The sequence below is a fragment of the Stegodyphus dumicola genome, chromosome X2 (assembly GCF_044657685.1).
Source record: "Stegodyphus dumicola isolate Sdum_Otavi_A_Nest chromosome X2, ASM4465768v1".
NCBI classification, from domain to species: domain Eukaryota; kingdom Metazoa; phylum Arthropoda; class Arachnida; order Araneae; family Eresidae; genus Stegodyphus; species Stegodyphus dumicola.
Window position 1 is genome coordinate 140,305,293 of NC_140781.1, and position 72,089 is coordinate 140,377,381.

At 33.6% G+C, this 72,089-nt stretch overlaps 1 protein-coding gene across 1 annotated transcript; it reads right to left on the reverse strand.

Moving 5' to 3' along the window:
- Positions 1-3,999: 3,999 nt before the first annotated feature.
- Positions 4,000-45,607, reverse strand: LOC118205228 (uncharacterized). Its single transcript, XM_035377531.2, has 2 exons — positions 45,460-45,607; positions 4,000-11,084 (listed from the first exon to the last, which is right to left on the reverse strand). The coding sequence occupies exon 2, from the start codon at positions 11,042-11,044 to the stop codon at positions 9,059-9,061; it is 1,986 nt and encodes a 661-aa protein (XP_035233422.1). The 5' UTR covers positions 11,045-11,084; positions 45,460-45,607; the 3' UTR covers positions 4,000-9,058.
- Between the last annotated feature and the right edge of the window lie 26,482 nt (positions 45,608-72,089).

Genomic DNA, 72,089 nt, shown 5'->3' on the forward strand with positions numbered 1-72,089 from the left:
TGGAAAAGCCTCGAGGGCTAAACCATGAAAACGCCCATGCAGCCAGCCCGTTCGCGGGATTCGAACCGAACTCCCGATAGACGAGAAGTAAATTATCACTATGTCTGAAAGTAACTACAAAGTTTTAAATAAGCCTCTTATTTAAAAAGAACTTAAAGGCATGTTCTTATGTTAATCAAATCAATTGCAACTTGTGGTGATGTTATTAAACAAGAACAATCAAATTCAAACAAAAAAATGTGGACCAGTGGTCAAAGACTATAAAATTTAATTTTAATTTAAGCTGGCTTGTCATAACAAATTCAAATGTCAGCAGCCATAATGCAGACAAAAAATTACAAATTATCAGAGCTGGCAGGAGCTAATACAGCGAGCAAGCGGAAATTAAAAACACATTCTGCCTTACACACCAAAACTCTCAGTTTAAAAAACTGTCTATGTGATTTGCATTCTGGGGAGGAAATAGTAATGGTAAATTATAGTAAAGGCTGAAATTATAAACAAGTGGATAATTTACATAATAATAACTGTACATATCTTTCAAAAATAATTTTCCTTCTCTTTACACAATCAGTTTCCTTTTCATTTTAGAATTTTTGGATTTAAAGATTTTTGTTATTCTAAAAAAAAAACTAAATGCATTTAGAATGTATAAAAAAAGCTGCTAACTTTATTTCTTTAGTAATACGAACATTCAGAAGAAATATATATGGTAAGGGCGGGTTACAGAGCTGGTGCGGCAGAATTTTTAGAATTTAGCGACACATCGAGCAACAAAATCTAGAAATGGCAAGACTTTTATAATTTAGAGCAGGCACTGGAAGCAGAATTTTGAAAGGCACTAGTCAGGAAACTTTCGGATCTACAGAGATAAGTTTAATGTTCCCCGTGATTTCACCAGGTGGGACAATGCCTAGCGTCAGACCTGTGTATGATGCATTAAGACATATTAGATTAATCTCTTAAATTGCCAGTTTCCAATTTCTTTATTAATAAAAAAATTCCTTTCTATAATGCCTGTCCATGTGATACGATTAGAATCATTTTGAATATTTTCCATGCTTGTGTCTAGTGAAAAGTAGAGAAAATAAAGGGAAGATGAATACAGGAAAAGGATTCTAGTATCAGAAGTAAAACATTCGAATATTATGTTTCCATTGTTCTTCAAAAAGTAAGAACTTCATTGCAAACTTTCTGTAAAATACATCCATTGCCATAGACATTTTAATACCATAGAGACATATTTCATTTTGTCACATATTTCTAGAATCGTGGGTCTATAATCTCGCTTTCAAATCCTTCTAAACTTTCCAACTTGCATCCTTCTTCAAGTTGTAATGTCTAATGTCACGAAGCAAAATTACCCCTACCAATTTTGTAACAGCAAACAGCCAGAAATATAATAAATAAAAAAATAAAAAAAAATAAAATAAAAAAATAAAAAACAGGAAACATGTGTAAAATTAATTTTATAGAGAAAACTGATGCATATTCTGAGACAATAACATGAGAAAACTCTTATGGAAAAATTAAAAAGAAGATACTTTTAATTAATTACATTACTATTTTGCTTTTGCTAAGAACTATTTCGTAAATTGTGCTTTGTAGCATTATACCTTGTTTACTTTTCAGATGCAAAACATTGTATAATAAGTGCCAAAATAGAACTTTATAATATGACAGCAAAAAATGTTAAATTTTAATGTTATTTTTTAAATATAATTTCAATATATTACCATTATTTTAATGAAATTTATCAATGTTACAATGTTTAAAAAAATTGTAGAAAAATTTCCAGATCTTGGAATTAAAAATTTACTATAGAAACTGATATTAAAAATCGCCAAAATGTTGATTAGTCGCAAAATTTAGAGCCGTTCAATAAAAGAATTCACATCTCCAAAAGCAAAAAGTTAAGATCTCTTCATTAGAAAAAGTGAAATAATTTCGAAATGTTATGTTTCACTTCTTGCTCAGAAACTAGAGCATCCCACATTCACAATAAAAATAGGAACAAATTATAAACCATTCAAAAGATAACCATATTTATAAGTAAATCGCCAAAAATATACCTCCAAAATGCCAATTCACACTCAAAAAAATGGTAGTCGTAAAAACAGACAGAAATTTCGCATGATTAAAATTAAGGACTTTCTGCCGATTTTGGCTGAAATTAAGGACTTTTAAGGACCAAAAATCCATTCCGAAAAACTTAAGGATTCTTAAGGACCGTACGAACCCTGTACTAGTAGTTAATTCTATAACAAAAGCTAGTATGTAAATATGATTTTGAAAACTTAAATCAAGCACAGTTGTTGTTAAGATTATTACACAATTATCATAATTTTATGCAATTTAAAAAATTATTAAACTAATAAATGTCATTACTCATATATAAAGTGTCCACAGCCTTTGACAATAGTGACAGTTTACTATTAAAGTTAAAATTTAAATGAGGAAGGCCAAACTAAAATGAGAAAATACGTATAAAGCTGCAGTTACTATATCCATTTCCTGCTGAAAATTTTTTTTCTCTATGAATATTAGAAAAATGTACAATAAGAGTGCCAAATTCAAATATTAAACATTATAGGAAAATACCAAAAGAACTACCAAACTAATTACATCCATTACAAATTTTGACTGAAAATTCCCTCAAGTTCACTGATTTAAACTTAATAATTGCTGCCGTTAAACTTTCTCGAATGTGTAATTCATTACTTATACATAAAAATAAAGAAAAACAGCATTTTCTTAAATTCATATAAACTTTGGAGTAATTAAATTATTCATATTGCATTTTTTCTAATTACATAAAAACAAAACACTACACCAAATTTTAAAAAGAGGCATCTTTCTTTTGAAAAACTTTGGACTTGTTATTTGCTACTATATAAATCATGAAGGGAAAAGGAAGACCTTAAAACATTTACCTTTTACAGAACATATAGCTCATTTTTAATTTAATGACCGTTTAGTACAATAAAAACTGTCTCCATGCACAATATGTTTGTTTGCAGATTTGTAGAAACAATTTGTTTTATAGTTCATAATGCTTTGATGTGAAGTACTTTTTCAATTTTAAAATAATTTTTAGGGCACATGCTTCCAGTTAAGCACTGGCATTATAATTTTATTTTAACATTACATACGAAGTATAAAATTTTACCTTTTTATCTTGGCCCAAAGAATTTTTTAAATTTTATTTATGTATTTTTTTAATACACTTAACTCCAGAGTACTATTAATCTTACGTTTATTTAAAAAAATATTCAATTTTTGAATAAAATCTGGCATATGTATCTATATAAAATATAAAAAGCAATGTTTAAGTATGGCATATTTTATCTTGTTCGCTGTCAGAGTATACTACTGAGATGACTACTCATGATGCCACATTCCCCAATGTATAAGCTGTCTTCTGTTAAGAGATGACGTTGCTATAATCCTTTATGACCAAAATCTTGAGTTTTTGATAAGGAAATGTAAAAGAGGAAAAAATAATAGATCAATTTACTGAATTTTTCAAATACATCATTTAATTTTTAAATGAAGTAATTCTAAAATCATCAAATCCCATTGATATAGCAAATGTATGCCAAGAAAACACAGTTATTGCAAATATAATCCTCTAGTGGAAATTACACAACTTACTTTTTCCTTTACAAACATGAAAAGCCCACTAGCGGCCGAGCGGTAAAGTCGCCGAACACTGGTAGTTCGGTCCGAGGTTCGAATCCTGCGAACGGGCTGGCTGCATGGGCGTTTTCGTGGTTTTTCCCATGTGTAACGTGTATACGAGCCAGTTTCCCTTAGAAAGTCCTCCACGAAGGCATCCCTCCCCTTAGGCAGATAGCCCTAGTGTGCTTTGCCATAATTAAGTAAACCAAACCAAACCAACCAAAAATGAAAATATGATTATTTTACAGGTTTAAGCATTTTGTAAGTTAGTTAAATTGATTTCACTCACATTTGACACAAATAATACCACACACTACATTCTTTAGCATCAAAGAAAAATTTTACTGTAGCTAATTACATTACATTCAGTACTACTCCATTAAATAACTTATTTTTTCACACAACATTTAAAGCTGAAAAAACATGTTCAAAATTTTAGATGAAATATTGATATACACTTAAATGATCTGAAGCAGGGGCAGTCAACCTTTGTACACTTACCACCCACTTAGGCAATAACTCTTTTATACCGCCCACCTGTTCACAATAATTTAATATAGCTCAACTACAAAAAAAGTTTTTAAGTGAAGGTTTGGTAAAAATGAGTTCAATTTAAGCATTTTTTTATATTATAATTTACAATATTAAACTTTCAACAGAAAGAAAATTCATTAAAAACCGCAAAGGTGTATAAATATACAGAAACAGGAGAGGACTGAGCGAATGGGAATGGTAGAGAATTAAACTTTAAGGGGTGTGCACATATCAACACAACCATGCATATTTCGATCTCCCTTGATCATTATTAGACAAAAACCTCCACCACACAACATGAAAGCTTAAATCCACTAGTGGGTGGCAGGGTTTAGGTTGACTATCCCTGATCTGAAGTAATGACACAGTATATGCTGAAAGGATTTTAAACAAAATCATTCAAGTACATCCAGAGTGTAAATAACATGAAAACATACTGCAAAAGACCAAATGTAAAATGCAAATATCCTTGTTGATTACGGCTAGGGATAAACCTGATATACAAAGAAACTTGAGAAAACTGTTCATAAAGATGTGCATTTACATCCTTTTGTCTTTCAAACACATGACCATATAAATTAGATCGGCAGTTACTCATTTTTTAATGTGTGATTCCCATCTGAAATAGGCATGGCTATAGTGCCACATCAAGTTATTTTAATAATTTATGGATTTGTACTACTGCTGTTTACACCTTTACTACAGGAAACAGTTCAATGAGAATTTGGCTTTGAAAATAAACATAAAATTCATTAAACATGATAAAGTTATTTTACATTTTGTATTTATACATTCACTTAAGTTAGTTAAATTGATTTCACTCACATTTGTCACATATAATACCACACACCAAAGTCTTAACATCACAGAAAAATTTTACTGTAGCTAATTACATTACATTCACTACTACTCCATTAAATAACTTATTTTTTCACACAACATTTAAAGCTGAAAAAACGCGTTCGATTTTTTTTGGGGAGAAATGTTGATATACACTTAAATGATCTGAAGCAGGGGCAGTCAACCTTTTTACACTTACCACCGACTTGGGCAATAAAACTTTTATACCGCCCACCCGTTCACATTAATTTAATATAGCTCAACTACAAAAAAGTTTTTAAGTGAATGCAGAATTTAGTGAATAGTCAGGATTGTTTAATTACTGAACACAAAAAGGTCAAAATTCGGTAAAAGATACTCTACAGACAATATCTCTTTTCAAAATAAGTCATTATAAACAATATTCTGCAAAAACTGTTTTAACCTTCCGGTATGCACGTATATGCAAAATTTACGATAAATTCAGTTTTTTAAGGACATTTTTCACATATCGAAGATAAGACGCCTGAAGGCCATTTCTATTCCTCCTTTCTACCCTTCCCCAGATCATGGAATGTGCAAACAGGAAGTCATTTGACCTTTTTTATTTTTAACTGAGCTTTTGTGCTACATGGCTGCTTTTTCATAAACACGATGCACGCGTGGTCGTGTTTTAAAATTCGGAAAATATTCTTTTTCCTCAAATATTTTATCATTTTATGTTATTAATTGCTGTGTATTATTTTAATTTGAATACATTTGGCTCTGTAAATTTTATATCGGTTTTCATGGCAAACAAAATATGTGCAACCAGCTGAAATTGCTCGGATTCTTCAAGAATTATCTGAAGAAAAGGAAGACATGGAAACCTTTGCATGGAAGAACAATAGCAATTTCCATTCCCTATTTTCTTTCCATACCTTTTTTCTTTTGTTTAGAAATAAATAAAAACATTAAAGTTAGTTTAAAGTGCATTTCTGTTACCAGTAAAAAGTAAATTTCTTTGCAGAAGTAAGTAATGATAAACTGACTTTTTTCCCTACCAAGGTGTTTTCTTTTTTATCATCTATACTTGTCTTTGATGAATATTAAAATTAGCTTCGAATTTAAAACACAATTATTGAATAATAAATTAAAAATTTTCTATAATGAAATACATCATTACATTTCCTTGAATGTGATATCATTTGTATTTTGCAATAATAAGATTAATAGTTTATTTCTTAACAAATTTATTATCAATATTCACTCATTTCTGTCGTTTTTCATGCCAAAAACGGTAAAATAACTGATGTCGTAAAAAATACGATGTGCGCGTGCTCACGTAAAATTGCCAAGCACGTGTGCTGGAAGGTTAACACGTTGAGTGAGCGTGGTGCCGAGTTTGCTGTCCTTTCCGTTCAGCCGGCAGCGAGCTAGGCCGTATTTTTGTTTAGAATGTTTCAATACATTTGATTAAAATTAAATTTGATCACATTTCGTTGAGACTGCATTTATTTTTTTAACTTTAATACTGTCGGTTCTTCGGACCAACGCCAGCCAAACGAAATTTCCAGTGCCAGTCCCCAGGGACCAATGCTGGCCACACGGAAAGTTCACTGCCGGTCCCCAGGTACCGCCGCTGCAATCAACATGTTAATGAAGAAAAGGATTTTTGAAAGTAAGATTCACAAAAACTTGGACATAATCACAAATGTCCAGCAACAATCAATTAACAATTAGGTGCAGGACAAAGAGTAATCATAATATAATAAGTAAGAGTTTTTTTTTTTTTTTTTTTTTTTTTACACGAGCAAATATTTTAAGGCAGATAAGTAAACTGAATTATTTCTGCAACAAAAAATACAGCAATTAAAATTCATGACTTTTTTTTTAGTTTAAACTTAAATGTAAACTGCATTCATTTTTCAACTTTAACCACTTGGGCTACGACTAAAACTTCATGGTTGTTGTGCCATGCGCTACAATATAACAAGCGGTAAAGTGCCTCATTTACGCCACTCCACATCTGCGAGTGCAATCCAGAACTGTAACTCGAGAAATAAACAATCTTGTTGTTAGGCGACGTGTGCACCACGTTACTTTCCTTTTTGCGATAAATGCCTATCGACGTGGTGTTTGCTTTGCTCGCGGTTTGAGACAAAAGCATCTCGATGTGTGTGGCACATCTTTTTAGCACAAGTGGTTAACTGAAGTATAATATATTTACTAATTTAAGAAATGGAACTTAAATAAAATTTTATATAATTCTTAAGGATCTTGCCTTTACAAAACCATTTCATTATGTTACACTTATTTACAGAACTAAAACTGTAGAAATTTACAGTATAATAGGTACAGACAAGCCCTTTTTAAAGATAGCATACATATCATCATCAAAAATCCTTCATCTTTTCCTTCAATAACAAATCTTAATTTAAATTTAGAAAAAATAATTTTAAGATGAAATTTTTTAGCAGCAGCATCAGTTTTTTTTTTTTTTTTTAATCTTAAAACATTTACTGGGAGGAGGGAACTCGGCAGTAGAATTGTAAAATGCCCAGTCTTGAGATTGGGAGCAATATCTAAAATATTTACACAAGTATTGAAATCATGAATATTAAAATGTTTTAGGTTCACAGTACTATGCAAAGAAGAGTTTTGCTGTGAATTAAAAGAAAGCTTTTTTAATGCAAGATCTCTGGTTAATTATTATCTTAAAATGGGAAAAGACATGGCACCAACTAAATCCAAAATTTATGGGTGTGGATTATTTTAAATTCAATTATCCATAATTTTTTTTTCCAGTATCATGACTTTCAACCTAACATTTCACAGTAGCTTTCTCCTTTGAATACTATAATCAACAATTTATCATTTGATTATCTTAATTATCAATTTTTTGTCATCTAAGTTTTCTCACTTTGTTGAGAGACAATTAAAAAAGATGCGTACTCAGTCACAAATAATGAAACCAAAGAAATTTGTTCATCCATAACCATTCATAAAATGAAAAACAAACAAAATAAAAATCTACAAACTATTAAAACAGCTGTTAATACTACGTTAAAATAGGTACGAGATTAAATAATACATTTAACAAATTTCTGCTTGAAGAAATACAAACAAATAAAAATGGTTCTTCACAACTTATTTCAAATAAACACTTCCTACACATATATATACAATACACATACATAAGATATAAAATATGAATGAAAAAAAAATCGCTTAACAAATCAAATTTAATTTGTTAACAATTTGCCGTCATTTTTTGTACCTTATATACATATAGCTGACAACCTTGAGGTATGAAAAACTAGGAGTTTGTGTTGCACGGTGATGGCCATCAAAAGAACTCCAAACTGACTTTAAACATTGGCCAAGTTTTCATATAAAGTTCTACAAAATGTCGACAGTACATTAAAAAATTCAGATCAAATAAATTAAAATACAAAAAAATTTGAGGAAAATCACTAGGGGGTTTGGAAATCAAACATGTACAAGTTAAGTTTCATTAGTTCAATGAATTAATTTATTGGAGGGAAATATTTTAAAATTTAAAATTGGGAAATCTGATAATTATCAAGAGAACCAGGACTCTCCTGGAAAAAAACAAGAGTTGGCAACTATCTCTCTATATGCATATAGAGAGAGAGAGCTATACATATAACAATCCAAGTGGAATTAACTTTTGATAACTAAATTATTCAACACGGATATTTTTTGTACAAAATTAAAATACGGCTAACAGAATACTTTTCATTTTGTTACCAAAAATGAAGACTAATTTTTATTTTTAGTAAGAGAAATAACTGATGAAAATGATTAAAATACTTAGAGATGATTTAGAAACAGATGAGGTACCAAAGGACTGGATTGTGGACCAAATTACATTGGTCCACATTCCAGTCAGATGACAATCCATGTTCAATAATAAGAATTGTATAAATGATTTGTAAATGATACTTCAATGGGCGATGTAAAAAACAAGGTTCATCTGCTTCAGAGATATATGTATATAAAGACACAGTCTGCAATGTGATTAATATTTTGCACCCAGATACACAGCACAAACATCATGATCAGAAAATCTGAGGAGCTTTGCATGTTTATAAGCTTCATTTGCTGCAGCAGCAAGGGGCATGGGTTGACCAAGAAAATGACCCATTGACATGGCTAAATTCAAATCTTTCTGCATATGCTTCAAAGGAGTATTAGGTGAAAAATCTCTGGCAACTATTGCATGACCTTTGTCTAGCACTGTTTGACAATTTAAGGTTCCCACTGAAAGAATTTCCATAAAATCTTCCTGTGAAAGTCTTGCTTTTTCTACTAAAGCCAGAGCTTCTGACAGTGCTACATATGTTGTTCCAAGAAACATGGTAAGAATAAGGTTCATCTTTGAGCTACTTGGGAAATCCTGGGATATATAATACACATGATTTGAGATTGCACGAAAGCATGTTTCACAATCTTTAAATAAAGATCTGCTACCAGAAGCTAGTATAAATAAAGTGCCTTCTTCAGCTTCTCTCTTTGAACCAATGACTGGGGCTTCAAGATACTTGCCCCTATTAGAGATTATTGCTTCAGCTATATCACAAGATGTGTCTGGATCAACAGAAGTCATTTCTACGTATCCTTTTCCACCTACATCGCAACACTCGAGTCCATGAAGGACTCCATCATTTCCAAATACCACTGATTTTGCAGCTTCTGGATCAGAAACACAGCAAAATATTATATCAGAAACTGCAACAACTTCAGCTGGAGTCATACATGTTTCTGCACCAACTTCTAGAAAACTTTCCACTATTCCTAGACTTCGATTCCAAACTGTTACTCTATGTCCCGATTTCAGCAAGTTCATTACTATTCCTTGGCCCATTAAACCCAGGCCAAGGAAACCAATTCTTTTACTTGTAGGTCGACCAATCTTTGGCTTCACGGATTCTTTGCACCTTTCAATATCATAAGGACTAGATGATCTGCTTGATCCAGAAGATGAAAAGCTTAACCATGTATCAACATCACTTGCAGAATATTCATCAGAAGTACAAGTAGTACTAGTACTAGTACTAGGCCTGCTTCTTTTAAAAAATACAGAAGAATCACTATCATCATCAGATTCAGGAATTGATGGACGCTTTTCGGGTGTTTTCTTCTGTACTTTGTTCTCTTTAACCTTTTTGGGAGGTTGAACTTTCTTCCCTATACTCTTTTTTGCATCATCATTAACAAGCTGAGGTGACTTGCTTTCAGGAAAATCTTTCTTGACCTGACTATTTGTCTGATCAACTTTATGTGCAGATTTGTTCTCTTTAACCTTTTTGGGAGGTTGAACTTTCTTCCCTATAATCTTTTCTGCATCATCATTAACACGCTGAGGTGACTTGCTTTCAGGAAAATCTTTCTTGACCTGACTATTTGTCTGATCAACTTTATGTGCAGATTTGTTCTCTTTAACCTTTTTGGGAGGTTGAACTTTCTTCCCTATACTCTTTTTTGCATCATCAACAAGCTGAGGTGACTTGCTTTCAGGAAAATCTTTCTCGGCCTGACTATTTGTCTGATCAACTTTATGTGCAGATTTGTTCTCTTTAACCTTTTTGGGAGGTTGAACTTTCTTCCCTATACTCTTTTTTGCATCATCATTAACAAGCTGAGGTGACTTGCTTTCAGGAAAATCTTTCTCGACCTGACTATTTGTCTGATCAACTTTATGTGCAGATGACTTCTCTTTCTTAGCATTGTTTCTATTGTAATTTAAAAGAGCTTCAATAGCTTTTTGCAGTGCAGCTGAACGTTTTTTACCACCATTCTCCAGCATACTGTTTGTATGAAGTACAATCTTATCATCCATTATCCAGGCATAATTATCGGAACCAAAAAAATACACATAATGTCCTTTCTTTGGCTTCCTTGATATTTCAGTTATTGGAGGTTCAATTATTCTGGCTGGCCATGATGGAAAGCCTTTCATTTTTGCCCAAACAAGATCGCCTACTTTGAGATTTTTTGCTGCCATTTTGAGATCTTGCTTCAGCTCTCCAAACAAATGCTACAAGCTAAACAAAGAAAAAGAAAAAGGACAAAGCATTAATAAATCTGTATAAAAGTTAACTTTCTATGCACTTAGTGAGAAAATACATTTATCATTATCACAAATGACTTTAGTCATAAAACATGGTTCGTACATATTTCTGCTCATAGAAATTAAGTACAGTACAAAGTCTGTAATCCAGAATGATCTATAATCCGGACCTCAAAGCCAGAAACTTTTTTTGTATGCTTTACGCACGCGCGTTTAATGTATAATGGACGTTATAAGCTAGGCTAAAATGATTTATACTTATTCTAAGGCATTTCAGTTAATGTCGCAGAGTGTGATGTTCCTTAATCTTCTAATTGGATCCGGCTTATTATTTTTTGTAGACTGTTAGAGCATTTTTATAAAAATTAAGCTTGAACTTTCGTTTATGTCAAAAAGAGTTTCCAATTCTGGAGCTGCCAAAGGATCTACAAAGCGAAAGCATGTTTCGATAGCCATTAAATAAAAAGTGGAGAAAGTGGAAAATAAAAGTGGAAAATGGAGAAAGGCATATCCGTCTCAAAATTATGCGAGGAGTATGACATTGGAAAGTCAACTGTATATGACATAAGCAAAAAGAAAAAGGAACTTTTTGAATTTTTTGTGGATCCCGACACCCCACTTGCAACGAATGACAGAAAAAGGTATTGTTATGCTAAAAGTGACGATCATGACAAAGTGATGATTGAATGTGTCAGACAGCGTCACAGCGAGGGTGTGCCATTGACGGGTCAAATGCTAATGGCAAGCCAAAATATTTCATGAAGAAATGAACTTAAACACTGAGTGCACATATTCAACACGTTGGTTAACCAAATTGTAAAATCGCCATGGTATAAGACAATTAAAAATTTCAGGTGAAAAAGCTTCAGCTAATACTGATGCTGCTGAACAATTTGCAGATGAATTCATTGAACTCATTACTAGTGAACAATTATCTCCACAACAAATTTACAACGCCGATGAAACTGGGCTTTTCTGGCAATATGTACCGTGAAATACCTTGGCAACCTCTACAAAAAAGGCTCCAACTGGTGTCAAAGATTCCAAAGCGAGACTAACAATTTTAGCACGCACAAATGCTGCAGGAACGCACAAGTGCAAACTTTTCGTAATCAGAAAACATGCATGACCTTAAGAATTAAAAGGATTAACGATATTTCCCGTTATACAGTCAAAAGTCGTTAATTCGGACACCCATAATTCGGAATTATCTATAATTCGGACTTCAAAGCTAAAAACTTTCTGCGCATGCGCCGCGTTGACACATGCGCATAGGCGTTTACGCGTGCGCGTAAGACCTCTTACCACTGCGCATTTGCGTGTGCGCAAGCGCAGAATACGTTTTCGTGTGCGCGTTTTATGTATAACGGACGGTGTAAGCTAAAATTATCTAATTATCTATTTCAGTTAATGTTGATGATTGCGTTGTTCCCTAATTTTCGAATTGGATCCGGCTTATTATTTTTTGCAGACTAAGAGCAATACTATAAAAGTAAACTTGAACTTTCGATTATGTCAAATAGAATTTTTGATTCTGGAGCTCCCAAAGGATCGTACAAAACTAAAGTATGTTTCGATGTCCATCAAACAAAAACTGGAATTGCTGCAAAAAATGGATAAAGACATGAAGAATGTGACAGAGAGGTTAGTGAAAACGAAAAAATTTCGATTGACAAGTTAGTCAGTATTCTCGGCACAGCAATTAACAGGACTTGAACAGCGGAACTTTGAAAGTGAACAAAAAATTATGTCTGTTTATAGAATTAAAGAGAAAGTATTATCACATAAAACGAAGCAACTTAAACAACTTACATTGAAAGAAATGTTTAATAAAGTAAACAAATAAATATTAAGCTCTTTTTGTAAATTTTGATACCCTTTAGATCATAATTGTTTTTTATTTCATAAATTACGGTTTCATATTTTTAATTTTAGAATTTGTGCATGCCATCTTACGTGATTTAAACTGATGACCTATAACCCGGAAAAATCGATAATCCGGAATCGCCGAAGTCCCGACGAGTCCGGATTAACGACTTTTGACTGTATATCGTGCAAATAAAAGAGCATGGATGACACAAGTGTTGATGAATGATTGGTTTGAAAATCATTTTATACCCCAAGGCTCGGTTACATTTGAATTAGGTTGGTTTACCTGATGACTCAAAAATAGTCCTGATTGTTGCCAACTGTTCGGCACATACTTAAAGTTTTAGTGAAAGATAATGTATCCATATTATTTCTTTCCTCCAAATTGTATGTCTATCATTCAGCCTATGGATATGAAATTAGTGCACACGTTGAAATGCAAATATAAAGTAGCATTTTTAAAATCTATGTTAAATTTCTTGAACAATGTCAAGACTATTCAAGACTTTTGAAATTTTTTAGCATAAAATCTGCTGTGTGGAGCATCGCAAGATTGTGGGAGGATGTGTCTCCAGATAAGTTAAGAAATGCTTGGCATAATTTATGGCCGTCTACCATATTTCATGGTGAGGACGATGAAGATGATAACCGCAAATTTAAAGGTTTTTAGACATTGCAGCCCCAATCAATTAACCGACGGCGGAATCTGTAGTATGGTTCTAGATCCAGAAAATACTGCTTTTGATAGTGAAGAAAGTGACAGAGAGGTTATTGAAAACGAAAAAATTTCGATTGACAAGTTAGTCGGTATTCTCGACACAGCAATTACAGGACTTGAGCAGTGGAACTTTGTAACTGAACAAGAAACTATGTTTATAGAATTAAAGAGAAAGTATTAACACAAAAAAATGAATCAACTTAAACAACTTTCATTGAAAGAAATGTTTAATAAAGTAAACAAATAAATATTAAGCTTTTTTTTGTAAATTTTGATACCCTTTAGATCATAACTGCTCTTTATTTCATAAATTACGGTTTCGTATTTTTAATTGTATAATTTCTGCATGCAATCTTACCAGATTTAAATTGATGATCTAAAACCCTAATCCGGAATCGATGAAGTCCCGACGAGCCCAGATAACGGACTTTGTACTGTACTTTCAAAGACCATCAATGCAGAATTAAGTACAACAAATGGTGATTGAATAAATTAAAGCAATTATGCTTGAAGTTCACTTTTAAAAAGCCATTCTAAGGATAAAACAGTTCTGTAATAAAAATACGTTATTATTAACTCTTTGCGGCACGGTGCGCCAGGCACACCTAAAAATTTCTTTCTGTATGCATAGAAAAATTGAATGAAAAAGGATTTGAAAGTTACTATAGGTTACTCTGAACCTTCTTTATTTATAGTACACTCGTGTCCATAAATTAAGGATGATGCAAAATCAGGCAAAGGAAGAGTTAGAAGCAAAACAAATTTGACTTATTTCTAAAGCTTATTTATTAAACAAAAGATAAAGAGCAATAAAAGATGTTATATGTTTGATATTATTAAAAAATTTAGTGATTTTTTCTCCCTTGAGCAAATTACCAAAAAAACCTATTTTCATAAAAACAATATTACATGGTTGTTATGATTGTTAATACACTGTATGTCTCCCAGACGATGCAATACAGTCCGTAGAACGCCTAGGCATGCTGAGTATCAAATTATTGATCTGATCTTGGGGGATATTACACCACTCAAAACGCAATGCTCTCCGAAGTTCCGGTAGACACGTAGGAGGAGGTTGACAGGCTGCAACTCGTCGGCCAAGCATGTCCCACACGTGCTCTACTGGATTTAAGTCCGATGAGAATGCTGGCCAGTCCATACGGGTGATATCCTCCGATTGAAGGCATCCGCTTACGACGTATGCGTGGTGAGTATGGGCGCCATCATCCATAAACACAAATTGTGCACCCATGGCACCCCGAAACAAACGTACACGTTGTTCCAGAATGACGTCCCGATAGATTTGGCTTTTCATGGTTCCAATTTGAACATGCAGGTCAGTTCTGGAACCCAGAATAATTCCACCCCAAACGAGCACTCCTGCACCACCGTAACGGTGTTGTTCAATGATGTTTTCTTGGTGGTCACGGGTACCTAAACTCTCCATATGAAAGTCCAGCGAGAATCGGACTGCAAGCTAAACCTGGACTCATCGGAAAACATCACACAAGCCCACTGTTGCGGTGTCCACAATGCATGCTCTCTACTGCAGGCTAACCGCAGGCGACAGTGAGTTGCAGTAAGTGAAACGCATCTGACAGGTCTACGAGGATATAGACCAATCTGCCCTAAGCGTCTGTACACGGTCTGCCTTGAAATTGTCGTACCAGTGGCTGAAGAGAGCTGACGAGGCAGGTCTGAGATTGTGCTCTGCCTGTTTCTTTTGGCAGAACTGCCAAATACCGGTCCTCATTTGGCGTTGTAACTCTGGGACGACCTGTGCTGCAACGTCTATTCACATTACCATCATCTTGGAATCATTGCCAAAGCCTGGAGATGACACTCTGGGCAATTCCAAGTTCGTCTGATACTTCCAGTTGGGTACACCACATTCCAGACTGCCGATAATTCTACCACGTAAAAAATCATCCAAATGCGTCCTTTGTGTCGTAACTATTCGGTTATTGCACTCAAAATGCTTATAAAGCGCCTGCGAACAATTTTACTTCTTTGCCTGTATTTCTTATATATCACTCTTACACTTTCGTCATTGTGACGTACCATCGGTGTCATCTGGTTACTTCCTGAAATTTGCGTATGATTCTTGAATATAAGTGTGTAGTGGTTTTACAGGTGATATATTTATTTTAGAATTCGATTTCCGCGTGACTCCGAATTATCCTTAATTTATGGACATGAGTGTAAATGGCAGCTCAACAAAAACCAGTCCATATATTTTAGCAATGCTTAGTTTTTTAAGACCCTCATTTTTCAAAGAAATCTTCCAGATTTTTTTGGGGTATAAAAGGAAATTTCTACGTTATTTTTTTGGCTGTATGTTAATCTCCTTATTCTATATAAGTTTTAAATTTTTACCTTGAAATCTTGCGTAAAATCGAACGGCAAACTGAAATGTTCCCAGACTGGGCTTACTGCGAGTCCAGATCATTGAGAGGCAGCTGTATCTAATCGTTCATTAACATAGAAAGGCAGGTCTACATCTGTGTTTCATTTCCTGTATTTTCTTTCTTCTTTGGGGGGGGGGGAGGTTGGTTATCAAGTAAGACATTGTTGGGGTTATTTTCTGAAGGTCAGGGATAATTTTATCAGTTAGCTGTTTGGTTTTTCACTTCAGCAGTTTTCTTTTTCTCTTTCGCTTTGGTTCAAAGTTTTTTTAGCACTATGTTTAATAGTTTCGAGTTGTAAGCATTTATATTTTTATTTTATACTTTATAATTTCAAATTGTAGATATAATATTAGTTTATTTTTTTTTTTATTTTTAATTTTTTTCTGAGCGGATCGGAGAGGGCTGACCATTTCTAAAGCACTGAAAGTGCTACACGAATTGCTTTCAGATAGTGAATCTGATACGGACCCCAGCACATGTGCATGAAAGTGTAAATATGAAATGTAAATAATGTAAATATCATATATCCAAGTTACTTTTTTCCCCCATTCATAGCCATGCAATCATCATATAACTGAAAATGAACTTTTTTGGGGGTATAGAGTAGCAGATCTCCCTGTGGCATACCCTGGGAAATGCTAAATCTGCCATGGTATTCAGAATCCAGTATTTTTTTAGTCGTAGGCAAAATCTCTTACTCTTTTACGTGCTTCCCAGCAATGCTCGTTTCAGCACACTTTTCGAAGCTCTATTCAATCAGTGTGCCCGTTTCGGGCACACCCACAGAATTAAAATGATAAGTGCTATCTTTACAAAATTTTACTTGTGTACTCCTCTAGGCCTAATTAAACTGCCTATCATTTTTTTTTATTAAAATTCTAACATTAAAAGGTAGCATGCTGGAAAAGGTTAAACATAATTTGAAAATAAAATAAACTTTGTAAAACTTATTAATGTCATTAAATTACAAAATTTCCCGAACCATTTAAGTTTTACTACCATTTAGCTTTATGTTGATTCTTAAGTTGTAGTGTACTTGCTCAGTCTAGAGCAGGGTTTCTTAAACTTTTTTCATTCGCGACCCCTTTTTATCATTGAGATTTTTTGTGACCCCCAGGACTCCATAATATTTACAAAAATTTTGTGGGACCCCATAAGTATTCGCAAATCCGACACATGCACGAGTGAAACTGTCAATTTTTTCACTTGTACTAATATACTATTGCAGTTTTAGGCCTTTAATTTCTAATTAACTTTAATCTCTAATTTTAAGACATAGAACAATGTGAAAATTTTAAATAAGTAACAGACGAAATGACAGCGTCACGTACAAAGCAAGGAAAATGAACGTTTATATTATAAAAAGGATGCATCAAAACGTTTTCGTTTTTTTTCTTTGTCTGTATTGTATTAAACAGCAGGCAAGAGAGACCAACTGATCAGAACAGTGCCTTAATGCCTGACAATGGCATGGTTGGTAAGTGTTGAAAGTTACGCATTGTCTATCTGTTATTTGTACAGTTAGTTTCATAGCTTTGTGTAGTTACTGGAGTTGTAACTCAGTTAATACACTGCAAGGTTCCAATAGTTGCTGAACTTGTATTATTTTAAGTAGCAACCACACCTAACAAAATACTACATGTATTTTTAATTTGAAAATCTCCCAGACAGTTTAGCTAATTTATATCAATTTCCTTATCTTTAGCATCTTTCTCACAGTAAGAAATTTATTTCATCAATAAACAAACCAATGTCCTCACTAGTCTCTGTTTCATCTTCAAACTTGTTAATGTTTCAGCTGTGGGTATCAGCTTGTTAATGTAACCTTTAAAGAACATTTTTCTTTCCCTTAATGTAATCAATTTCTTAATAAATTTTCTCTGCATTCTAGAATTTGAAGATTTAATTAGATTTCTGTTATTCTATTAAATAGCATGTACTTATTTACAACGTATAGAAAAAACTGTTGAGCTTTTAGTAATATAAGCATTGGGAATAAATATGAAATGATATATGGCCAGAATTTACTTAAGCACTGAGCAATTAAATCTTGGGATGGCAAGATTTTCAGAATTTAGGTGAGGCAATGGTCAATAGAATTTAGGGCAACAAAAATTTTTAAATTTAGAAAAGCATAAGGCAGCAAAATTTAAACCCAGAGATTGAAGCAGCAAAATGCTTAGTGTGATCCCTGTGTGTAGTGCATTGAGATATATAAGATGAATCATTTTTATTTTCAGTTTCTTTATTAATAGAAAAATTCTTTTCTAGAAATGTCTGTCCAAATGCCAAGAACCATTTTGCGGTTTCCGAAGCTTGTGCCTTATAAAAAGAGAAAATAAAAGGAAGATAAACCCGTCAAGAGAGACTTCAAGAAATAAATGTAAGAAAATAATTGTTTTCATTTTTCCAAATATTCTCTAAAAAATAAAAAATTTGTTACAAATTTCCAGTAAAATACATCCATTATGTATTAAAACCAAGAAGACATTTTCCCCTCTAAAATTTTTCTGAAAATGTAGTTCAATATATCTTGCACTTAAATCCTTCTAAACCTTCCATCTTTCATTATGCTAATGATAACTCTTATCGAAGTTTGAACATCATTGCAAACAATACCCCACAGGGCACCTTTTTTTTGGCCAGAGAATCCACTCTTTCAGTACCAGAAAATTTACACAAAGCTTTGTCCTGTGTAGATAAAGACTGAGTTTCTGCTGCAATGTACCTAAAAAGTTCAAAATTTTACTGCTATGGATTGGGTGGATAAGCACCTGCAGAGCAGAAGCATCTGAATAATTATTAACAATTTTAGCTAAAATAGCACTAAGATAAGTTTTCATCAAGGTTGAACTTTTATTTTCCAAAACAAAAGAATTGAAATGAGATTGATAAAATTTAAGACTAATATCAGCACTTTCTTGAATATTTTTTTCGAAATCTGTTTTGCGATTTGTACCTTCTTTCCACTCTGAAGGAAAAATAAACCACAAGTTTTATTTGCATTGAATTTGACATCTTCTTTAAAGCTCCGATTATTTCTAAAATAAAGCCTAATTTATCAAAAGTATGATCTCTTCCAATGATTCATTGTACACGATAAACAAAAGATTGTGAGCATAACAATACACTAAAATGTTAGGGACAGCAATGCACAAAAGCAATTTATTGATAATGAGGCCCCAGAACAGAGGAGCACTGTACCCTGAGGTGGTTATGAAAAAAGGCATAGAACTCAGCCGACCTAGCCAGCAATATGATTAAAGAGGTCAGACCATCCAACAAATGAGGGAACCTACCCACCCAGCTCTGTCCCAAAAAATAAGTTCACATAAAAAAAATAAAATTAAAAAGAGAACTCAAAACATAAAAAGGTTCAGAAGAACCAACTTTCGGTGCCAAGAAACAAGAGTTAAGCAATAAAACAAAACAAACTCAAAAAAATCTAGTGAAAGGTTACAAATCTAATCACCAAACACAAAAACAAAATTATAAGACAAAAAGAAACTGGGTTAAAAAAACAGAAAATAAGACCACACAGAATACAAAAAACATAAAATCATTTCCACCTGAACGCTATCGTAGATTTCTTCATATTCTCATTCTTTAATTCCAATAATATTCTTGTTTTCATTTACGATGTTCATTACATCTCTCCCAAATTTTCCTGCTTTCTCAATTTTCCCCCCATAGGTAACCAAAAAATTTCTTGCCATTTCTGATATGACATTAGAAGAGTGAACCCCCAACATAAAAATAGTCGCCCAACCTGGCAATGAAGTGGTTAGGATGGGAGTCCGGACATTGATCAAGAGTATAAAAGTGCATTGCATCAGCACTTCAAACATAACTCACACAGCAACTGATAGAAATGGACACGTCAAAAGGTGCTAGTTAAGTTGTTTGCCATGTGATTTTAAAGCGGGCCTGTCAGCAGCAGAATCACGTGCCCAAATTTGCTATGCCTTTGGGGATGATGCTGTTAACAAACAAAACGCTAGGCAATGGTTCCAGAGGCTCAGTCATAGGATGTCTCTTAGTGATGCACCATGCAGTGGTCAGCCACAAGCGCAGGATGATAAGGCCTTAAGAGCAGCCATAGAGAGTAGCAGTATCTAAACATGTGGTGAGCTTGCTGCACACTTCTAGGTATCTGATGAAATGATCAGACTCCATTTGCACCGCATAGGTAAGGCAAAAATGCTGAGCAAGTGGGTACCCCACTCACTGTCCGATGCAAACAAGCAACAGCATGTCGCTGCCTGTTTTCATTGCTTACTAGGCACCGCAATGCATCCACATTTGATCAAGTACTTACCAGCAATGACAAGTGGGTCCGATATGACACACCCAAACATTCCAGACATTGGTTGTCACCACAGGATCCATCCTGTACCTCACACTGCAAGACCTTCTCTCCACCCATGCAAGATCAAGCTCTGTATCTGGACTAGTCACCAAGTGGTGCACTATGAATTCCTGCCAGTGGGCCAAACCATCACAGCAGGCCTGTACTCTCAGCAGTTAGAATGTGTGCATCAGGCACTGATGCATAAAGAGCCAGCATTGGTCAGTCGTAAGGATTACTCCTCCATGACAAAGCGAGGCCACATATGGCTCGGGAGGCCACGGACACCATCCACCGAATCGGCTGGGAGACTCCTCAGACCTCATGCCAACAGACTACCACCTTTTCCATTCCCTGGACAACCATCTCCATTGGAAATTCTTCAACAAACGGCCAGACCTTGAAAAGGCTCTCATGGACTTCTTTGCATCCAAGATTCCCGAGTTTTACCATGTTGGCATTGCACAGTTAGCCACTTCTGGCAAAAGGCACTGGATGCCAATTGTGATTACCTTGAGGATTAGCGATGATTATTATTTGCTTTATGATTTTTTTTCTTTCTGACTTTCCAAAAATGGCAAAGAATGTTTTTAGTTACCTTCTGAATGAGAGTATCAAAATCGCCACATTTTGCTATAACAACTCCCTGTTAGTACACTACAGTCCTCATCAAAATGTCTAGCATCTCCATCACAATTACAAGCTTAACATAAATCCTTTTCCTGAAGGTGGATTGGATTATTTAATTATGGCAAACAACACGAGGGCTATCTGCCTAAAGGGAGGGATGCCTCCGTGGAGAACTTTCTAAGGAAACTGGCTCGTATACATGTTACACATGGGGAAAAACCACAAAAACGCCCATGCACCCAGTCCGTTTGTGGGATTCGAACCTCGGACCGAACTACCAGTGTTCAGCATCTTTACCGCTCGACCGCTAGTGGGCTTTCTGAAGGTGGACCCTCTTTAAGTATGCTGGAAATTTTTTTAATTGGTTAAAATGTGTATCATGTCATCATCATTAATAATTTTCACATTTTTCTTAACTTTTAAACATTTAATATAGTTGAACACTTTTTACTGAAGTTTCCCTAGCAAATTGTATTGAATCAATTTTAATGCCTCTTGTACAGATAGAACTGTATTACTTCATCTCATTTTTATTCTACAACAATCTATTTCCAGGCCATACTTCTATATTGGACAATGCAGAGGTCAATCTTACGATAACAGATCTAATATGGCTGGTACTTATGAAGGAGTACAAGCCAGGATTACAGAAATGAATAAGCTGGCTGAATTTGTGCCATGTTTGGCTCACTCTTTGAATAATAAGTGTGCATTCTGCCTCATCGTGCCCTGAAGCAGTTAACCTATTTGGAATTAATTACCCAGAAGATATTTAGCTTTTTGTCGGATCCACTATTCTATGGGATATTATGACAAAATGTACAAAAACAAACTTAAAAGGAAGCAGCCAGACGAGATGGTCGGCAAAATATGTGGCTGTGAAAGCCCTTCTAATCAATTTATCAGACATAGTAAAATCCTTCAAAAAAATTAAAGATCTGTTTCTTAGTGTAGAATCTAAGTATGAAGCAGGACATTTGCTAATTCTAAAGCGCAAAATGCTAATGAAAAGTTAGTCATGTAATAAATCAGCTCATCTATTGTTCCAACTTATGTAATCTACTCTTCATAATTAAAGATAATTTTTATTACGAGTGCATATTTGATTGAACATTAGGACTTAATTATTTAAGTATGTTATTGGAAAAAAAAAAAAAAAAAGAATTTACTTCGTCATTGCATTAGTGATTTGTAACTTGTATATACAGTCAAAAGTGTTTAATCCGGGGGTCCATAATCCAGAATGATCTATAATCTGGACCTTAAAGCTACAAACTTTCTGCACATGCGTCAATGCATAATGCATTAACGCATGCGCATAATACGCTTACGCATGTGCGTTTAATGTATAACGGACGGTATAAGCTAAGCTAAAATTACCTAATTATCTATTTCAGTTAATGTTGCAGATTGCATTGTTCCTTAATCTTCTAATTCGATCCGGCTTATTATTTTTTGCAGACTGTTAGAGCAATTTTATAAAAGTAAGCTTGAACTTTTGATTATGTCAAATACCAAAGGATTTACAAAGCAAAAGTATGTTCTGATGTCCATCAAACAAAAAGTGGTATTGCTGCAAAAAATGGATAAAGGCATATCCTGTGTTTCTCTAACCATTTGGAAATATGTTTATCAATTTCACGCTACTCTGCGGGGGGTGGGACATCGCGGTGCGCAATGAACTGGAAATTGATCTGTCAGCACTATCCTTATCCTCAGGGCATATGTTTTTATTTATTTTATTCAACTTATAATTCCTTACTGAATGTAATATTTCATCTCGATGTACTCCTTTGATATGATTTAAATCAAATTCCTCGTCATTATAAATATCACGAATACACAAATAGTTTTCTGCTTGCAATTTTCTAATTTCGACTATGCGTAATGTATGCTTTACGCATGCGTGCATTGAAAGAAATGTTTAATAAAGTAAACAAATAAATATTAAGCTTCTTTTTCGTAAATTTTGATACCCTTTAGATCATAATTGCTCTTTATTTCATAAATTGCGGTTTCATATTTTTAATTTTATAATTTCTGCATGCCATCTTACCAGATTTAAACTGATGATCTATAATCTAGAAAAACAGATAATCCAGAATCGTCAAAGTCCCAACGAGTTCGGATTAAAGACTTTTGACTGTATTTGTTTATGATATTAATTAGTAATGTCTCATTTCTATTTTTTGTACTATGCTGAACTACTTTAGTATTTAGTACTGAATCATTTCCCATTAGTTTGGCTAGTTATTGTTTCAAATATTGCAAAACTGTGAATTTCAGAGAAAATATAAATTTGATTATTACAGTGCAAAAATAATCTTTTGTGTGAATGCATAAATATTTATTACGTTATTGGGTTGTGTGAGGATGATAGTAGAGTTCTGGAGTAGCCTACATAAAGGCATTACAGTGAAATGAAATTTAATGTGCCAGGTTAAAGTTGCTATTAATTTAGAGAAATTGGTGTGTTAATTATTGAACCCATTTAATTTTTGACTTGTAACTCATATATATTTAAGATTAACTAGTAATGTAACTAGTAATTCCATTTTTTTGTACTATGCTAAACTGCTTTACTACAGTCTTTAATCTGGACTACTCGGGACTTCGGCGATTCCGGATTACCAGTTTTTCCGTATTACAGATCGCCGGTTTAAATCTGGTAAGATGGCATGCAGAAATTATAAAATTAAAAATATGAAACCGCAATTTATGAAATAAAGAGCAATTATGATCTAAAGGGTATCAAAATTTACGAAAAAGAAGCTTAATATTTATTTGTTTACTTTATTAAACATTTCTTTCAATGCACGCATGCGTAAAGCATACATTACGCATAGTCGAAATTAGAAAATTGCAAGCAGAAAACTATTTGTGTATTCGTGATATTTATAATGACGAGGAATTTGATTTAAATCATATCAAAGGAGTACATCGAGATGAAATATTACATTCAGTAAGGAATTATAAGTTGAATAAAATAAAAACATATGCCCTGAGGATAAGGATAGTGCTGACAGATCAATTTCCAGTTCATTGCGCACTGCGACGTCCCACCCCCCGCAGAGTAGCGTGAAATTGATAAACATATTTCCGAATGGTTAGAGAAACACAGGATATGCCTTTATCCATTTTTTGCAGCAATACCACTTTTTGTTTGATGGACATCGAAACATGCCTTTGCTTTGTAGATCCTTTGGCAGCTCCAGAATCGGATATTCTTTTGACATAATGGAAAGTTCAAGCTTACTTTTATATAATTGCTCTAACAGTCTGCAAAGAATAATAAGGCAGATCCAATTAGAAGATTAAGGAACAACGCAATCTGCAACATTAACTGAAATAGCTAATTAGATAATTTTAGCTTAGCTCGTACCGTCCGTTATACATTAAATGCGCATGCGTAAACGTATTATGTGCATGCGTAAAGGTATTATGCGCATGTGTAAATGCACTATGTGTTTATGCATGTGCAGGAAGTTTGTAGCTTTGAGGTCTGGATTATAGATCATTCTGGATTATGGATGTCCGGATTATAGATCATTCTGGATTATGGATGTCTGGATTATAGATCATTCTGGATTATGGACGTCCGGATTAAAGACTTTTGGCTGTATTTAGTATTGAATCATTTTTCATTAGGTTGGGTAGTTATTGTTGCAAATATTGCAAAATTGCTTATTAAAAAATGAAAATTTTATTTTTACAGTGTAAAAATAGTCTTTTGAGTGAATATGTAAATATTTATCACATTAATGGGCTGTATGAGGATGGTAGTAGAGTTCTTGAGTGGGCTACATAAAGGCGTTATTGTGAAATTAATTTTTAACGTGCTAGGTTAAAGTTACTGTTAGTATAGAGAAATTGGTACGAAATTAATCTATTGTATTAGTGATTTGCAATTTGTTTATATCTGTTTAAATGAAATTTTTAATTATTTAGTAATGTGTGATTCCTTTTTTCGTACTGTGCTGAATTATTTTAATGTTTAGTATTGAGTCGTTTTCTATTAGTATCATTTATTAGTATGAGTAGTTATTGTTGGAAATATTGAAAAAATTCCTATTTCAGGGAAAAAGTAAATTTGATTATTTCAGTGCACTGGAGATGCAACTGCATTAGGAGGGTTCACACGGGTTTTTAATTATTTAACTTTTGGTATGTCGGGCCACCAGCGGCTCAGCAGTAAACACTGGCAGTTCAGTCAGGTGTTAGAATCCCGGTGAATTAGCTGGCTGCATGGGCATTTCCGTTGTTTTATTCATGTGTAACTTGCATACAAATTGCTTGCTTTTCTAAGAGCTAATTTCAAGAGTAGACAAGCCAATGCATTGTCCTGTCTCAAACCTTTTGTAAAAAGAACAAGTTCTGAAAAATTATTCTGAAAATTTACTCAGTCTGACACACTTTTCAGACATGTTAAATTCCCTCATAAAATCAATTAGGCTTTTTCTGTTAACTAATCTTCGGCAGTTTAAGCGTGATGCTTATTGTCAGGATTTTGATTTATGCATGTCTTAAGATTTGATAAATCTGGCACTTTGGTATTATATTAATATTTTGCCAAATTTCTTAATTTCTATTATAGAATATTACTTAAAATAACACTTATTGCAACTGAGCACAGTTTTATCAGAATTTCAGTATGTTATTACTTATTAAATTCTTATGGTTACTTAGTGGCAACAGAAGCTGGTAGAGTAATGGCCAGAAAAAAAGACTAAAAGAGTGATGTCACATTTTATAATATATAAAATGTGATACATCACATAACATTATATCACATTTTATAATATAATGGAGAACTGTTTTTATGTTTACTGCGTTTCAATGAAATCCAATGAATCAAAATCAAATCATGAATCAAAATTAAGTAAATTTTAAATAAATTTTGTGTAATTTCATAAAACAGTGTAAATTTTATAGTTATATATGTTACATGATGTCAGTCAGCGGCGGTCGATGCGGCCTAAACGAAAAGGTCTAGTGTCAGCCACAAATGGCCGACGCGACCTAAACGGAAAGTTTAGTGCAGCCACAGATGGCTGACGCGGCCTAAACAGAAAATCTAGTGTCAGCCACAGATGTCTGACGCGGCCTAAACGGAAATTCTAGTGTCAGCCACAGATAGCTAACGCGGCCTAAACAGAAAATCTAGTGTCAGCCACAGATGTCTGACGCGGCCTAAATGGAAAATCTAGTGTCAGCCACAGATGGCTGACATGGCGCGCAACGTGTTAAAGGTACAGCACGAGGAAAAGTTTTGCATTCGAGTCTGACACAAACTTTGGATAAATGTGAGTTAAGACTTAAGTAATATATCTGCTATAACCAGAGATGGTGCTAAATCTATAACTGGAGAGAAAATAGGGTAACAACATTACTCAAATCTGATTTGAAGACAAGTGGAAATAACACTGATGATTTCCCACTGCATCATCCACCAAGAAAATTTGTGCAAGAAGTCCTTCTCAAACTTTGAACATATGACGAATATTGTTGTAAAAGTGGTTAATTTCATGCAGTCTGAAGGACTTACTCACAGGCAATTTCAACAGTTCTTGATCGATTTGGAACCTAATATGGTGTGATGTTGTGTATTACGCGAAAATATGTTGGTTGAGCTGAGGAAAGATGCTTCAGTAACTGTTTTCTTTGAAGAGTGAAGTTCAACAAATTAAAGTTTTTTAAAGGGAAATCTATTCACAATTTAGTGATGAGAAATGGTTGAGAGACTTTGCATTTCTTGTCGAAATTACAGGTCACCTCAATGATTTGAGCTACCGCTTACTGAGAAAAGAGGTACTTGCTCATAATCTTTATTACTTTATGAAAGCTTCAGAGACAAAATTAATCCTGTGGGGTTGCTAAATAAGAATTGCACTCTCCTTCCAAAATTGATGGAGTGTGTGTGATGAACTCTACAACATGGAATTCAAATAATTATGTACAATGCATTTCAAATTTGAAAGAGGAATTCAAAAGCAGATTTTACGATTTTTGTGAAAATGAGATTTTTATGAGAATGTTCTCTTCGCCATTTTCAATAGACGTTGAAAGTGTTCCACCTGAACTTCAATTTGAATTTATACATTTCAGGTGACTCTGCAGTAAAATGCAAGTTTCTTGAAAATTCTACATTAATTGATTTTTATTCGAAGTACATGACCGAAGACAAGTATCCAGGAATTCGTAAACATTCGCTCTTCACACCTTCTACTTTGGGCAGTACCTACATATGTGAACAGCTTTTTAGTAAAATGAGAATCCTAAAAATAAAAAAAATAAAAAACAGCGCAGCTTACAGACAGACATTTGGAGGAAACTTTACGAATTGCAACAACAGAGATTAAACCGGATATTGAAGCATTAATCAAGCAAAAACAATGTCAAATTTCACATTCAAACTAAAGTAACTACCATCTCCTGCCAGTATTTTTTTATTGTAAATGCATTTTGCAACATCGTTCTGTACAATCATCTTTTCTTCATATTTAAAAGTTGAAAAACATTTTAATGCGATTTCCATTTATTTGACTTTTGCGAACTGATGCATATATATACACAAATCTGTAAAACTACCTCTTCGCTTAGAATCAATTGTGGTCTTGCAAAACAAACGTCTTTTTTTTACATAAATTTTCTGACTACACTGTATGTTTGACAGAATATTGCCCGCGGATCTTTGTGAATTTATTGATGTGGTCCTCGGACGTGGAAGGTTAATGACCTCAAACTTAAGAGCAAGCTCCAATTCTTTGGAGTTATAAAAAGGTACATAGAACCTGTCCAAAAATTACAAGTAGCACTTCAAGTGAAAAGTTCTTTAGAATATTTATTTATATACAGATTTTAAAAAAGTATCTGTCTTGCATACCCTAAAGTAAAAGATACAACATATTACAAATATTATGTTTTTAACAACCCCTATGCATTATGATAAATGCACATCTTCACAGTCTGTGAGTTATTTGGTGCAAGAAAGATTTAAGAAGTGGAAACATGCCTTACAATATTTCAATGACGATAATGCTCTCGAGCATCACGAAAATTCCTTTTTGCATTTCCCCAACTTAAAAAAATACACAACAACAAACAAAAATCTATGGATGTTTTATTGCATCAAAATAAAATTAAAGAAGCTAAAGAGAATAGAGAGTGACAGTGATATTGTGTGAAAAACAAGATTCAGTATAACCTTCGCATAGGGATCAAAAGACAATTGATTTAGATAGCTCTGAAATTTTCTTCCATTTTAGAGGTTATCTTATGATTTGCCATTCAGTTTGGAGACAAATCACAAAAGATCCTCTATCAATTGCAAAGAAAAATGCATCAAATATTTACAATGGTTCTAAAATTGATGTAGTTGGAAAATGTAAGTTCTTATACAAGACATCTCAAGGTGAAAAAAACTGATCCAGCTATTTTAAGTTTACCTATATTACAAAAATTAAATCTTGTACAAAGGATATGTACAGTAAATCCTGAATCTAATTAAATGTTACCAGAATCTTCAATGGATATCAAAATTTATTTAAAGGTATGAGGAATTTAACTAGTTATATATTTCACATTAAATTAAAACCAGAAGCTGTTGGCTAGAGTCCTGTAGGAAACTTCCTCTTAATTTATTAAATATATTAAGAGAGGGACTGCCAAGAATGGAAAAAAGGTTGTATTATGAAAAAAGTTAATCAGCATACAGAATTTACGAGTTCATTAGTTGTAGTAAGAAAAAAGAATGGTTATTAAAATATACTGGGAGAACATTCTCACAGAGCAATCCTATTTGCCCACTTTGTGGTTCTGGAGAAGAAATGGACAGGAACCACTTGCTCTCATGTAAGGTATTTTGCAGTCTTAAAGAAGAGTTGAGATACTGGGAGGCAAGAACGCTTTTTAGGCAATAACTTCAGTCTCTTTGTTCTTAGTTCTGTTGTTGTAACCTCATGATCCAAAATGAAATATTTTAAACTTTCAATTCTCTGATACAAATAAAAAATTATACAACAATAATAAAAAAACAAAAATATTTCTGTCTTGATTGATAAACAACTGATGTTGCAACTATTGTGCAATGTCTTTCTATCTTTAGTATTTAATATTTTAAAGTATGCCTTAGGTATGCAGATTTGCGAATATTTTTTGTATTCCATTCCTCTTATTTCTACAACTGGAGAAAGAATTTCACAAGCAATTAAAAAAAAAATTGAAAGATATAGGTCTGGATGTCAAACATACAAGGTTATGATGGTGCTTATGTTATGAGTGGAGAGTTTAAAGAGAAGCAAGCATGTATTGCCAAATATTATCCTCCCGCTTATTCATAGACTCCAACCTGTAGCAAAACTTGTCAGTAGTCAATGTTCAAGAGGCATTTTTACAACTTTGAAAATGTGCATGTAAGGCATAGTTTTTTAATTAATGTATTTGACGGCATACAAGACGCACCCTTATTTAGAAGGCCACAGACAAGGAAAAAAAAATACCACAATAACTTAAAAGTTCTCTCGTTAAGTTAAAAAAATTCTTTAGTTCTCAAGTTTCGTAAAAGCCAAATAAACAATAATTGAATGCAATTACCAAACATATTTTTATTAAGGAAAATTAACAAATAGCAAGCTATTTTGAACATGATACGTAAATTTCAATAATGAATAAATGAATGAACAGCAAGCAATCAAACATAATACAATATAAAGCAGAAACAACAAAAAACACAGATTCAAGGAAAACGTTTACTATCATGAAATTAGACTTTAATCACTTTCAAAACCATAAAAATCCTTTTCTCTTGTTTAATCTCTTGTTTCCTGTAGTCATATTTTCCAGGGTATTTTTCTTTAAACAAATAGTTATAAGCACCGATACTGACACGCTTATACAGAGTAGCACCGATACCAACACGTGTGTCGGCTGAGTCAAAGAAAGTCCATGTAAGGAAGGAAAGGCTCCAGAGACATAATGTGACCATCGAACCTGTTCGAACTTCGACATCAGCTTCGAGCTTTGGCACTTTTTGGCAACAGATATTTCACGCATGCACAAAATAATTATGGCAGATGTAGAAAAAGTTATGTGTGTCTAGACCTTTATCCAGGCTAAAAATAGCATTCAGTATTGAAAGTTAACCTGTGTCCTTCACGTATAAGACGCAGGTAACTTTTTTGAGATCAAATTTAGGAAAAAAAGTTCATTTTATATGCCGTCAAATACGGTAACCATTTATTGTTATTGAATTACATTTAACTTAAAATCCTTGTATAATTAAAAAATAAACAATTAAAAATATTTCTTTTAAATTGCAAGCATATTTAATTAGAATTTTTTATTTTACTCCTCAAGAAGAAATATTACTAAATCTACTAATATATTATTGAACCAAATACTCTAAATCACTAATGGTCACACAGGAAAATCAGAATCCATAAATCATATATCTTTATGAGGTTTCTAGATTCTAATTTGTACAGGAAAATAAAATTTAAAAAAAAAAAAGAATAATAAATTTCAGATACTCAAGAATAATACAAATAATTATCACAAAAATACTTATGATTTATTTATAAATTATGAATACAAAGGATTATATGTAGCATGCTTAAGTTCTGAATTAGAGAATTTTTTTTAATAACAGTTCTGCATTTGCCTGCATATTTATTTTTTCAATCAGAACAGCTTCAAGAGTTTTCATACCTAAATTTGGTAAAAATTCAGTCAGTTTTTTTTTTTTTTTTTTTCTTTTTTTTTTTTTACGATATAAAAGATTCTTTTGCAAACTGCATTTGAATAAGGTATTATTAAAGCAGCAAGCATTAAAACAGGCAACACTTTGTTAATGCACCCATTTATATCTTTTAATTCAATATGTAAATCTGCGACTTCTTCCAAATTATCTACTTGATACACAGAAAACTAAATTTCCACTTGATTAAGATATTTTTCATCAGCAATGGATTGGAAAGTATTCACCAAGAAATAAACAGATGAAAATAGAATTTTAGTTCTCAATTTAATGACAGCAATTTCAGTATATTAAACGGATTATTTAGAGGAAATTTATCTATTATACATGAATATGCAATTACAAAAAAGCTCGTACTAAATTGAAAAATACCTTCACTTCACTTTCATTTAAATCGGCATTTTTAGTCCAAAGGGGCTTTGTCCCTGAAGGACTATTGTTTTCATTTTGCATTGATTCACTGTAAACAGCGAATCACTTTTCAAACTGTTGCCACCAAATGTTAAGAGTCCTGCATTATATTTGAAGAAATCAAATAGTGAAAAATCTGCATAAATGTATGTATATTTCTTGCACTGTGATAAAACAACGGTACATAGAGCCATCGAATTTTGAATGACATAATCCTCCTACGAATATGGGCATGTGGAAGAAAAATTTGAAATTTGTTTTATTAAAGATTTCATATTTTATAAAACTTTAATGAATTTTTGAGTAGCAAACTCAGTGATTTAAAAGCGAGCAATGGCAACAATCTACGGGGGGAACCTTTTTATCTCGAGCACGCGGAACTGTGTATTGGAAATTCTAAAGATATGCTCATTTTAAAATCATTTTGCGACATGGCTATTGAAGTGAATTTTATGGTTTAAGTGGAAAGAGCATGATATTTAATAAATAAAGGTAACACAGAAATGTTAAAAAAATACCCCTTTGGACGTAATTTAAAATCCGAAACTTTTCAAGATTTTTTTTTTTTTTTAAATATAGTCTTGTTTCTGCACCAAACACTAAATTTCTACTCTTGTTTTGTTTATTACACTTTTGAAATGGAACAGACGTCAGAGTAACTTCTGCATTTCCTTCGGAAATTAATGATGGTTTCACGAATCTTACAAAAAATCATTAAATTTTCGACAAGATCTCTTCTCAATTTATATATATGGAGCTTCTTGTTGCAAGTTATTCACTGTTATAAACAAAGTATTATTCAAAAATTTCAAGTACAATTTAGTGGTACGTTAATGTAAAAATGTTTTTAATGTTTTGCAATCTCTTTTCTTCATTCTCACTGTTATTTGGTTAATCACCACAAAAATTAATTACAGCATGCCACTGTTCCAAAATTTGTGTTATAGACCCTAAAAGAGACAGCCATAACAATATTTCTATTTTTGAGCCAATTAATTTTTCAGTACCTTATTTTGCAGCTATATGAAAGAGGTGGTATGGACAACCTCGAATGACTATATCTGATGGAGGCTTTTTGATAAAGGATGCTTAAATGAACCACAATTCACAAGATACACATGCTATGCTCTGTCCAGAATCTAAACAAATGGAGCCCAAGCAGAGAAAACAAGTCCTTTAAGGCAGGGAATTAAGATAAGAGAGAGATTAATGGTCAGAGTTGCCTGATCTATGACAGGCTACACTTCAAAACCAGCAATGCACTCAACATGTGATAGGGCACGAGCATTCATCAAATCATCAGATAAGTTAGTTTGTTCCGTTTGCATACTATTTCTCTGGATCTCTTTCTGTAAAATTCTGCAGTTTTCCCAACTGATTTTCTGTATCTGGTAGTTTTCTAGCACCTTCTGTAGAAATTTCAGAGCATCCATAGCAGCTGGATTTATATGTATTGCTTGTCACACTGCTTAAATCTTGCAATCTTGGATTCTTTCAAGTCCAAGACATCAGAAATTGTTCTGGGATAATTGAAAACATATTCATTCCTTCACACCACAAAAAGGCAAAAAAAAAAAAAAAAATTTAAAGATGATCAATGATTTTTGTCCCAAATAAAAAATTAATTTTAAAACTATGCCCCACAAGATATTCAGCAATGAGTTACATTAAATTTTTGGATGCTGCATCCAAAGATTTGAACGAAATTATTCATCAGACTGACAGTAACGCATCTACTGGTGCCACTTGTAACATTTCATCAAATAAGTGCAACCGAACATTATTTAGGTATATGTTACAGGTAAGCATAAATGATGATTAAGAGATTAGCTAAACATTATTTATTCTACATTATTAGCTATTACTCTATACTGCAGTTATGGTTATCATATAGAATGTAAAGTTACAGACATTGCAGCTCCCTTTTTAATATTTCCCCCCCCCCCTAATGGCAAGTACATAGGATAACAGATACCTATGTAATAAGACAGAAATATTTTGGGAGGGGGAAAAAAAGGGAAAAAATATAAAATTAATTTTATAGAGAAAACTGATGCACATTCCAAGAATTTTGAATAATCTGAGACAATTACACGGGAAAAACTCTTACTATGAAAATATTAAAAACAAGGCATTTTAAATTAATTACATAGCTATGCTTTTGCTAAGAGCTGTTTCGTAAATTATGCTTTATAGTATTATACCTAGTTTATTTTTCAGATTCAAAATGAAACTTTATAATATGACAGCGAAAAATAAAAATGTTTTATTTTAATGTTCTGTTTTAAATATAATTTCAATATATTACCATTATTTTAATGAAATTTATCAATGTTACAATGTTTAAAAAAAAAGTCATCGAAAAATTCTCAGATCACGGAATTTAAAATTTCTATAGAAACTGATCTTAAAATTGCCAAAATGTTGAAAAGTCGCCAAATTTAGAACCGTTTAATAAAACAATTCACATCCTCAAAAGCAAAAAGTTTAAGAGCTCTTTATTAGAAAAAATGAATTTCGAAATGCTTATGTTTCAGTTCTTGCTTAGAAACTCATTTGGCATTTATGTTAAAGAATTCTCTCATAAGCTGCAGTACGTGAAGCAAACCGAATTTTGTTTGCATTTCTTTTAAACAGTTCCAGGCATCTCTGGTTCTAACACAATCTCCGATATCATCTAGAAATGTATCTTCAACTATAAGGAATAATAGGGTAAGAGCTTCATCATTCTTTTTTCCTCTCTGCTTCATTCATTTCAATTCCATATGCGGGTTTCACTGCTTCCCAACATCTCTTCTGCACCAGCACAGCACGCGAACGAATACACCATGTGTGATAATTGTCACCATTTAGTTTATAATCTTCAGATATCATTCTTCAAGTAATATATCGAGCTAAATTCACCAGAAAAAAAATTTTATTTACTTCAGCAAAGGATGGTTATCCAGCTCACTTCAGGTTCACAACGTGGTTAGGCTTCAGTGCGACCTTCAATCCTTGATCCTAATGGCATTTCCTTTTGAGCTTCGTGCTGATAACGTGTTAAAATTCAAATTATTCATGGGTTAAATAAATGACATAGTCCACATTGAACAATCAAATATATATTGGAAATATTTAAGTTACAAGGAAACAAGCAACCACAGCAATGCACACCAGATAGGGACGAAAATGACAACACTACTGTTGACAACTAACATAAAGTAAATATTGGGATGGGCACACATATCTTATTTTTTTAACATCATGCACCTGTAATAAATTAATGAGTGCATGACTTTTAATGCATCCATTTTACATAAACAATTTTTGAATATTTTTTCAATTTAAATGCAAACAGCTTAAAGCATTTTATGTTGAAACAACTGCATATTTTTTTAATAATATATTTGGCAATACCAATAATCTTCAAGAGTACTGAAATTCTCTTCAGTAGCATTATTAATTAAAACTAGAACAATGTACATTTTCTTATTTTTCAAGAATCATTTGTGCTTGGATTCATTACACAAGTAGTGGTTTGCAAAGTTTGACGACAGATATTATTTCGCCGAAGAAAATAGGAAGTATTCTTATATGCGCCCTCAAGTCCCCAAATTTCTCGCCAAACATTGTTGTGCACGTTCTGAAATGGCCTATGTTGCAATGAGAGACATGGTTGCAAGAGGGTCTTGGGAGATTATTTTTAGTGGCTGTGCATGACAGAAGTAAGAAAACGCTGATGCAGTGTATTAAAGAGTGGACTGAGCCTTGTATACATATTTTTTCGGATGGCTGGAAATCTCACAAGGATTTAGGAAAAGAAGGTTTTGAACATTTATTTGTGAACCATAGTATGAATTTTCTGGATAGTGTGTCTGGCTGTAATATAAATAAGACAGTGATTACGTGGCAGCATGTTAAAGGTGGCATGAAATTGGCATTTCCACTGTTCGAAAAAGCATTCATTAATGGTAAGTGCATTTTATTTTATTCTTGTTCTTATTTTGTAGAATGTTATGTTCATTGTTTTTTTAGTATGAATTTCTATCGTTATTGTTGTTTTTTTTTTAATTGTTTGAAATTTATTTTAGTTATTTTAGTTTATTTTGTTGATTAGTGCATAGTGCCTAGATTATGCAATTCATAGATGTTTTTTAAAGTTGAAACAGAATGCTGTGTATATGGTATTCTTTGAAATTTATTGTTATGTTAATTTATTAAAGCAAGGTGTGCGTAGTTCGTAGATTCTTTCGCTGCCTAGATTGTGCAATTCATAGATTTTTTTTTAATTAAAACTTATCGGTGTGTACATGGATTCTTGTCAAATATTTTTGGTTAGAAACTTTACATTTTTGCTATCTAAATTTTTTTTGCTTTTGTTTCGGAATTTTAGCTTAAATTGTGTGCTCAAAACGTGGTTTTTGCATGTGCGAAAACCACGTTTTTGGAGACATTTTAGGCTTAAAGTTCAAAATGTAAACAAAATATTTAGATAGTAATATTGCACTGTGGAGTTTCTTGCCAAAAATGTTTGGCAAGAAATTTGGGGACTTGAGGGCGCATATAAGAATAGTTCCTATTTTCTTTGGCGAAATAATAAGAATAGTTCCTATTTTCTTTGGCGAAATAATATCTGTCACCGAAAACTTCCTTAATTGTATGAAAATGTTTCTATGTATTCATTGTTAAAAGTCCATAAAAAATAACATGAAAATCCGAAAAGATAATAAATAAGTGAAGAATTAATTTAAATCTGCAAGTGCGAACGATGGTCATAACTCAACGAAGTCAGCATAAGAGGAATGGTCGCAACCTTTAAAAAAAGCAAATATGTTGAATCCGATGGGTTACCACGTTTGAACTATTATTGCCAATGCTGGTGATGTTTACATTTACCGGGTTCTTTACAGAAGTGCATCCCAAAGTTCCACTGTTCAAGTCCTGTAATCATTGTGTCATGAATCCCCACTAAACTGTCAATTGAAATTTTTTCATTCTGAACAGCCTCTCTGTCACTCTATTGATTAGAGGCATTTCCTGGATTTAGAATTACACTATAAATTTTGTCAGTTGATTAGCAGAATGTGATTGCAATGAAAAACTATTTTATCATATACATTTATTACCCCTTTTTTTACACTTCTTCACAAACCCCATTAATTAGAAAATTTCTCATTTAATTTACGATATCTGAAAACCTTCAAATTTCGGACTATCATCATAGAGCATAGCTAGTGTCCACTGTATACCAATTGCCGATGTATCACGAGATTGGCTACTAAAGACATATTATTCTGTTAAGTTTTGTCTTGCTTTGACCACATCCTGATGAAGTCAAGTCTGAACTACCAGGTGTATAAATATGAAATTGGAATTTGCCCATAGAGAGGAATTTGCAGTAGTTGTCAATGCAATTTACCTTCAAACTGCATCACTGGCACCAATTTATTTCATTAACAGTTAACAAACACTTCCGAATCAGAGCAATGCAAGTTTCATATAATGGCGTTGAATACGTTGAGTTTTGTGCCTACAAAGTACCATTTGTAGAGAGCATTAATTTTCTGTTATCATTTAAAACTGCTGCAGAATTGCATCAAATGCTTGTCGAAGTTTACGGTGGGCATGTTCTTGATAAATCACAGACTTTAAAAGAAGAGGTTTAAGAAATTTAAAAGTGGCGATTTTCATGTGAAAAATGTGGAAGACCACGGAAAAAATTTGAAAATGGTGAATTGTAAGCATTCTTGGATGAGGATGAAGCTCAAACTCGACAAGAACTCGCAGATAAATTAAATGTGACACGAGATGCCATCTCCATATGTCTGAAAGCCACTGGAAAGATCCAGAATGTGGGAAAAATGAGTCCACATGAATTGAATGAAAGACAGCAAGGAAACTGAAAAACCATTTGCGAAATGCTGCCCACTAGGTATAAAGAAAAATTATTTCTCCATCAAATTGTGACAGGTGATAAAAAGTGAATATGCTGCCCTCTAGGTACAAAGGAAAATTATTTCTCCATCAAATTGTGACAGGTGATAAAAAGTGAATATACTCCTATTTTGAGAATCCTAAGTATAAAAGCTCACAGGCAACTGCAGGCAAACCATCAACATCAACTGCAAGGCCAAATTGCTATGGAAATAAGACAATGCTCTGTGTTTGGTTGGATCAGAAGGGTACGATCTTTTATGAGCTACTAAAAACCTAGCAAAACTGTTAATACTGAACACCACCAACAACAGATGATCGATCTCAATCAAGCATAGTGTAGAAAACAACCAGTACATCAAGAAAGGCAACACTAACTGATTTTGCTTCACGATAATTCGCCATCACACAGAGCAAAACCGGTCTAGGAAATGATGGAGGCATTCAGCTGGGAAATACTTGCGCATGTGGCTTATTCACCAGACTTGGCTCCATCTGACTACTATTTATTTGTATCGATCGGACACGCACTTGCTCAGTAGCACTTCATTTTATATAAAAATATTTGAAAATGGCTTGATGGCTGGTTTGGATCGAAACAGCAACATTTTTTTTTTTTTTATTACCAGAGAGATGGAAAAAATGTATAGCTAGCGATGGACAATATTTTGAACAAAATATTTTCTATCATTTTCATGTGCATTTTCTATACAAAAATTCCGGTTTCATAGTTACACACCTGGTATATGACTTTAGTTATTTATTATAGCCCATTTCCGAAACATGTTTAAAGCTTATCAGAGTCCTGAATAAATAAATTCCCAGATATACTTAAGGTTTATTCAGGGCTGACCATAGACATTTGTGGCCCGGTGCAGCCCCCGGCAAACAAGCATCTTGCTGCAAAGTACCTCCCTAAATTCCAAATATTTTACATTTCAAAACCTTGCCTAAATTCTGAAGATTTTGCCATCCCTAAATTTTGATGCTTGGTGCTTCTCTAAAATCTAAATTTTTGCAGTTCCTAAATTCTGCCACTGGGTGTGGCTGCATCAGCTCAGGCACCAGTACTGGGGTTATCTGAATAACAAATCGGTTATTCTCAATTCAAACAACACTAAATGCAATCTTTTAGCCTATGAGTATCATTTATAAATTCTACTTTTTGTGTATGGAAAAAAAAAATTCTGCTACATTTCTTCTCGTCTACACTCAGCACTTCACAGTAAATATAGCTGATGTCTGTAATCACTGCCAAGCATAACGTCAACATAAGAGGATGATATGCTCTTCGGTAAACATTAAAAAATATGTTTAGACACTGTTGTACGAGTCATTTCTCATTGCTGCAGTTTTCATTTTTTAAATTTCAGCATACTTATAATTTTGATGCCTGTTAATTTCTGATTTATGACTAATACAATCCAAAATCCTCAGAAAGAAAAATATACAGCATACATGAAAATTGAAATACCTTACAGAAGTGAAAAATAAATAGTATATGCTTCTACTCTTTTTTTTTTTTTTTTTTTTTTTTTTTTTTTTTTTTTTGTGGTTCCTTTCAATACTATTCATAATTTTGCATTGTATAGCATCGGTTTGGTTTATTGAGATTACAGGAAAACACACTAGGGCTATCTGCCTAACGGGAGGGATGGCTTTGTGGAGGACTTTCTAAGGGAAACTGGCTTGTATACACGTTACACATGGGAAAAACCACGAAAACACCCATGCAGCCAGCGCATTCGCGGGATTCGAACCTCGAACCAAACTACCAGTGCTCAGCGACTGTACCACTTGGGGAAGGGGGGCTTGTGTGACATCACACTCAGTGTCTCTTCACATGCAATTTATTCCTCCCTTATTTGTTGTTATTTTGCTCGATTCCTCCACCATCTTTTCCGAGTATTTTACAATAAATAGATGAAATTATTTTCATTTAATCAAGGAACTTGTCAGAGATATTTATCTGTGATGCACGTCGGAAGGATTATTACCTTCAATGTCAACATGTTCACAGCAAACAACAGTGGAAGTTTTGATACCATTGATTACAAAGGATGGACATAGGAAACAACTATTATAAATGAAGAATGGTGGGCGCACTCTTCTTAAGCAGGCATGAGTATTATGGGCCTCAGACTGTTAATCATTCCAAAAATTTCATTAATCTGGCAAATGGCACACATTCCCAGTTCACAGGTTTGGCTCATTACCTACCCATATACCTATTTTGGTGTGAAGCTAAATATAACAGCAAGATTTATACACAGAAATCCTCAACACAGTTAAGGATTATATCCCTATATGGTAGTATGTCCCAGCCAATTCCCTTATCAACACAGGTTTTTGAAAAAGGAAGAGGGGAATCCTTTTCAGGGCCATTAAAATCGGAAAAATTTAATGAAATATTGCTAGATATAATCATAAAAGTTTCTTAAACTCTTTCATAATTAATTAGAAATCTGTGTCAATGATCCTTTCTGGCACAGCTTTAGTTTTAGTCCTTTTCGGCGAGAAATTTGGCGACATTTTGAAGCGATAAATGTAAAAATTATGATAAACTTGGTAACCCTAAATACTGAACTGAAAAACATGCCGCCATTTCTGTCCACGTAACTTTAACGAATTTGGTAGGTATCAGAGCTTTGATGGCAGGAGGGTTAAATTGCATGTTTTTCTTAGTTACATTTGTGTTAGAAAAGCACAAAATTAAAAATATTTTTAAAAAAGCTAAAATTTGATAGTTAAAACTGATGCTTTTAATATTACATCACATGAGTCTCGACATTTTTTCATATGTTAACTCTGCATATTATTAAAAACTCCACCCCCCAAGAAAAAAAAACACATTTTCAGTAGCATGATGTAAACTCTGTGTTTCCTTTGCTAAGGAGATCAAAATTACCATGGTCTAAAAATACTTTCTTGCCTTATATTAGAACTATAGGGATGTGTAATTGCATGAATTCATAGGTTCAAATCAGGACCAAAATTATTGCTTTTATAACATTTTTATAATTTGACTGACTATAAAAAATATAATGTTGCTTAGATTATGGAACATATTGCTTATAATTTACAGTTCTCAAATTTTGTAAATCTTACAACCTAATAGCTGTATATGAATAACCTTCACTGAGTATTATTACTTTTATTAATAGTATGTTGACATAACAGTCGACTTTTTATTTTAAATTTTATGCCAATTTTCTACATTACTTAAGCATTTTATCTAACAGAAATCTGAATTTTTTGTAATAAAAACTCTATAATAAAAGTAAGAGTACAATAATTTATATATAAAAATTTGACTACATGGCAAGCACTTAGATACTGATTTCAATGTCCTTAAATGTTATTATTATAAAGTTTAGATATATTCTTATTAAGTTAAGATATACTTTTATTCTCTTATAAAGTTTAGATGTACAGAACAGAAGGCACACTTTGTGCTTACTACTCACAGTCAACCACTTGTGGCAAGATAACTTATGATAACAATTAAGTTCAAATGTAAAATTTAAATTCAAATAAATTTGTAGCCAAAGGCTGCACAAATCAATTTAATGCAAAGTTGGTTAAAAACTTAACTGGCATGGAATTCAGCTATCAGCAATTACAATGCAAGACTGAAGACTACAAATCTTATCTTATCTAGCAACCTAGTAACATGGCCTCGAAAGGCAAAACACGGTTTGTTTTACAAACTAAAAACTTCATTTAGATACTGATGGGAAAATGGATGGATGAAATTGATAGTAAAGATCCCAAGCATAAAATAACTCTGGTTACAGAATAAAGAATGTTACATTATACTTTGTGCCGATTAATTATTCACTACATGAAATAGTGTAATGCACTTTTGTCTGCATCATATACAAATTACTTATTTTTATTTAAATGCTGTCCAAAACTGAACAGGATTTTGCAAACATATTGACCATATTTTTCGACCTATATGCAACACTTCTTCAGTTCAGAAGTAAGATTTAGAATTAAGAAATATGAAAATAAGAGAGAATTATGAATAGAAAATAAATATATATGCTGGCTAGCACAAGAAGGATGCCTTCATAAAGTACTTTTTAAGAGAAACTGGCTCAGATTCACATTACATGTACGAAAAACCACAAAAACTCCCATATAGCCCCCTTCTGAACTACCACTGTTCAGTGGCTTATCACTCCAACACTAGTGGATTCCAATGACTGTTCGAATTTTTCGCAGAAATCACTATTTATGATGATTGTTGTATTATTTATTACCATTGGTACAAAGAATTTACTCATTATGATAATTTAATTTTAGCTTTTAAATTATAAACATAAATTACTTGTAATAAATTTAGGGATTAAAAAATACACACTTCTTAATATTTTTACCATTTACAAAATTTAATCATAAAAAGTATTTCAAAACTTGCTCATTATAATTTAATTTGATTTCCTTCACTTTGAAATATTTTTTTTTATTTTATTTTATTTTAATAACAGAATCTATGAAACTAAAGTAACATATACTACTAGTTTGAAATGCATTTATGAACCTCTTGTAAATTTCATTATTCATAACATAAAAATTAACCTTTTGTAAATTTAAAATATTACCTAAGTAATAATATAATATAAATATTAACTAACTACTTAAAATATTAACGTTTAATACATTAATATTATATTTTGTAATTTAAAATATTAACCTTTTGTAAATTTCATTACTCATAACATAATCACTGCCATAAATTCATTTACGGTAGTGTTTCAAGAATTTATCATAGCAGTACTAGAAATGTTGAAAATTAGAGAAAGACTGTTTATTCTTATCAAGAGCTTATTTTTTAGGATTGTTATTTAGTCTAGATCGGGTTTTGTTGACAATCCGCCATTTCTTTCCGATCTTCAAAGACGGGTGTACATTGGTGACCGAAGTTTGTCGCCAAATCAAAAAATCGCCAAAAGGACCAATACTAAAGCTGTTCCCATTTTCTTTACTTGTTTATACTGACTTTTATTAACATATGTTTAAGATCCTGCTTTTCCACCAACTTGAATTAAATTGGGAACAGCTTTAGTATTGGTCTTTTGGCGATTTTTTTATTATTTGGCGACAAACTTCGGTCGCCAAGGTAGACCCGGCTTTGAAGATCGAAAAAAAATGGCGGATTGTCAACAAAACCCGATCTAGACTAAATAACAATCCTAAAAAATAAGCTCTTAATCAGAATAAACAGTCTTTCTCTAATTTTCAATATTTCTAGTACTGCTATGATAAATTCTTGAAACACTACTGTAAATGAATTTATGACAATTATGTCATGAGTAATGAAATTTACAAAATGTTAATATTTTTAATTACAAAATATAATGTATTAAACATTAATATTTTAAGTAGTTAGTTCATATTTATATTTTATTATATTAGTACTTAGCTAATATTTTAAATTTACAAAAGGTTAATTTTTATGTTTATGAATAATGAAATTTACAAAAGGTTAATAAATGCATTTCAAACTAGTACTTTAGTTTCTTAAATTAAAACTTTAGTTTCTTAGATTCTGTTATTAAAAGAAAATATTTCAAAGTGAAGGAAATCAAATTCAATTATAATAGGCAAGTTTTGTACCAGTGTTAGAAATATTTTTTATTATTAAATACTGTAAATGGTAAAAATATTAAGAAGTGTGTATTTTTTAATCCCTCAATTTATTACAAGTAATTTATGATTATAATTTAAAAGCTAAAATTTAATTATCATAATGAGTAAATTTTGTACCAATGGTAATAATACAACAATCATCGTAAATGATGATTTCTGTGAAAAATTCAAACAGTCATTGGAATCCACTAGTGGTGGAGTGATAGCCACTGAACAGTGGTAGGTCAGGCTGGCTATATGGGAGTTTTAGTAGTTTTCCGTAGATGTAATGCGAGTCTGAGCCAGTTTCTCTTAAAAAGTACTTTATGAAGACTTCCTTCTTCTGCTAGCCAGCATATGTATTTATTTTCTATTCATAATTCTCTCTTATTTTCTTATTTCTTAATTCTAAATCTTACTTCTGAAGAGAAGTGTTGCATCTATAGGTTGAAAAATATGGTCAATATGTTTGCAAAATCCTGTCAGTTTTGGAAAGCATTTAATTAAACTAAATACAAAAATGCATTACACTATTTCATGTACTGAATAATTAATCAGGGAACAAAGTATATTGTAACGTTCCTTTATTTTGTAACCAGAGTTATTTTATGCTTGGGATCTTTACTGTCAATTTCCTCCATCCGTTTTCTCACCAGAATCCAAATGAAATTTTTATTTTGTAAAACAAACCGTGTTTCGCCTTTTGAGGCCACATTAATAGGTTACTAGATAAGAAACGATTTGTAGTCTTCAGGCTTGCATTATAATTGCTGATAGTTGAATTCCATGCCAGTTAAGTTTTTAACCAACTTTGCATTAAATTGATTTGTGCAGCCTTTGGCTACAAATTTATTTGAATTTAAATTTTACATTTGAACTTAATTGTTATCATAAGTTATCTTGCCACAAGTGGTTGACTGAGTCGTAAGCACAGAGTGTGCCTTCTGTTCTGTACATCTAAACTTTATAATAGAATAAAAGTATATCTTAACTTAATAAGAATATATCTGAACTTTACGATAATAACATTTAAAGATATTGAAATCAGTATCTAAGTGCTTGCCATGTAGTCAAATTTTTATATATAAATTGTACTCTTACTTTTATTATAGAGTTTTTATTACAAAAAATTCAGATTTCTGTTAGATAAAATGCTTAAGTAATGTAGAAAATTGGCATAAAATTTAAAATAAAAAGTAGACTGTTATGTCAACATACTATTAATAAAAGTAATAATACTCAGTGAAGGTTATTCATATACAGCTATTAGGTTGTAAGATTTACAAAATTTGAGAACTGTAAATTATAAGCAATATGTTCCATAATCTAAGCAACATTATATTTTTTATAGTCAGTCAAATTATAAAAATGTTATAAAAGCAATAATTTTGGTCCTGATTTGAACCTATGAATTCATGCAATTACACATCCCTATAGTTCTAATATAAGGCAAGAAAGTATTTTTAGACCATGGTAATTTTGATCTCCTTAGCAAAGGAAACACAGAGTTTACATCATGCTACTGAAAATGTGTTTTTTTTTCTTGGGGGGTGGAGTTTTTAATAATATGCAGAGTTGACATATGAAAAAATGTCGAGACTCATGTGATGTAATATTAAAAGCATCAGTTTTAACTATCAAATTTTAGCTTTTTTAAAAATATTTTTAATTTTGTGCTTTTCTAACACAAATGTAACTAAGAAAAACATGCAATTTAACCCTCCTGCCATCAAAGCTCTGATACCTATCAAATTCGTTAAAGTTACGTGGACAGAAATGGCGGCATGTTTTTCAGTTCAGTATTTAGGGTTACCAAGGTTACCATAATTTTTCATTTATCGCTCCAAAATGTCGCCAAACAAATTTCTCGCCAAAAAGAACTAATACTAAAGCTGTGCCTTAAATTGCACTAAACATCATGTTTAACCAAATAATTTTTATTTGAATAAGATTAATATCATGATTTTCTGCTAACTTCAATTTAATTGAACTAATTATCATTTTTAACAAGTTACACCTAACTTGCATATGCTTAGTATGTTTAATCATGTAATTTCTAGTCTAATTACACCCTAACATATGCTTAGTATCATGCTGTACATTAAATATGTTTTAAATTGCTAAATTTGACGTATACTTGTTTTATATCATGCTTTATTTGAAACGTAACCATATAACAATAAAAATCATAGCCGTTGACGATAAAAAACACACTATCGCTAACATGTTTCTCTGTAGTAAACTCATAATTTCCAAACTATGCACCTTTTACATAACTCCCACCATCTAACTACATTAGTGTTAGAAAATTAAATTAATTTTTAAATATAGCCCGATATGTGTCAATGGTATAAAATTTTAATCCATTATTAGAGCAGAGAATATATCCAAGCAATGTTTAGTTGCTTTAAGAAAAATTAATCTCTATTAATGATTCTAGCCCCAAAATGAGCTTTTTTGATGTAATAATGCAACACTAAGAAAACTAAACAGCATAAAGACAAAAATTAATTATTTTGATATAATAATGCAACATTAAAACCAAGCAGTATAAGACTAACTACGAAAACGAAACACCATAAGATAATAATGAATTATTTTGCTGTGATTACACAGCACTACGAAACGAAAGGCTAAGACATCGGAGAATAAACTTACCAAAATAAATTCTGACTTTAATATTCAGATGCGTCAAATATCTAGATACACACAGTACTCAAACTCTTCAATATGGAGCAGCTTCTCTCAGCCCCTGGGAACAAAGATCTAGACCCCAAATGACAAGCGCCTGGCCCCAGCCACCACCCCTGTTCTTATTGGTTGCCGTTTATGACGTCAGGCTGAAACGATTCCATTACCTGTTTCGTTTGAGTTATGTCAAGGGGAACATATAACTACTTTGGATTTGGTTCTCTCCTGTGTTAATGTGAATTTGTGCAATGTAACAGAATATTTGAAATTAAAACGAACCTAACAGTATAACAGTAAATTAAAAAGAACCTAACAGTAGAAAATATGTCGGCACTTTTTATATAAATTGTTTAATCATGTTAATGGAATAGATAAAACTTTATAATGCGTAAATAGTGTTTGCTAAGCAATCTGTATTCAATGCAATTCATAGCGCTATACTGATATTTAAGAAATGTATTTTATAATTTCATATAAAAGGAGACCATTAACAAGATTTGCTTCGTCAGCAATATCAAGAAATAGCACTTAACTCTTACTGTGTAAATAATGTCTGCCGCAGTTTTCATGAATTAGCGGTTTATTTTGCAGAAAAGTGTTTTTAAAAGAGATATAAATGTAAAATTTAGTTATTTCTTTATAAAAATGAACTGTTTGATAATTCAATAACCTTCCTTTCATTTATTGCTTGTTATATAGAGATTGCTTGGTATCAAAATTGTTCGTATTCAGATTAATTTTTTTACTTTCTAATCCTAGGCATTAATTCCTCCTCATTTGTGGTTAAAAATAAGGTGAAATGATAAGACACTTTTAAGTCGTAAAATACTTATAATATCGTTTATTTGACTTTGTCAATTGGAGTTATCATTCTGTTTTTTTTTTTTTTTCATGTATTGTTGTTTTGTTTCTTAACTTTTATATCTTATAAAAAGTGTTTATTGTCAAATGACTTCGATATTCGTCTAATGACCAAAATACTGCTAAACGGTTATCGACTGCACATCGAATTGCACCTTTTTTCTAATATTATGTATATTAACAATATATTTCTGAAGCTGCTTTTTATTTTTGTAATTTTTTCGCAAATATGGCAAATTACACCATAGCTTCGCCTGTTTCAGCGCTAAAATGACCTCGAGCTCAAGCTTTTGGCGCGCAAAAATGCTGCAGAGAATTCTTTTCGTCACTCTATGACATCAGAAGTCGTGTCCGATAAGAGCTTGGGGTGGTGGCTGGGGCCAGGCGCTTGTCCCCAAATGCCAACGCCACTTATACTGACAGACAGACAGACAGACAAAGTAGACAGATGTCTTGCTTTGCACCCGCTAAGTCTTTCTGCCCCGATGGGCGAAAAATCAAGCATAGGTGCGAAGGAAAGGTATATAGAAAGAGGGGCAATTTCGTATTTGAGGAGAGTAAAAAGGAACTTCGTACATCTTGTACGAGTTCAAAAGGCCAGAAAGAAAAGATGGGACAAAATAAAATTTAAAATAAATGGCCCAAAATAATAGAGGGGAAAAAAAAGGGCCTTTAGAAAGAAAAGGAAAAGAAGTAGAAAATATCCTAAAATACGATTGTGTCCATGAGTGTAGTTAAAAGGAGAAGAAACTGTCTTCATTTACAATAAATAGTGTCTCACAGGTGTGTGTGTGTAGTGAGTGTGATTGGTAATGGTGAATAGATGTGTTACTGGGGAAAAGACAAATATTGACGGTGTTAAAATGCTTCGTATTAAGGTATTTAGCATGGAATATGAAGTAATATGTATGCTTGCATCCTGAGATATCAACAAAGGTCATCAAACAAAAGTATATATTAATTTAATCAAAGTAACTTATGCTACTTTCATTCTCAACATTTTCATACATTTTTCAAAAAACAGCAGCAGACTAACAACATAGAACCATATACAATGCAAGACCACAACCGCACACACACCAAAAAAAACAAAAATATATATATAATATATTTATGTGTGTAAATTACTTAGTATATGTATTAAAAACACAAATTAAACAGTATTTATTAATTCAGAAGTCAAACAACAAAAATCAGCGTTAATTTGCAAAATTTTCACAGGACTAGTTTCGATGGTTTTACCGAACCATCATCTTCAGCTGCAAAACCGCAAATGAACAAGATAGGAAATAATGCTTAGATAAGATAAGAAAGCCTGGACAAGAATAAGCAAGTGGCGCCATCTGTTGGCGAAACCAGAACTAAAACATAATTTCTCTAAAAGCCGAAGGCAAATTTGGATTGGAATTAGGATCGTTAACTAGAACAGAAAGATTTTTATGAATGTGAAATGCCTCTAGAAAATCCAGTTCTCCAATGGAAGATGTTTTTTGAATAATTTTGGCAGCAGAAAAATTGAAAGTGTGATTTTCGGACCAACAATGTTGAGCAACAGAAGACTTCTGTGTTTCCTTTTTTCTAACATATGCTTCATGTTCTTTGACACGAAATTTTAAGGCTCTCTTAGTTTGGCCAATGTAAATTAAACCGCACTGGCAAGGAATCCTATAAATACCCCAGGAATTCATATCCGGAATGGGGTCCTTGAGTATAGAAGTTGGAATTTTATTGATGGGAGAGTAAACAACCCGAAAGTTAAATTTCTGCAAAATATGTGCAACTTTATAGCTAATTGATGGAAAGAAGGGAATGACAACAGAATTTTTATAATCTCCTAAAATAAGAGTGTGGCTTTTGGTGTGTTGAGATGAGAATTTTTTAACTGCTTGATTAATAATGTTGGGTGAAAAGCCCCTGTCAATAGCTATTGCTTTTAAATAATTTAGTTCTTCATCAAGGGCCAGTTTGGAGGAGCAAACTTGAAGAGCACGGAAAACATAGGAATAAAATGAAGCTAACTTTTGTTTAGTCGGATGACATGATTTAAAGTGTGGTGGAAGGCAAACCGATGAAGGTTTACGGTAAACTGTAGTACTGAAGTTGGATGTGTTACGTGTGACCAGAATGTCGAGAAACGGAAGAGAATTGCAAGTCTCAAGTTCAAAAGTGAACTGAATAGCAGGATCAATAGAATTCATTGTTGAAAGAACTCTATTTAAATCATCTTTATTACCTTCAAACAGGGTAAAAGTATCGTCTACGTAGCGGAACCATGCCGGGAAGTTTAAAGTTTCAAACAATTTTGATTCATAATAATGCATGTAGATATCAGCCAGGATGGGACTGAGGGGGCTTCTCATGGCTAATCCCTCAGTTTGCTTGTAATATTTATTTTGGAAAACAAAATGTGTTTGTTTCAAATAGAGTTGAGTGAGAGAAATTAGCTCATCAATTTCGATGCAAGAGAAATGAAATTCGCGAAGTCTGGTTTCTAGACATCTTAATGCACCCTCCACTGGGACATTGGTGAATAATGATTTTACATCAAAAGAAACCATGAGTAAATTACGAGGAGAAATGTTTTTAACCTTTTTTACAAACTCTATTGAATTTTTTATGGTGTAAATGTTATTGTCTAATAGAGTGGAAAATCTAGAAACTAAATATTTAGCTAATGGATACGAGGCAGTACCTAAATTTGATACAATAGGGCGGAAAGGAATACCACTTTTATGAATTTTGGGAAGAGCATATAATCTGGCACAATTCGCAACAGATGGGATAAGCGAATGTTTTAAGTTGCTTGAAATGATTTGCGAAGATTTGATCGCAGTTTTTATTTTGGATAAGTCCGAAGGTGAAGGATCTTTAGGGATCGGATTATATGGTCCTTCGTTTAAGAGTTTAGTGACACCATCGATGTAAGTGTTCTTATCCATGACGACTATCTGGCCACCTTTGTCGGCCTTTGAAATGACAATATCCGGGTTAGAATGAATCTCGCGCATTGTAGCTCTTTCTCTCGCAGTTAGATTTGGTTTCAAAGGTTTATTATTGAATTTCACATTATGAGCGATAAGATGCCTAATCATTTCTTTCTGTGAATCTGAAACTTTACTGAACTTGAAAGCTTTCTCGATAGGAGCCAAAATCTTTGGAATCGAGGGTTTACAGGTTTGTGAGAAGTTAAAATTATATTTTAGAATTCTCTCTTGTTCTTCTGAAAGACTAACATTAGAAATATTAACTATTGGCTTGATGTTTACAATGGGAAGATTTTTTGAACTACTTGAACTGGAAGACTAAAAGAAGTTTTTCGAATTTAACTGCAAGGGTGTTTTTATGACGGTTAACTGCATTCTCCGTTCTAGACCAAGACTTTTGTTCAAGGGCAGTGAATTTTGGATATGTTTTAGCGAGTTCCAGATGAAGCTTATAGAGTTCATGTTCAATTTTGGACAATTGTTGACGTGTATCCCTTATCACGGACCGAAGTAAGGCAAGTTTGCAATTTAACAGAATTCTTGAAACGCGACTCGAAGGTTTTTGATTAGATTTGATTTGAATAAAATTGGGGATTCAAATCAAATTTCGACCTTCGAGTCGCGTTTCAAGAATTCTGTTAAATTGCAAACTTGCCTTACTTCGGTCCGTGATAAGGGATACACGTCAACAATTGTCCAAAATTGAACATGAACTCTATAAGCTTCATCTGGAACTCGCTAAAACATATCCAAAATTCACTGCCCTTGAACAAAAGTCTTGGTCTAGAACGGAGAATGCAGTTAACCGTCATAAAAACACCCTTGCAGTTAAATTCGAAAAACTTCTTTTACAGTCTTCCAGTTCAAGTAGTTCAAAAAATCTTCCCATTGTAAACATCAAGCCAATAGTTAATATTTCTAATGTTAGTCTTTCAGAAGAACAAGAGAGAATTCTAAAATATAATTTTAACTTCTCACAAACCTGTAAACCCTCGATTCCAAAGATTTTGGCTCCTATCGAGAAAGCTTTCAAGTTCAGTAAAGTTTCAGATTCACAGAAAGAAATGATTAGGCATCTTATCGCTCATAATGTGAAATTCAATAATAAACCTTTGAAACCAAATCTAACTGCGAGAGAAAGAGCTACAATGCGCGAGATTCATTCTAACCCGGATATTGTCATTTCAAAGGCCGACAAAGGTGGCCAGATAGTCGTCATGGATAAGAACACTTACATCGATGGTGTCACTAAACTCTTAAACGAAGGACCATATAATCCGATCCCTAAAGATCCTTCACCTTCGGACTTATCCAAAATAAAAACTGCGATCAAATCTTCGCAAATCATTTCAAGCAACTTAAAACATTCGCTTATCCCATCTGTTGCGAATTGTGCCAGATTATATGCTCTTCCCAAAATTCATAAAAGTGGTATTCCTTTCCGCCCTATTGTATCAAATTTAGGTACTGCCTCGTATCCATTAGCTAAATATTTAGTTTCTAGATTTTCCACTCTATTAGACAATAACATTTACACCATAAAAAATTCAATAGAGTTTGTAAAAAAGGTTAAAAACATTTCTCCTCGTAATTTACTCATGGTTTCTTTTGATGTAAAATCATTATTCACCAATGTCCCAGTGGAGGGTGCATTAAGATGTCTAGAAACCAGACTTCGCGAATTTCATTTCTCTTGCATCGAAATTGATGAGCTAATTTCTCTCACTCAACTCTATTTGAAACAAACACATTTTGTTTTCCAAAATAAATATTACAAGCAAACTGAGGGATTAGCCATGAGAAGCCCCCTCAGTCCCATCCTGGCTGATATCTACATGCATTATTATGAATCAAAATTGTTTGAAACTTTAAACTTCCCGGCATGGTTCCGCTACGTAGACGATACTTTTACCCTGTTTGAAGGTAATAAAGATGATTTAAATAGAGTTCTTTCAACAATGAATTCTATTGATCCTGCTATTCAGTTCACTTTTGAACTTGAGACTTGCAATTCTCTTCCGTTTCTCGACATTCTGGTCACACGTAACACATCCAACTTCAGTACTACAGTTTACCGTAAACCTTCATCGGTTTGCCTTCCACCACACTTTAAATCATGTCATCCGACTAAACAAAAGTTAGCTTCATTTTATTCCTATGTTTTCCGTGCTCTTCAAGTTTGCTCCTCCAAACTGGCCCTTGATGAAGAACTAAATTATTTAAAAGCAATAGCTATTGACAGGGGCTTTTCACCCAACATTATTAATCAAGCAGTTAAAAAATTCTCATCTCAACACACCAAAAGCCACACTCTTATTTTAGGAGATTATAAAAATTCTGTTGTCATTCCCTTCTTTCCATCAATTAGCTATAAAGTTGCACATATTTTGCAGAAATTTAACTTTCGGGTTGTTTACTCTCCCATCAATAAAATTCCAACTTCTATACTCAAGGACCCCATTCCGGATATGAATTCCTGGGGTATTTATAGGATTCCTTGCCAGTGCGGTTTAATTTACATTGGCCAAACTAAGAGAGCCTTAAAATTTCGTGTCAAAGAACATGAAGCATATGTTAGAAAAAAGGAAACACAGAAGTCTTCTGTTGCTCAACATTGTTGGTCCGAAAATCACACTTTCAATTTTTCTGCTGCCAAAATTATTCAAAAAACATCTTCCATTGGAGAACTGGATTTTCTAGAGGCATTTCACATTCATAAAAATCTTTCTGTTCTAGTTAACGATCCTAATTCCAATCCAAATTTGCCTTCGGCTTTTAGAGAAATTATGTTTTAGTTCTGGTTTCGCCAACAGATGGCGCCACTTGCTTATTCTTGTCCAGGCTTTCTTATCTTATCTAAGCATTATTTCCTATCTTGTTCATTTGCGGTTTTGCAGCTGAAGATGATGGTTCGGTAAAACCATCGAAACTAGTCCTGTGAAAATTTTGCAAATTAACGCTGATTTTTGTTGTTTGACTTCTGAATTAGTATTTATTCGGCGTGTTATTGTGTCTTAAGTATTTATTAATTTAACTATCATAATTTATTACAAGATTAATTATTTTACTATCATAATTTATTACTAGTTAATTAATGTTAGTATAACACAATGAGGCACACTGTTATTTATATAAGCTCATAGTTCTAAGAATACATTTAAGGCGGTGAAGAATAAACCTTCCCTTTAACAGATAGCAAAGAACAGTATGAGAAAAAATCGGTGAGGTATATTATTTAAAGGCGAAACTATATTCAAGCGATCTAAAAAGAAAAGAGAATCCAGAAGATCCGAGAGGGAAATAGCGCGATGCCCAAATTTTCCCTCTCATCCTCAAATTTCCCCTCTCTCGAGATTCCTTAAGGGCTTTGTAAGTGTTGACAGACGTGAACTGATAACGTTGGCGTCTATTTGGAGTTGATACACAAAGGAAGCCACAAGCAATGGCAATTTTAAGTATTTTTTAATGCTTTAAACTGATGAAAAATTAAGATTTATTGATTTAAAGGCACTTATTTATAGAAATTTGATTTAGTTTTGATGAAAGAAAAGTACTTATCTTAAAATTCCAGGCTTTTGGAGTATATCCTTACATTGTCCGCTGTTTTATTCTCGTCAACATCGGAGTCGAAATTCATTGGAATGATATAGGTGTTGTAGAAAAAAAACCATTTTTCAAAGAAATTTAATTGATAATCACCAAGAGGAAAGGAAATTTTTGCACTTTTTTACGGAGCGCAGCGATCGGTCTGCCGCTTGCCTCGGTGATCGCAGCTATTCCGCCACTTACACTCAATACTGCCTGACTGAACCAAATTCCGGTTCCCAGTTTTCAGTGGCTTTCGCGAAATTCATCACTAGGTGGCGCTCGCATTCTGCTACAATTTTGCTATACGCTCACTATTTGTAACGTGGCTCGTTATTAGCAAAAAGTGTTGAACCAAATTCCGGTTCCCAGTTTTCAGTGGCTTTCGCGAAATTCATCACTAGGTGGCGCTCGCATTCTGCTACAATTTTGCTATACGCTCACTATTTTTAACGTGGCTCGTTATTAACAAAAAGTGTATTTTATGTCTAGCTGCTGTATATTTAAGGGCTATACTTAACAAGCTTGGTTTTTTTGCGTAACTTTATATGCATCTCTCTACATACAGATATTTTTAACACTCCTATTTAAGAAGGGAGAATCAGATCTAAAGAGTATAGTGAAACATATGAATTATGCCCGGTATGACAATAACATTAGGAGCAAAAAAATTTTTTTATAAATCTATTACATCTTACAATGCTCTACTAGACAATGTTTAAAAGAATAGTTTGAGTAAAATATTTGTAAAAGACTTACCTTTCATGAAGACCATGTCTATCCAGACGAAAACAGGAATAGATTTCGGAAAAGCATTCTCATCTTAAAACTCTCGGGATGCAAATGATATTTCCTTTTTTGTTTTCCAATTTCAGTAGACGACATCCTTAAACAATTCCATTGGAATCTCCTTCTTTGACAAAGTGCTTCGAAATACGAAAAGAAACATCCAACTCATCAAAGGTTCAAAAGTTATTTACAATTCCTAAAAGAATTTCCTCTTAAAAAAACATCATGGGTCCAGATTGAGTAGAGACGTGTCGTCTCTTCAACAGCCAGCACGGATCTGCATTGAAACGCGGAATGCTTTTATAAATAAGCGAGCAATTGACATCCAACTCATCTAAGGTTCAGAAGTTGTAAACAATTCCTAAAAGAATTTCCTCTGAAGAGCATCCTGGATCCAGATTGAGTAGAGAGAGAGAGAGAGATGTGTGTTGCCTCTTCAACAGTCAGCACGGATCTGCACTGAAACGCGGAATGTTTTTATAGATAAGTGAGGAATTGAAAGTGAAAGTAAAAGCCAAATCGTCTTGGCTGTCGTCTGGGGAGGAATTCTCAGAGCTCAGAAAAAAATTCTGAGTCGCTGAGTTGTTAACCCTTAGCCTGTCGAGTGATTTTCTGCGAATCCCTTTAAAACTGTCGCTAGTTTTGGACCGAACTTCCCGTAAAATGTAGCGAAAATAACCCTAAACCTCTGAAAATTGTCAAGCAGTTCTTTTGTTATTTCCCATCCCTCCCAGAATTATACTTCAATGATTCCGCTAAGTGAGATTGATTACTAAATATTGTTCGGTAGATGTGAGCTATCAAGAGAATTGCAAAAGGCTAGACTCTCCGTGATGACCGTCTTAATGCCGCAGGGTACAGCTGCGAAACATAAAAGTTTCCTTCCCTTAAACAATCTTATCTCTACATATCTTCTCTACATATAATAAAAGAAAGAGTCTGTCTGTGTGTGTGTGTGCCTTTCGTTCGCGCTGCGCGTAAGCTAATAGACCCACGGCTACGAAATTTAATAGTTAATTTAATTACATAGGTAGTACATCTACACAAGAGCCAGTGCACTTCGAAGCGATTTTTTCGAATTCGAATTTTTTTATTTCATGTTTTGTCTCGAAATCGTGTCATTTTGAAACATAATGGGCTATAGGAAAGCGAGATTTTACTCTACACACTCCATTTTCACATCGTCATGAAACGTAGGCACTTAGCTATTTTACGAACTTAAAATAAATTTCGTGTTTCAATAAATTGATTAAATACGAATTCATTTAACAAAGGGAGCATAACACTTTTTCAATGGGATTTTTTCTAAAAAAGTTTATTTTTAAAAATGTACAGTTTATTCTTGTTTGATTTTTGGACACGTTAAACTTTCATCCTTGCGAATGCTTTTACAAAAATAATTTTGGGAAAATGATAATATTTTGTATTTTTAAAAGATTTTTTAAATGAAGCTTCCGAGTACACTTCTCACATCTCACATCTTTAAAAATGTGATTTTGGCAACAATTTTCCTGTCTTATTGTTGTTGATAGATTTTTGATGAAATCGCATCATTTTGAATAGTTTCATTCTTTTAGAAATATGGGTTTGGCAACAGTTTTTCATCGTATTTCTTATGTCACTGCTTTTAAGAGATTGGCATATTTCATTGTCATTTTTATATAAATATAATATATTTTTATTGATTTTTTTTTTTTTTGATAAAGTTGTTCTGTGGAGTAAAATTCTGCGCGGAATTTTATATTTTTTGAGTTGCTATCATGTTATTTTTTTGCTTATTTCACTGCTTATAAGATATTGAAAAGTTTTGCATGATTTTTGTTCTTCTACGGAAAGTTGGTTAATTTTTTAATTAGGATAATTAATATTTGTATTAAGACACATAGCTTATATTTCATTGTAATTTTTTCCCTTGAAAACATACGATAAAATATCATTAATTATACTTTGCTTTTCAGAATTTTTTGTTTTTTGCATTCCTTTATTTTATTTATTGCTCATTTCACTGTTTTTAAGATATTGAAAAGTTTTGACTGATTTTTTTAGGAAACAAAGTTCTTAACCTCCTTTATACCATTTGAGTTCTTAAGATTTTGCAAAGGGAATTTGGTTAATTTATTTATTAGGATAATTAATATTTGTATTAAGGGATATTGCTTATTTCATTGTAATTTTGTTATACTGTGATATCTGGCTACTGTTTGGCGATCAATAGAGCGTGCTTGGCGCAGGTAGCTCTTCTCCGAGAAGGGTTAATGTATTTATCATGAGTTGCGTGTTAGCCTCGGAAGAGGAAGGTAGTAGATTGTACTATGCGGTAGGAGGGGCGTACTGCTCTGAGTCACTATTATATTATGCTTTGAATCATGTATTTAATAAATGTTTGTTTCGTCTTGCTAAATGGTGCCTTGTTAAACCACGAAGTCATCACAACACGCTCTCTTACGAGAAAACCAGAGAGGTTAGAAGCATAGAGCGTTGAAAACGGAAATGGCGTAAAGGTAAGCCTAACTAACGAAAGAAGTGCACATTTGCAAAAGGGAGTAAAAACGTGAGAATTATTTAATCGAGAGTTCGAAAGGCTTGATTCTAAAGGAAAATAGAAGAAAATGTTCAAAAACGCAAAGAAAGAGGATTTAGTAACAGTTCTATTGGAAATTGGCGAAGAAGCATCCCCAGATTTGAAGCTGGTAGAACTGAAACACAAACTCCAGAATAGCAAGGAATACATCGATGATGCTGATTTCGTGAAAGAAATTCTGATTACTACAGTGGAGAATACAAAAGAAAAGAAGAAATGGAAAGAATGCAAATTGAAGAAGAAAGAATAAGAACAGAAAGAGAACACGAAATAGAACTAGCGAAGATTCGAGCTACTCAAAATGAAGGAAGTAGAAGTCCAACACCTTTAATCCAAAACACAGAACGAGAAACCGAAATTTCCCTGGACAAGCTGATCAAAGGAGTAGAAACACTGACTATACCAGTACCGAAGAGAGCAGAAGAATGGAATATATTTTTCGATTCTATCGAAAGAGCATTTAAGCACAAGAAGGTTCCCGAAGAATAAAAATCAGAAATATTATTGAAATTAATTGGAGAAAAAGCTTCAAATGTTCTTGTTTATATAAAGGAGGAAGATCTGCAAAATTACGAAAAAGTGAAAACTCTTGTTCTGAAGGAATACAACCCTACTCCTCAAACCTGTTTAGAAAACTTCAGAAGAACTAAACGTTATTCCGGCGAAACGCATATCCAGTTCGCTTCAAGACTAACAGCTACATGGGACTATTACTGCAAGTCAAGAGAAGTAAAGGATTTCGAAACACTCAAGGAGTTAATTATTTCGGATAAATTATTCCAAGCTTTAGATGAAGAAACAGCTGCGCACGTCGCAATACGACAAGGAAATAAATGGCTGAAGCCTCAAGAATTAGCTACAGAATGTGATATTTATTTCACGGCCAAAGGAAAATCTTTCGACGAAGTTCGAAATGGAATTAAGCGATCACCGAGATTCCTGGATACAACATGTGCACAAGACAAATATATTCCGCCACCCATGAGAAAAGAATATCCAAAACACGAAAGATCTCACGCGAGAAGAAAAGAATGTTATATTTGTGGAAATTATCAACACATCGCAAGAGATTGCCCAGACAAAAGAAGAAAGAACGAAACTGCAGTAAATAAGAAGGGAAAGGATGATTCCAAAACTCAAAAAAATTCAAACAGAATATCAAAAGAAGAAGCCATCGTAGCTAAAGTAGACTCATCCCATTTACGATCCGAATTCGCAGAACGCATCGTTCAACCACTGCAAAAAGTAGATATTTTTATTAACTCTGAGAAAATCGAAGCTATCATAGACTCTGGAACGCAGATAACGATCGTACATTCATCGCTCATTCCAAATTTAGAGGAGAGAGAAGGAAGTAATATATTGCCTAACACCTGCTTTCGGACAACCAATTGAAGCAAAATTTTGCCATGTACCTATTTACAATAAAGATCATGGAAGCAATATATTTAATTTTGTGGATACACTAATTGCAGTGACTGATAAGCTAAATGTGCCTTGCCTAATAACTCCAGAAATATACGAACTGTTGATTAATCCTGCGGCAGAAGAACCAAACGCAGAAAGATATAATTACAGAAGCGAAAACTTACAAACTTTATTCGCCAATGCACAGTCAAACGACAGCGTCGATTCCCCCGCCCCCGCTAATGCTAATGGAGGAGAAAAACGAAGAGGAGGAAGGGGAGAAGGCGAGTGTTTATGTAAACACAGACTTATCGTCTGCTGAACGCCTTCGCGAAGAGCAAGCTAACTGTCCGTCGCTGAGAGAAGCATGGAAGCTAGCAATAGAAAAAAAAGGAAATTATTTATTTATTGATCATCTTTTACATCACCAAGAAAAAATATTAGGACAGACTGTTTTTCAGTTAGTGCTTCCGCTTAGTAGAAGAGCACAAGTGTTGGAATTAGCGCATAGTTCCATTTTCGGTGCACATCTTGGAATAAGAAAAACAAAGGAACGAATAAGATATTCATTTTATTGGCCTGGATTAGCACAAGATGTCGAAACCTTTTGTAAAACGTGCAAAGATTGTCAGTTGAAAAGTCCAGAAAAGCGATCTGACAAGATTCCCATCACACAGGTCAGAAGGCCAGGAATACCTTTTGAAACAGTTAACATCGACGTTATTGGACCTATTGAACCTCCCTCTGCTAGGAAACATAAATATGTGCTATGTCTGGTAGATCAACATTCCCGATGGCCAGAAGCCATTCCACTGAGAAGTTTGACAGTAAAAGCCACTTGCGACGCGCTTTTGGAGATTTTCATGAGAACAGGAATCCCTAATACAATAGCTAGTGACAACGGAAGTAACTTTGTTTCAAAATTAACTAAAGAATTCCAGAAAAGACTAGGTTCTCACCCAAGGTTCTCTACACCTGCTTACAGTGCTTCAAATGGATTAGTAGAAAGATGGAACAAGTCCTTCAAGCAAATGTTATATTATGTCATCAGGACCGATCCTTCGAATTGGGATAAGCACATCCCATACCTGCTCTTTGCATACAGAGAAGTACCAAACTGCACCACGGGTGTCTCACCATTTCAGCTGATGTATGGAAGACAACCAAGAGGTCCTTTAGCTGTACTGAAATCTTCATGGTCAGGAGAAATACCTATACCACCTAATCTAAGTGAGTCGGCAGTGGATTACTTACTACTTTTAAAAATAAGGTTAGAACAAGCAGCCGAACAAGCCAATTTAATTGCAAGTGGTAAACAAGAAAAATATACTGAGCACTTTAATCGGAGATCAATACCCAAAAATTTCAAAATCGGAGAACAAGTTTATTTACTCATACCAGATTCAAATAACAAACTCTATGCACGATGGACTGGTCCAGGAGAAATCGTGAATCATTGCCCACTTCATTCCTATAAAGTAAAACTACCTGATGGAAAGATCAAACATGTTCATGCAAATAAAATTAGAAATATCCAAGCTAGTGTCAATGCAGTTGGAGTGATATTTTAAAATGAAGAAGAATTGGGAGAAATTATAACTTTACCAGGAAAAGATCTCTCGACCCCCCCCTGGAAGATTTTAAAATATATGCAAATCTGAATTTAGAAAATTTGAATCCGCAGCAGAGGAGAAAATTGATAGCTCTTATCAACAAACACCGAGCACTATTCACCGGAAAACTGAAAATAGCTAAAGTTGAAGCTCATAAAATTAGATTAATACCCAATATGGAGAGGAAGAAACCTTACATTTATAGGATTCCTGAAGCATTGAAACCCAAGGTCGAAGAAGAAGTAGAAGAATTATTGAAATCGGGACTAATAGAAGAAAGTAATGCAGAAATAGCTCATCCAGTTGTTTGTGTAAGCAAAAAAGATGGAGATATCAGATTGTGCTTAGATTATCGAGCTTTGAATGCAGTGACGAAGCCAGATGACTTCCCTATGCAAAACGCCATTGATTTAATGTACAGTATAGGAAGAGCCAACGTCATAACAACTTTAGATTTGCTGAAAGGATATTGGGCAATTCCCATGGGGGGACAAAGTAAAGAGTACACATCCTTCAAAACTCATCGAGGTCAATATCAGTTTAACGTGCTACCCTTTGGATTAAGGAACGCAGCAGCAACTTTTCAGAGAGTAATGAATAACGCGCTGAAAGAATTTCAACAATTTTCAAGAGCCTATATTGACGACATAGCAATATTTTCCACGGATTTCGACACTCATCTCCAACATCTGGATAAAGTTTTCACCAAACTAGAGTCACTTGGATTTACTATCAATTCGAAGAAATGTTCGTTTGCAAAACCTCAAATTAAATATTTAGAACACATTATTGGATCAGGAAAATATCAACCAGATCCCGAGAAAATAGAGGCAATCAAGAAGCTGGAAACGCCGAAAACGAAAAGAGATCTTAAAAGTCTGTTAGGATTATGTAATTATTATCGCGATTATATCCCAGGGTATGCAGAGATTGCCTACCCACTCACAGAACTCACGAAAAATAAACAACCGGAAATACTCGAATGGAAAGAAATTCAAGAGTCAACATTTCAACAACTGAAGGAACGATTAGCGATGTCAACGGAGCTGATCACCTCAACACTGCAGTATCCGTTTGTCATTCATTCTGATGCATCACAAATCGGAATAAGTGCATGTTTATCACAGCAAAGGGGAGAGAAGCAATTTCCCATCTGCTACGCGAGCAAGAAATTATCGAAACCTCAACAGAGCTGGCCGACTATAGAGCGTGAAGCTTATGCTATAGAATGGGCATTGAAGAAGTTTGAACCTTGGATATTCGGTTCATCTGTGAAAATTGTGACTGATCATAATCCTCTAGCCTTTATAGTGAGAAATGCTCCGCAATCGTCCAAATTACAACGATGGGCCATAGCTTTGCAGAAATATAATCTCGAAATAGAACATTGCCCTGGAAAAAAACTGTCAAACGCGGATGCATTATCCAGACTTCCCACCTGTGAACTTTGAACATTAATTTACTGTTCATCTTCACGAACATTTTGTATAGTTAATGATTAGATAGTTTTTCTTTGCTTTTCATAATCATTTTACAATTTTGTGCAAATAAGATGTTTATGTAATTTGAAATAGATAGAGAAATTATTGGATAACAAATATTCGAGGTAAGTGGTAAATTAAATATTGTCTCCCGAGGATATAAATCATGCTGCAGCATCATTAATTAAAAAGAATGTTAAGAATATAATTTTATATATAGGTAAGAAACTTAATAATTTTACTGTCATCATTGGAATAATACTAAGGTATATTTTAACATGTTTATAAAAGAAAATATCAACTTGGTTTCTTTGAATTAAGAATTGATAAATTGTTACAATAATAATAAGGTTCGGAACAAGTGAAGTTAAAATTAGTTATCTATGTTTATATATAAAAATGTGTTAGTTATATTTATATATGTTTATGTAGTAAATTGAGGTGCACTTGTAGGTATATTGCAAATGTCTATAGTAATTGAGATTTGAAAATTAGGATAGAATGTATAAAAGTATATGTAGTTTTTTCTCTTTTTCACGTTGATCGCAAACAGTTGCTAGATTTTAGTTTCCAGATTGCTGATTGATTTGTAAATAATATCAACAACAATCTTACGACGGGGATGTGATATCTGGCTACTGTTTGGCGATCAACAGAGCGTGCTTGGCGCAGGTAGCTCTTCTCCGAGAAGGGTTAATGTATTTATCAAGAGTTGCATGTTAGCCTCCGAAGAGGAAGGTAGTAGATTGTACTGTGCTGTAGGAGCGACGTACTGCTCTGAGTCACTATTATATTATGCTTTGAATCATATATTTAATAAATGTTTGTTTCGTTTTGCTAAATGGTGCCTTGTTAAACCACGAAGTCATCACATATACGTAATAACTTTTTTTATGAAGTTGTTCTGCAGAGTAAAATCTTACGCAGATTTTAAATTTAATGTTTGGAGTTCCCTTCAGCCATTTTACCGGTACATTTTAAAGCCCGACGAAGGCTCGCAGCGAAGCTGCTAGTTTTCAAATAAATTGGTTTTAAAATTTACCCGGTTAAATTTTAAATTATTACGCATTTTTAACCTAAGTAACCTAAATCTCTATGTCCCTGATTATCACCGGAATTTCAATGCAGACTAATTAAACTGCTATCACTAAAATTATATTCTGAAAAATATCTGGTGCAACTTTCATTCCTTCTGAGATATTGCTGAAACATTTCGTATTATTTCCGATTTTCTGTATTTTTGTCATTAATTAAAAATCTTTAAAACCTTCAGCATTTTCCTATATTCTTCAACTGCAGGCAACTAATAATTATTTTAAATAATTTCTTTTTTCCTTAATTATTACATAGTTTTTAGAGAGTAATAAGCGAAACATTTGGGTGTTTTTAAGGGTGAAAATATTAATATTAAATTTGCATTTTACTTTTTTCATATACATTCAAGATATTCAGAATAACTTGAAACCGTTTTCAGTGTATCATAAATTTATTGATTCAAATTAAAAATACTTGCTTTCCTGTCCAAGAAACACTAGTAAATTTTATCTGAAATAGGAAAGATGCGACATATTAATAACAAACAAAGCAATTAATTTGGAAGTCAAAGAACAAAAATCAGCGTTATATTTTCAAATTTTCACAGGACTAGTTTCGATGGTTTTACCGAACCATCATCTTCTTCAGCTGCAAAAGCGCAAATGAGATAAGATATAATGAAAATTAGATTGTGAAAATTTGAAAATATAAAGCTGATTTTTGTTGTTTGACTTCCAATTTAATGTTTGTTCGGCTTGTTATTGTATCTTAATTAAACAAAGCAATGTTGTTACTTATTAGCTTACAATATAATTTATTCAATATGGTATTTTTTGAAAAGAAAGAGTGTTGCTGTACATTTGGTAAAGTATAAATTAGCATTTCATTTAATAATTATAAAAGTTATTAATTATTTAATAATTAATCATAAGAATAATTAAATATTTTTTCGGAGATATATTTTCCGGCGACACTTTTTTCTTGGGATCCCAGCATACATTTTTGAAGCATTATGCTCTAAATAAATGTCTTGTTTGAACATAGCATTTATTGTTGACAAATCTCCAACAAAAGGAAATACCTTACTAGGGAGGATATTCAAACAAAAATTTTTATTAGAATAAATGTTTTCGTTATTTTAATACTACTAATAATATACAAACATTAGTTTAAATTCACTATAGTTGAGTGAATAAGATTGCTGGATGTTGGTAGTTTTTTGTTGGCAAGCGAACAGTTTAGCTGCTTGTGGTCTTTATGATTTTCCCGATGCGTAACGTGAATTCAAGCCAATTTACTTTAGAAAATTGCCCACGAAGGTGTTCTCTTAAAGCAGATAACCCCCATGACTTCTTAAAAACTGTAAAATATAGTCTGTGGATATTTTCCGTTATACGATAACACGAAAAAAATGATTTCCTATACGAAACATATGATCAGCGCTGTTATTGCCCGCCGTTTAATTAAATGCATCCATCTTATTCCTTACAATTAATTTTCCTTTTTCAAGGGAAGTTTGATTTCAGTAAAATGTACTATTTACAATGTGTCATTTTATTTTGCTCGTTTTTTATGCTGTAATGTTGCGCGCTTCCAACCTGCACACAACAATAGTGGTGACTGCTAAGAACTGGGAAGTAGACCAAAGTCTTGAGAAGGGTTTAAATCCCTTTTTATTCAACTTTAGAAATTACAGATGCGTGCTCTTGACGCTCACAAACTACGCCGACCCGGCAGTAAAATAAAAATAAGAAACTGAAAAGAGATAATAACAAGTGACTAACTACGAGGCTCTCTAAACGTAACTAACCTCACCGCGTTCTAAGATACCGCTGATAAATCAGCAAACTTCTGAATATTACGTTGAAAGATTAACAAACTGCCGAGGCAAGCACACAGGCCAAAACGCGTGGTTCTTCAATTTCGAACTAGCCACCTCCACGCTCGTGAAGTAAGAAAGCACCCTTTCGAACTCGTTTCCCTTCTATTTCTAGGGATCCCAGCACACATTTTTGAAGCATTATGCTCTAAATAAATATCTTGTTTAAACATAACATTTATTGTTGATAAATCTCCAACCAAAGGAAATACCTTACTAGGGAGGATATTCAAACAAAAATTTTTATTAGAATAAATATTTTCGTTACTTTAATACTACTAATAATATACAAACATTAGTTTAAGTTCACTATAGTTGAGTGAATAAGATTGCTGGATGTTGGAAGTTTGTTGTTGGCAACCGAACAGTTTAGCTGCTTGTGGTCTTTATGATTTTCCCGATGCGTAACGTGAATTCAAGCCAATTTACTTTAGAAAATTGCCCACGAAGGTGTTCTCTTAAAGCAGATAACCCCCATGACTTCTTAAAAACTGTAAAATATAGTCTGTGGATATTTTCCGTTATACGATAACACGAAGAAAATGATTTCCTATACGAAACATATGATCAGCGCTTTATTACCCGCCGTTTAATTAAATGCATCCATCTTTTTCCTTACAATTAATTTTCCTTTTTCAAGGGAAGTTTGATTTCAGTAAAATGTACTATTTACAATGTGTCATTTTATTTTGCTCGTTTTTTATGCTGTAATGTTGCGCGCTTCCAACCTGCACACAATAGTGGTGACTGCTAAGAACTGGAAAGTAGACCAAAGTCTTGAGAAGGGTTTAAATCCCTTTTTATTCAACTTTAGAAATTACAGATGCGTGCTCTTGACGCTCACAAACTACGCCGACCCGGCGGTAAAGTAAAAATAAGAAACTGAAAAGAGATAATAACAAGTGACTAACTACGAGGCTCTCTAAACGTAACTAACCTCACCGCGTTCTAAGATACCGCTGATAATTCAGCAAACTTCTGAATATTACGTTGAAAGATTAACAAACTGCCGAGGCAAGCACACAGGCCGAAACGCGTGGTTCTTCAATTTCTAACTAGCCACCTCCACGCTCGTGAAGTAAGAAAGCACCCTTTCGAACTCGTTTCCCTTCTATTTAACTTAGATTACTTCCGCTGACAATTTGAATCCTTGCGCGTTCTACTAAAATTTACATACTCTGGCATTGGCAATTACTGGGGCAAGTAAGGCTTGACAGGAAAGATAGTTTAAACTTAAAATAAATGTTAGTTAAAATAAATATAAATCCTACATTTGCCGCTGCCAGAATTTGGTAAACTTGGAAGCAGGTCCTAGAAATGACCTGTTGAAAAGGTTCCACAATTCTGAACTAAATTTTAAGAGCCTCGTTTACATAAAAAAAATCTGTTATTTCACAAAAGGTAGAATAAATTTCTGCAGATACTTATTTAATTTTCTCTTCTTACAGCAACCTTTCCTGGACTTCAGCAATCAATCTGTTCTCTTCCTTTCAGCATCTGGAAGGACTAAGTATCAGTATCTTTCTAAATACATTATAATTTACACTTTCTTGACACTGAATAAGTTTTTGTTTTTGAACGATTTATTTTTCTTAGTTACTGCTTAATTCACATTCATTCAAGTATTCAAACATGATCAAAATCGTAAAAAACAACCTTATATTTAGCGTAGGTATAACAAAACACTCAATCGATTTCGAGGGCAGCTAAAGGTCCCTCCTCATCAGGAGAAAGAAATACATAGAAAGACGAAAATAGGAATCACAGAAACACGTGGTGCTTATCAGCACTGCACGTGGTTATAACTAGATTTTTAATCAGAGTTGCACTGGCCGCCTACTTTTACTGAGCCAGGCTATCTGATCAAGCATAAAGAAATAGTAGCGAAGTTAAAATAGGGAGCGAGGGGCAAATGCACATTACGCTCAAAATCTGAACTTCAAATAATGGAAAGCAACCACTGAACGGATTTTTATACCCTCTGGTAGTACCAAGTGCGAGGAGGTAACGCCATCTATCGGCAAAAATAATTGAATTAAGACAGTAGAATTTTAAAGGCATTAGGAAGGACTGGATTGGACTTCAAATCATTAACTAAACTTTCTAAATCTTTGTGAATGTGAAAAGCCTCAAGAAAATCCAATTCGCCTATGGAAGAAGCCTTTTGGATGATTTTTGCAGACCCAAAATCAAAATTATGGTTAAAAGTCCAGCTATGATACGCTATTGAAGACTTGTTAATTTCCCCTTTTTTGACATAAGATTCATGTTCCTTGATACGAAACTTCAACGCTCTTTTTGTTTGGCCAATATATCTTAAACCACACTGACATGATATACTATAAATTCCCCAAGAATTCAAGACAGAAACGCAATCTTTTAGAATCGAAGGGTGAATTTTATTAATAGGGGAGAAACCGACTTGAAAATTGAATTTCTGGAGAATCCGTGCAATTTTATAGCTAACAGAAGGATAAATGGAATTCGCCCCTATAGAGAAAGCCTTTAAATTCTCCAAAATTTCGGAAACGCAGAAGGATACAATCCGCCACCTAATTACTCATAACGTTAATTTTAACAATAAATCTTTGGGTTCTAATCTTAGCAAAAAGGAAAATGAGATCTTACGTGAAATTCATTCTGATACTAATATCATTATCTCTAAAGCTGATAAGGGCGGACAGATCGTTGTTATGGACAAATACACATATATTATTGGAGTCTCTAAATTGATAAATGAAGGCCCATACTGCTCAATCCCTAAAGATCCTTCAACTTCGGACCTCATGAAAGTAAAAAGGGCTATTAAATCTTCCCACATTCTGCCAACTCAGTTGAAGAAATCACTTATTCCGCCTATTACTAATTGCGCTAGACTTTATGCTCTTCCAAAAGTCCACAAAACCGGTATTCCTTTTCGACCAATTGTTTCCAACATAGGTACTGCTTCATATCCTTTGGCCAAATACTTAGTTTCCAGATTTTCTCCTCTACTTGATAACAATATTCACACTGTAAAAAATTCTGTTGAAGTCATTGATAAACTTAAAAATATTTCCCCACTTCGTTCCATTATGGTTTCATTTGATGTCAAATCATTGTTTACTAATGTTCCGGTCGAAGGAGCACTAAATTGTCTTGAAACTAGGCTTCGGGAATTTCACTTCACACATACTGAAATTAATGAGTTGGTTTCGCTTACTAAAGTTTCTCTAAGTCAAACCCACTTTGTTTTCAAAAATGCATATTTTCGTCAAGTTGAAGGATTGGCTATGGGTAATCCTCTCAGTCCGGTACTTGCTGACATTTATATGCACTATTTTGAGATGAAATTATTTGATAAATTATCTTTTCGTCTTTGGATTCGGTATGTTGACGACACTTTCGCACTTTTTGACGGTTATAAAGAGGATTTATCCGAGATTCTATCTATTATGAATTCAATTGATCCAGCCATCCAATTCACTCTTGGAATTGAATCCAACAATTCCCTCCCCTTCCTCGTTATTCTTATAATCCGCAATGAAACCGATTTTAGCACCATTGTGTACCGTAAACCCTTTGCAGTTTGTTTACCACCCCATGCCAAGTCATGCCACCCTGTTAAGCAAAAAACGGCTTCTTTTTACTATTATGTTTTCCGCGCGCTAAAAGTTTGTTCCTCTGAATCTTTGCTTACCAATGAACTTAATTATTTGAGAGCAGTTGCGATTGACCGTGGATTTTCTCCCGTGATTATTGATAAAGCCGTCAAAAAATTTTCAGATTCCCATCAAAGAAGACATTCCACTGTTAGAAATAATATCAATGACCTTGTCGTGCTTCCATTTTATCCTTCTGTTAGCTATAAAATTGCACGGATTCTCCAGAAATTCAATTTTCAAGTCGGTTTCTCCCCTATTAATAAAATTCACCCTTCGATTCTAAAAGATTGCGTTTCTGTCTTGAATTCTTGGGGAATTTATAGTATATCATGTCAGTGTGGTTTAAGATATATTGGCCAAACAAAAAGAGCGTTGAAGTTTCGTATCAAGGAACATGAATCTTATGTCAAAAAAGGGGAAATTAACAAGTCTTCAATAGCGTATCATAGCTGGACTTTTAACCATAATTTTGATTTTGGGTCTGCAAAAATCATCCAAAAGGCTTCTTCCATAGGCGAATTGGATTTTCTTGAGGCTTTTCACATTCACAAAGATTTAGAAAGTTTAGTTAATGATTTGAAGTCCAATCCAGTCCTTCCTAATGCCTTTAAAATTCTACTGTCTTAATTCAATTATTTTTGCCGATAGATGGCGTTACCTCCTCGCACTTGGTACTACCAGAGGGTATAAAAATCCGTTCAGTGGTTGCTTTCCATTATTTGAAGTTCAGATTTTGAGCGTAATGTGCATTTGCCCCTCGCTCCCTATTTTAACTTCGCTACTAATTCTTTATGCTTGATCAGACAGCCTGGCTCAGTAAAAGTAGGCGGCCAGTGCAACTCTGATTAAAAATCTAGTTATAACCACGTGCAGTGCTGATAAGCACCACGTGTTTCTGTGATTCCTATTTTCGTCTTTCTATGTATTTCTTTCTCCTGATGAGGAGGGACCTTTAGCTGCCCTCGAAATCGATTGAGTGTTTCATTATACCTACGCTAAATATAAGGTTGCTTTTTTACGATTTTGATTGTCACATTAGCGTGTTTCTCTTCTAGTCTATTCAAACATGAATTTAACTTTACCCTGGCTCTCCACCATGTGTGGTGTCAAACGGGAATATTCGTGTTTTAGTATTGCAACACTTCCCCTAACCACAATGATTTGTTAGAATTCAACGACCAAATAGACACACCTCACTCGACATTCTACAACTCGATGAGCTACTTTAACATTCTTAAAAATTCAAGTGTAGGTGGAGAACCCTACAAAACACATTCATTCTAAATTCCCCCTCATTCATCTTTAGACATGCAGACTTTCGCTCTAAAGCATGATTTTATCTACAGTTTAATACTTAAATTTGAATTCATTGCTTTTGAGCATTTACTTTTAGCATCTAAAATTTTATGCTTCTAGAATAAATTCTGCTTTTACATAACTTTCAAGTATTTACGTATATTTACAAATTCTAATACATATGATTTTTACAATTTACCATAAAATGAATAAGAGAAAAATAAATTTTTACTTTACTCATTCTTCACCAAGCTGGCGGCACTGAAACTAAAGTTCTTATTAATACAAGAATACGAAGTTATTCTTATCTTCGGCCAAATTTTGGCTTTAACATAACAGAATTAGTCTTTCGACCAACAGAAACTGCTTGTTCTTAGATTTTATACTTAAAGAAAATAATACTTTTGCCTTAGCTAAATAAAGTAAAACAAAACTAAGTCTCAACCGAGACACATTGACTTGCGTCAAAACATAGAACTTCGTATTTACGCATAACATTTCGGAACAAAAGAAAAAATTTTATAGAAGATTTTAACTTATCTTTGAGTTTTCGATGATTGGAACTCCGACATCCTCTTCTGGCAGAACTGCTCCCAAGTTATAGGTTTCATCGACGTCAGTCTTCTCCTTAGGGTCCTCCGAGTGTAGTCCACGTTGCTTTTTCTTTTTCGCCCTCTGCATGCTGGCCTCTTGGAGTGGTAGTCGTCGGGTTGCTGTCTTTTCCGTTTTTTCCCTGGACGGCTGGTCTTGGCGTCCTCCGGTCTGGAATCATTCTTGAATTTCTTCTGTTGGTGGTTGTCTTTTCGTTCCTCCTGCTGTCTTTTTGTTCTGGGGAACGGCGGCCTTGTTTGCACCTGACTCTCTGGCTCTGTAAGCGTTCTCCTCGATGTAGAATTGTAGAATTTCTACTGCGATACGTTGTAAGTGGTGTTTTCCTCTTTACCAAGGTTTCTTTACGCGGCGGCTTTGCTTTCTTGTATTTCTTAAATACTGGAGTCTGAAAGTTTTCATTTCTTCTTTTTGGTACCGTCGCATGGGTTGTAGAAGGGCTAGGTTTCTCTTCAGTTCTCTGCTTCTGTGATGGTAGAACGGGTGACGTTATTTCTGGACCTCCTACTTCTTTTACGCTTGAGTCCTGCAAGAAACTTTTAAGGATTTCAAAATCATTTTTATTATAATATTTTTTCACCTGGTCGGGACTTGCTTTACAGATTTCCCCTCTCTCGTTCTTAAGGTACAATACGACTCCCTTCATTTCCTGAATTACATAGGGGCCTTCAAATTTTGGAGCTAACTTTGCAGTAAAATTGTCTGGGGCACTTGATAAAGAAAATTTCCGCTTCAACACTTTATCCCCAAATTTAAAATCTGCTTCACGGCGTTTTCTATCATAATATAACTTTTGTCTATTTCTTGCCGTATCCGAGCTTTTAACCGCCTGGTCAATAAGTGTTTGGACATCTTTCTGTTTAAATTCTTGTTCTCTTTGTTGCACAAAGAATAATTTATCTAAAGGCGTAATTAACTTCCGTCCTAAAAATAATTCTGCTGGGATTTTCCCCGTAGTATCGTGATTTGCCGTCCTTAAAGCATAAGCTAACTCATTTATGTAGCCATCCCAGCGCTTGTGATGTGTGCTAACATAACTTCGAATTATTTTTATAGTGTTTTTATTAACTCTTTCTGCTATGTTTGCCTGTGGTCTATACGGAACCATTTTGTTATGGCGTATGCCAAGTCCAGTGCATATGTTTTCAAATATTTGGCTGACGAATTGTATACCGTGATCGCTAATGACTTTTATTGGTGCACCGTATTTTAAAATGTATCTGTGTAAGAATGCATCTGCGACTGTTTTCGCTGACGCGCGTTTAAGTGGAACAATTTCTGTCCATTTTGAAAAATGATCTACAATTACTAAAAGAAAACGATTTTCATTTAACTCACTCTGGGGAAAAGGACCAAAAAGATCTATGCCTAACATTTCATTTGGAAATGTAGCTCGAATGCTATTTAAGTACCCGGCCGGGCTGTAATTAATATCATTTATTAACTGACATTGATTGCAGGACCTGACATACGCAGTTACTATTTTGTATAATTGCGGGAAATATACCGCCTCGCGTACCCTTTTTAAAGTCTTTCTGACCCCTAAATGACCCGCTGTTTTCGCGTCGTGTAATTCCTTCAAAATGCTTAATCGAAGCGAGGCTGGGATGACTGGTTTGTACTCGAGATTTTCGTTTGTTGTTTTCGTATAAAATAATAAATTATCTATTATTTCATAGTTTTCTGCTCTATTTCTTATCGCATCGATATCTGTGTGCTCAAAGCTTTCGGGGTCTTTCAAATATGCATAGATATTTCCAAATTCAACATCAGCTTTCAGTTCAGAGATAATCGTATCTCTAGAATCTAAAATTTTTGAAGTCAACACAGCGCATTTAAGTTCATTTCCTTCATCGTCCAGTTTTATACGAGAAAGTGCGTCAGCTACATTGTTTTCCTTACCCGGTTTGTATTTGATTATTAGATTATATTCTTGGAGTTTTAAAGCCCACCTTATTAACCTGGGCGTTAGGTTTTTCCCCGAGAAAAGTCTACCAACAGCCGCATGATCCGAAAAGACTGTTACTGGCGCTTTGCCGAAATACACTCGAAATTTGTGTACAGCCATTAATACGGCTAATGTTTCTCTCTCTGTAGCTGTATAATTCCTTTGTGTCATATTCAACGTTTTACTAAAAAATGCCAGAGGATGGCTATTTTGCATAAGAACCGCACCCACCGCATAGTCCGACGCATCTGCTGCAATTTCCAGGTTTTCGTTTCCCTCCGGGAATTTCAAGACAGGGGCATTGATGAGCGCTTCTTTTAATCTTTCAAATGCTGTATTTGCTTCCGCTGTCCACGTAAATTTACTTCTCTTTCTTTTAATTACTAAGAGTGGTTCAACAATATTAGCGAAATCTTTTATGAAAGACCGATAGTAAGAACATAACCCAAGGAAAGACGAAAGTTTCTTGGCGGTGTTGGGCGGTGGGAAATTCTTGATTGCTTTTATTTTTGAATCTTGTGTTTCTATACCCTTTTGCGAAATTTTATAACCGAGATATTTAAGTTCTTTAGTTGCGAACTTGCATTTTGAGGCGTTAATTTTAAGACCGGCCTCTTTTAATAATTTAAAAACTTCTTCTAGATCTTTAATATGTTGTTCCAAAGTACTACTCGTTATAATTATATCATCTAGATAGATTAAAGTCGATTTTCCTAGGACAGGCTTTAGAACAATGTCCATAGCTCTCTGGAATGTTGATGGGACCCCACATAACCCAAAGGGCATGCGTAAAAATGCATAAGTGCCCGATTTTGTTATAAACGCGGTTTTATGTATGTCTTCGGGTCTCATAGCTATTTGATAGTAGCCAGACGTTAAGTCCAA

Excerpts from the sequence above, each read along its gene's own strand:
- LOC118205228 (XM_035377531.2), bottom strand. The coding sequence starts at position 11,044 with ATGGCAGCAAAAAATCTCAAAGTAGGCGATCTTGTTTGGGCAAAAATG.